This window comes from Ammospiza caudacuta, chromosome Z (genome assembly GCF_027887145.1).
Source record: "Ammospiza caudacuta isolate bAmmCau1 chromosome Z, bAmmCau1.pri, whole genome shotgun sequence".
Classification (NCBI taxonomy): domain Eukaryota; kingdom Metazoa; phylum Chordata; class Aves; order Passeriformes; family Passerellidae; genus Ammospiza; species Ammospiza caudacuta.
This window is the reverse complement of record NC_080632.1, coordinates 87,306,116-87,377,967: the sequence shown is the minus strand read 5'-3', so window position 1 is coordinate 87,377,967 and position 71,852 is coordinate 87,306,116. Positions and strand designations below refer to the sequence as shown.

The 71,852-nt window shown below is 33.9% G+C and overlaps 2 protein-coding genes across 2 annotated transcripts in view; both read left to right on the top strand.

The window, feature by feature from the left end:
* TCF4 (transcription factor 4) overlaps positions 1-23,147 on the top strand; it is a 124,299-nt gene extending 101,152 nt beyond the window's left edge. The window contains 9 exon segments of the mRNA XM_058823341.1: positions 1-41; positions 743-816; positions 2,944-3,114; positions 9,772-9,840; positions 9,842-9,908; positions 13,118-13,280; positions 18,225-18,454; positions 19,757-19,896; positions 22,886-23,147. The exon segment at positions 1-41 is cut by the window's left edge and continues 38 nt beyond it. Coding sequence (XP_058679324.1) covers positions 1-41; positions 743-816; positions 2,944-3,114; positions 9,772-9,840; positions 9,842-9,908; positions 13,118-13,280; positions 18,225-18,454; positions 19,757-19,893 — 952 coding nt within the window. The 3' untranslated portion in view covers positions 19,894-19,896; positions 22,886-23,147.
* A 6,308-nt stretch (positions 23,148-29,455) lies between these two features.
* On the top strand, positions 29,456-50,616 carry MBD2 (methyl-CpG binding domain protein 2). The gene is made up of 7 exons (XM_058823672.1): positions 29,456-29,737; positions 34,433-34,592; positions 38,059-38,196; positions 39,761-39,851; positions 45,035-45,212; positions 49,079-49,208; positions 50,156-50,616. Exons 1-6 carry the CDS (start codon positions 29,625-29,627, stop codon positions 49,200-49,202), a joined length of 804 nt encoding a protein of 267 aa, XP_058679655.1. The 5' UTR covers positions 29,456-29,624; the 3' UTR covers positions 49,203-49,208; positions 50,156-50,616.
* The last annotated feature ends 21,236 nt before the right edge of the window (positions 50,617-71,852 follow it).

The following is a 71,852-nucleotide window of genomic DNA, read 5'->3' as shown; positions in this document are numbered from 1 at the left end:
CAACCCCTCCACGCCCGTCGGCTCGCCCCCTTCGCTCGCAGGTTGGTGCCGATTTTTTTAATTCAAATTATCAATTATTTTTTATCATTTCATCCTCAAATTATTGCCATTTCATTGCCCAAATAACCCTGAAAAAATCTGGTTTTTTTCCCCTAAAAAATTCGGCTTTTCGACCCAAAAATTCGAATTTTTTCCCCAAATAAATCAAATTTTTTTCCCCAAAATTCAAATTTTTTCGCTAAAAATAAAATTAAAATTTTCCCCAATTTATTAAAGTGTTTTCCCAATTGTATTTTTAATTTTTTCCCGATTTTTTAAGATTTTTTCCTCATTTTTTCCAACTTTTTATTCATTTTTTTCTTTGTTTTTCCCCATTTTCCCCCGAAATTTTCCAAATTTTTGAGGATTTTTCCCCAAATTTTCCCCATTTTTTGGGGTTTATTTTCTCAATTTTTCCCCAAAATTTTTCCAATTTTTTGAGGCATTTTTTCTGAAGTAATTCAAATTTTTCTATTTTTTTTTCAGATTTTTTCCTCATTTTTCCCCCAAATTTTTCCCAATTTTTCCAGATTTTTTCCCCAAAATAATTTGAATTTTTTCTCCATTTTTCCCCAATTTTTCTCCCATTTTTTCCCAATTTTTTCCCCAAAATTTTCCCAAATTTTCACGAAATTTCCCCCGTTTCCCTCCCGTATGCTAATTTATGCAAATTTATGCTAATGAACCCTTTCTTAATCGGCAGGCACTGCGGCTTGGGCCCGCAATGGAGGTCAGGCGTCGTCGTCTCCTAATTATGAGGGGCCCTTGCACTCCTTGGTAGGTTCATTAACCCCATTAATTAATTAATTAATGGCTAATTAATTAACTAATCAGCCTTCATTAATGATTTGTTGAACACCTCATTAATTATTCACTTGTAGCCTCATTAATGATTCATTTGTTGGTGGAATTAAAGGGGGATTTGTTGGGTTGGGAGGGGTGAATTAATCTGTTAATTAATTGGTTAATTAACGGCTCCAAATCCAATAAGAATCCCCGCGAAATCCCATTAAAAATCCCATTAAAATCCCATTAAATCCCAATAAAAATCCCATTAAAAATCCAATTAAATCCCATTAAAATTTTTTAAAAATCCCCAAAAAATCGCCCAAAAAATCCCCAAAAATCAAAAAAAAAATCACAATAAAATCCCCTTTAAATCCCAATAAAAATCCCATTAAAAATCCAATTAAATCCCATTAAAAACCCACAAAATCCCAAAAAATCCCATTAAAAATCCCATTAAAAATCTCATTAAAATCCAATTAAACCGCCATTAAATGCCAATAAAAATCCCATTAAAACCCCATTAAAAATAAAAAAAAAATCCCATTAAAATCCCATTAAAACCCCGTTACAAATCCTCCAAAAATCCCATTAAAAAAACCATTAAAATCTAATTAAAAATCCCATTAAAAATCCCATTAAAGACCAATTAAAATCTCATTAATCTCCTACTCAAACCCCCATAAAATTCCATTTAAAATCCCATTAAAAACCCCAATAAAAATCCCATTTAAATCCCATTAAAATCCCATTAAAATCTCCTAAAATCCCATTAAAACCCCATTAAAAATCCCCAAAAATTCCTAAAAAATCCCAAAAAATTCCCCAAAAATTCCCCTAAAAATCGGCAAAAATTCCCAAAAAAAATCTCAAAAAATCCCAAAAAAATCCTAAAAAAATCCCAAAAATCAAAAAAAAAAAAATCCCCCAAAAATCCCAAAAAAATGAAAAAAATTTCAAAAAAATCCCCAAAAAATCCCAAAAAATTCCCCAAAAAATTCCCAAAAAATCCAAAAAAAAAAAAAAAAAAATTCAAAAAAAATCCCAAAAAAATCCCCAAAAATCCCAAAAAAATCCCCCAAAATTCCAAAAAAATCCCAAAAAAATCCCAAAAAATTCCCAAAATATCCCAAAAAATTCCCCAAAAAATCCCAAAAAAATCCCCAAAAAATCCCAAAAAATTCCCCAAAAAATTCCAAAAAATTCCCAAAAAATCCAAAAAAAAAAAAAAATTTCAAAAAAAATCCCAAAAAAATCCCCAAAAATCCCAAAAAAATCCCCCAAAATTCCAAAAAAATCCCAAAAAAGTCCCAAAAAATTCCCCAAAAAATCCCAAAAAAATCCCCAAAAAATCCCAAAAAAAATTCCCAAAAAATCCCCAAAAAAATCCCCAAAAAATCCCAAAAAATTCCCAAAAAATTAAAAAAAAAAAAAATTCCAAAAAAATCCCAAAAAAATCCCTAAAAAATCCCCAAAAAATAAAAAAATTTCCAAAAAATTCCAAAAAAATCAAAAAGAAAATAATTCCAAAAAAACCCCCAAAAATTCCCCAAAAATCCCAAAAAAATCCCAAAAAATTCCCCAAAAAATTCCAAAAAATTCCCAAAAAATCCAAAAAAAAAAAAAAATTCAAAAAAAATCCCAAAAAAATCCCCAAAAATCCCAAAAAAATCCCCCAAAATTCCAAAAAAATCCCAAAAAAGTCCCAAAAAATTCCCCAAAAAATCCCAAAAAAATCCCCAAAAAATCCCAAAAAAAATTCCCAAAAAATCCCCAAAAAAATCCCCAAAAAATCCCAAAAAATTCCCAAAAAATTAAAAAAAAAAAAAATTCCAAAAAAATCCCAAAAAAATCCCTAAAAAATCCCCAAAAAATAAAAAAATTTCCAAAAAATTCCAAAAAAATCGAAAAGAAAATAATTCCAAAAAAACCCCCAAAAATTCCCCAAAAAATCCTCAAAAAAATCCCCAAAAAATCAAAAAAAATTTCCAAAAAAAAGCCCAAAAAAATCCCAAAAAATTCCCCAAAAATCCCCATTGCATCCCAACGACAATCCAATTAAAATTTTAATTAAATTTGATTAAAAACGGAATAAAAAATGGGATTTTTAATCGTCAGAGCCGCATCGAGGACCGGCTGGAGCGCTTGGACGACGCCATCCACGTGCTGCGGAACCACGCCGTGGGGCCGGGCACCGCCGTGGGCACCGGCGACGTGCACGGCCTCCTGCCGGGCGCCCACGTGCCAGGCTACGGCGCTGGCATCCTGGCCAACCGCCATTCCATCATGGTGAGAGAAAATTCCGGAAAAAACGGTGGAAATTTGGGGAAAATCGGTGAAAAAAGGACCAAAATCGGGCAAAAAATGGGGGAAAAATGGCGGAAAATGGAGGAACAAAATGGCGGAAATGGGGCACAAAATGGGCACTAAATGGGGCACAAAATGGCGGAAAATGGGGCACAAAATGGGGCACAAAGTGGGCACAAAATGGCGGAAATGGGGCAGAAAATGGGGCACAAAGTGGGCACAAAATGGCGGAGATGGGGCACAAAATAGGCACAAAATGGGGCACAAAATGGGCACAAAATGGGGCACAAAATGGCGGAAATGGGGCAGAACATGGGGCACAAAATGGCGGAAAATGGGGCACAAAATGGGGCACAAAGTGGGCACAAAATGGCGGAAATGGGGCAGAAAATGGGGCACAAAGTGGGAATGAAATGGAGGAAAATGGGGCACAAAATGGGCACTAAATAGGCACAAAATGGGCACAAAATGGCGGAAATGGGGCACAAAATGGGGCACAAAATGGCGGAAAATGGGGCAAAAAATGGGGCACAAAATGTCGGAAAATGGGGGACAAAATGGGGCACAAAATGGGCATAAAATGGGCACAAAATGGGCATAAAATGGGCACAAAATGGCGGAAATGGGGCACAAAATGGCAGAAATTGTGCCGGGCACTGCCGTGGGCACCGGCGACGTGCACGGCCCTCCTGCCGGGCGCCCACGTGCCAGGCTAGGCGCTGGCATCCTGGCCAACCGCCATTCCATCATGGTGAGAGAAAATTCCGGAAAAAACGGTGGAAAAATGACCAAAATCGGGCAAAAAATGGGGAAAAATGGCGGAAAATGGAGGAACAAAATGGCGGAAATGGGGCACAAAATGGGCACTAAATGGGGCACAAAATGGCGGAAAATGGGGCACAAAATGGGGCACAAAGTGGGCACAAAATGGTGGAGATGGGGCACAAAATAGGCACAAAATGGGGCACAAAATGGGCACAAAATGGGGCACAAAATGGCGGAAAATGGGGCAGAAAATGGGGCACAAAATGGCGGAAAATGGGGCACAAAATGGGGCACAAAATGGGCACAAAATGGCGGAAATGGGGCACAAAATGGCGGAAATGGGGCAGAAAATGGGCACAAAATGGGGCACAAAATGGGCACAAAATGGCGGAAACGGGGCAGAACATGGGGCACAAAATGGCGGAAAATGGGGCACAAAATGGGCACAAAATGGCGGAAATGGGGCACAAAATGGGGCACAAAATGGGCACAAAAAGGCGGAAATGGGGCACAAAATGGCGGAACATGGGGCACAAAATGGGCACAAAATGGGGCACAAAATGGGCACAAAATGGGGCACAAAATGGCGGAAAATGGGGCACAAAATGGGCACAAAATGGCGGAAAATGGGGCACAAAATGGGCACAAAATGGTGGAAATGGGGCACAAAATCGCAGAAATTGTGCCGGGCACTGCCTTGGGCACCGGCAACGTGCACGGCCTCCTGCCGGGCGCCCACGTGCCAGGCTACGGCGCTGGCATCCTGGCCAACCGCCATTCCATCATGGTGAGAGAAATTCCGGAAAAAACGGTGGAAATTTGGGGAAAATCGGTGAAAAAAGGACCAAAATCGGGCAAAAAATGGGGGAAAAATGGCGGAAAATGGAGGAACAAAATGGCGGAAATGGGGCACAAAATGGGCACAAAATGGGCACAAAATGGCGGAAATGGGGCACAAAATGGGGCACAAAGTGGGCACAAAATGGCGGAAATGGGGCAGAAAATGGGGCACAAAGTGGGCACAAAATGGCGGAGATGGGGCACAAAATAGGCACAAAATGGGGCACAAAATGGGCACAAAATGGGGCACAAAATGGCGGAAAATGGGGCAGAAAATGGGGCACAAAATGGCGGAAAATGGGGCACAAAATGGGGCACAAAATGGGCACAAAATGGCGGAAATGGGGCACAAAATGGCGGAAATGGGGCAGAAAATGGGCACAAAATGGGGCACAAAATGGGCACAAAATGGCGGAAATGGGGCAGAACATGGGGCACAAAATGGCGGAAAATGGGGCACAAAATGGGCACAAAATGGCGGAAATGGGGCACAAAATGGGGCACAAAATGGGCACAAAAAGGCGGAAATGGGGCACAAAATGGCGGAACATGGGGCACAAAATGGGCACAAAATGGGGCACAAAATGGGCACAAAATGGGGCACAAAATGGCGGAAAATGGGGCACAAAATGGGCACAAAATGGCGGAAAATGGGGCACAAAATGGGCACAAAATGGCGGAAATGGGGCACAAAATGGCAGAAATTGTGCCGGGCACTGCCTTGGGCACCGGCAACGTGCACGGCCTCCTGCCGGGCGCCCACGTGCCAGGCTACGGCGCTGGCATCCTGGCCAACCGCCATTCCATCATGGTGAGAGAAAATTCCGGAAAAAACGGTGGAAAAATGACCAAAATCGGGCAAAAAATGGGGGAAAAATGGCGGAAAATGGAGGAACAAAATGGCGGAAATGGGGCACAAAATGGGCACTAAATGGGGCACAAAATGGCGGAAAATGGGGCACAAAATGGGGCACAAAGTGGGCACAAAATGGCGGAAATGGGGCAGAAAATGGGGCACAAAGTGGGCACAAAATGGCGGAAATGGGGCAGAAAATGGGGCACAAAATGGGGCACAAAATGGGCACAAAATGGGGCACAAAATGGCGGAAAATGGGGCAGAAAATGGGGCACAAAATGGCGGAAAATGGGGCACAAAATGGGGCACAAAATGGGCACAAAATGGCGGAAATGGGGCACAAAATGGCGGAAATGGGGCAGAAAATGGGCACAAATGGGGCACAAAATGGGCACAAAATGGCGGAAAATGGGGCACAAAATGGGCACAAAATGGCGGAAATGGGGCACAAAATGGGGCACAAAATGGGCACAAAAAGGCGGAAATGGGGCACAAAATGGCGGAACATGGGGCACAAAATGGGCACAAAATGGGGCACAAAATGGGCACAAAATGGGGCACAAAATGGCGGAAAATGGGGCACAAAATGGGCACAAAATGGCGGAAAATGGGGCACAAAATGGGCACAAAATGGCGGAAATGGGGCACAAAATCGCAGAAATTGTGCCGGGCACTGCCTTGGGCACCGGCAACGTGCACGGCCTCCTGCCGGGCGCCCACGTGCCAGGCTACGGCGCTGGCATCCTGGCCAACCGCCATTCCATCATGGTGAGAGAAAATTCCGGAAAAAACGGTGGAAATTTGGGGAAAATCGGTGAAAAAAGGACCAAAATCGGGCAAAAAATGGGGGAAAAATGGCGGAAAATGGAGGAACAAAATGGCGGAAATGGGGCACAAAATGGGCACTAAATGGGGCACAAAATGGCGGAAAATGGGGCACAAAATGGGGCACAAAGTGGGCACAAAATGGCGGAAATGGGGCAGAAAATGGGGCACAAAGTGGGCACAAAATGGCGGAGATGGGGCACAAAATAGGCACAAAATGGGCACAAAATGGCGGAAATGGGGCAGAAAATGGGGCACAAAGTGGGCACAAAATGGCGGAGATGGGGCACAAAATAGGCACAAAATGGGGCACAAAATGGGCACAAAATGGGGCACAAAATGGGCACAAAATGGCGGAAATGGGGCAGAACATGGGGCACAAAATGGCGGAAAATGGGGCACAAAATGGGGCACAAAGTGGGCACAAAATGGCGGAAATGGGGCAGAAAATGGGGCACAAAGTGGGAATGAAATGGAGGAAAATGGGGCACAAAATGGGCACTAAATAGGCACAAAATGGGCACAAAATGGCGGAAATGGGGCACAAAATGGGGCACAAAATGGCGGAAAATGGGGCAAAAAATGGGGCACAAAATGTCGGAAAATGGGGCACAAAATGGGGCACAAAATGGGCACAAAATGGCGGAAATGGGGCACAAAATGGGGCACAAAATGGCGGAAAATGGGGCAAAAAATGGGGCACAAAATGTCGGAAAATGGGGCACAAAATGGGGCACAAAATGGGGCACAAAATGGGCATAAAATGGGCACAAAATGGCGGAAATGGGGCACAAAATGGCGGAAATGGGGCACAAAATGGCAGAAATTGTGCCGGGCACCGCCGTGGGCACCGGCGACGTGCACGGCCTCCTGCCGGGCGCCCACGTGCCAGGCTACGGCGCTGGCATCCTGGCCAACCGCCATTCCATCATGGTGAGAGAAAATTCCGGAAAAAACGGTGGAAAAATGACCAAAATCGGGCAAAAAATGGGGGAAAAATGGCGGAAAATGGAGGAACAAAATGGCGGAAATGGGGCACAAAATGGGCACTAAATAGGGCACAAAATGGGGCACAAAATGGCGGAAAATGGGCACAAAATGGGCACAAAGTGGGCACAAAATGGCGGAAATGGGGCAGAAAATGGGGCACAAAGTGGGCACAAAATGGCGGAAATGGGGCAGAAAATGGGGCACAAAATGGGCACAAAATGGCGGAAATGGGGCAGAAAATGGGGCACAAAGTGGGCACAAAATGGCGGAAATGGGGCAGAAAATGGGGCACAAAGTGGGCACAAAATGGAGGAAAATGGGGCACAAAATGGGCACAAAATGGCGGAAAATGGAGGAACAAAATGGCGGAAATGGGGCACAAAAATGGGCACTAAATGGGGCACAAAATGGCGGAAATGGGGCACAAAATGGGCACAAAATGGCGGAAAATGGGGCAGAAAATGGGGCACAAAATGGCGGAAATGGGGCACAAAATGGCGGAAAATGGGGCACAAAATGGGCACAAAATGGCGGAAATCGGGCAGAAAATGGGGCACAAAGTGGGCACAAAATGGAGGAAAATGGGGCACAAAATGGGCACAAAATGGTGGAAATGGGGCACAAAATGGGCACAAAATGGGGCACAAAATGGGCACAAAATGGGGCACAAAATGGCGGAAATGGGGCACAAAATGGCGGAAATGGGGCACAAAGTGGGGCACAAAATGGGCACAAAATGGGCACAAAATGGCGGAAATGGGGCACCAAATGGGGCACAAAATGGCGGAAATGGGGCACAAAATGGGCACCAAATGGTGGAAAATGGGGCACAAAGTGGGGCACAAAATGGGGCACAAAATGGCGGAAATGGGGCAGAACATGGGGCACAAAATGGCCGAAAATGGGGCAGAAAATGGGGCACAAAGTGGGCACAAAATGGCGGAAATGGGGCACAAAATGGGGCACAAAATGGCAGAAATGGGCACAAAATGGCGGAAATTGGGCACAAAATGGGGCACAAAATGGCAGAAATGGGGCAGAAAATGGGGCACAAAGTGGGCACAAAATGGAGGAAAATGGGGCACAAAATGGGCACAAAATGGCGGAAATGGGGCACAAAGTGGGGCACAAAATGGGCACAAAATGGGCACAAAATGGGGCACAAAATAGGGCAGAAAATGGCAGAAATGGGGCACAAAATGGGGCACAAAATGGGCACAAAATGGCGGAAAATGGGGCACAAAATGGGCACAAAATGGCGGAAAATGGGGCACAAAATGGTGGAAAATGTGGATTTTTGGAATTTTGGGATTTTGAGATTTTAGAATTTCAAGTTTTCGGGATTTTGAGTTTTTAAAATTTCGGATTTGGGGATTTTGAGGATTTAAAAATTTCAGATTTTTAGAATTTTGGGATTTTAGGATTTCAGATTTTGGGAATTTGGGAGTTTGAATTTTTGGGGTTTTGGGATTTTAAAATTTCTGATTTTTGGGGATTTTTTGGATTTTAGAATTTTGAGATTTTGGGACTTTGGGATTTTAAAATTTCTGATTTTTGGGATTTTGGGGATTTTAGAATTTTGGATTTTGGGGATTTTTGGAGTTTGAATTTTTGGGATTTTGGGATTTTAAAATTTCAGATTTTTGGGATTTTGAGGATTTTAGAATTTCAGATTTTGGGATTTTAAAATTTCAGATTTTTGGGATCGTAGAATTTTTGATTTTTGGAATTTTGGGGATTTTTGGAGTTTGAATTTTTGGGATTTGGGGATTTTAAATTTTAGATTTTTGGGATTTTAGAATTTTTGAGTTTGGGGATTTTGGGGATTTTAGAATTTCAGATTTTGGGGATTTTTGGGAGTTTGAATTTCTGGGATTTTGGGATTTTAAAATTTCCGATTTTGAGGATTTTGAGGATTTTAGAATTTCAGATTTTGGGATTTTAAAATTTCCAATTTTCGGAATTTTGAGGATTTTAAATTTCAGATTTTGGGATTTTGAAATTTCAGATTGTTGGGATTGTAGAATTTTGGATTTTCGGAATTTTGGGGATTTTAGAATTTCAGATTTTGGGATTTGGGGATTTTTGGCATTTGAATTTTTGGGATTTTGGGGTTTTAAAATTTGGGATTTTTGGGATTGTAGAATTTTGGGGATTTTAGAATTTCTGATTTTTTGATTTTTTGGCGTTCGAATTTTTGGGATTTTGGGAATTTTGGCATTTTAAAATTTCCGATTTTTGGGACTTTTGGCTCTTTCGAATTTCCGATTTTCGCGATTTGAATTTGGGGCATTTTGGGGGTTAAAATTTTGGGGTTTTTGGTGTTTTGGGGGTGGAAAAATTTGGGATTTGTGGCGTTTCAGGTGGGAGCTCACCGGGAGGACGCCGTGGGCATCCGCGGCAGCCACTCCTTGGTGCCCAACGCGGCGCCGGGTGCCAACGCTGCCGGTGCCATCGGCGACGTCGCCCGACCTCGGCGCCGGCCAGGAGCACTACAGGGGTGAGGAACGGAGAAAAAAGCGCAAAAATTACCCCAAAAAATTAAAAAAAAAAAGGAAAAAATTGGTTAAAAAAACCCCCCAAAAGTGGCGAAAAATGGCGAAAAAATCCGGAGAAATTTGGTAAAAAATCCACAAAAAATCGCCCAAAAATCCGAAAAAAATTGGATAAAAATGGGTAAAAAATTCACGGACCGTTCCCCAAAAATGCGTGAAAAATCACCAAAAAATTCACAAGAAATTCTGAAAAAATCGGCCAAAAATTTAAAAAAAAAAAAAACTCTGGAAAAATCCCTAAAAAATTCCCCAAAAAAAAAAAAAACAAACCAAAAATTCTCTCCCAAAATTTGCAAAAAATTCTCTCCCAAAAATTCCAAAGAAATCCGCAAAAAATCCACAAAAAACCCCCCCAAAATTGGCGAAAAATGGCAAAAAAAATCCTGAAAAAATTGGGAAAAAATTGGCAAAAAATTCACAAAAAATCCCCCAAAAATTTGTGAAAAATCACCCAAAAAATTCACAAGAAATTCAGGAAAAATCGGCCAAAAATTCCACAAAATATTCTGGAAAAATTCACAAAAAATTCCCCAAAAAAATTCTGAAAAAAGGGAAAAAATGACCAAAAATTTTCTCCAAAAATGGGGAAAAAATTCCCCAAAAAATGGCCACAAAGTCCTAAAAAATTGCCCCCCAAAAAGGAAGAAAAAATTGCAAAAATTACCCTGAAAAATTAAAAAAAAAAAAGAAAAAGTTGGTTAAGAAATGCCCCTAAAATTGGAGGAAAATGGCGAAAAAAAAATCGGAAAAAATTGGGAAAAAATTGCAAAAAAAAAGGGAGAAAATAGGAAAAAATTGGGGAAAAAATGGGAGATAATTGGGGAAAAATTAAGAAAAAAAAAGGGAAAAAGTTGGGAAAAATTGGGGGAAAATGGCAAAAAAAAAGGGAGAAAAATGGGGAAAAATTGGGGAAAAATTGGGAAAAAATTGGGGGAAAAATTGGGAAAAAATTGGGAAAAAATTGGGGGAAAATTGGGAAAAAATTGGTATAAAATGGGGAAAAAATGGGGAAAAAATGGGGAAAAAATTGAGAATAAAATGGGAAAAATTGGGGGAAAATTGATGAAAAAATTGAGAAAAAATGGCAAAAAAAGGGAGAAAATTGGGGAAAAATTGAGAATAAAATGGGAAAAAAAATGGGAAAAAAATGGGAAAAAATGGGGAAAAATTGGTATAAAATTGGTATAAAATGGGGAAAAAATGGGGGAAAAATGGGAGAAAATTGGGAGAAAAATTGAGAAAAAAATGGGAAAAATTGGGAGAAAAATTGAGAAAAAAATGGGAAAAATGGGGCAAAAAAAAAGAAAATAATGAGAAAAAAAGGGAAAAAATTGGGGGAAAATTGAGAAAAAAATGGGAAAAAATTGGGAAAAAATTAGTATAAAATGGGAGAAAAATTCGGGAAAAACTTGAGAATAAAATGGGAAAAATTGGGGAAAAAATTTGGAATAAAATGGGGAAAAAATGGGGAAAAATTGGGAAAAAATTGGGAAAAAAATGGGGAAAAATGGAGAAAAAATTGGGAAAAATTGGGAATAAAATGGGGAAAAATTTGGAATAAAATGGGGAAAAATTGGGAAAAAATTGGGGAAAAATTGGGAATAAAATGGGGAAAAATTGGGAAAAATTGAGAATAAAATGGGAGAATATTGGGGAAAAATTGCAAAAACAAAGGGAAAAAATTGGGAAAAATTGCAGAAAAAATGGGGAAAAATTAAAAAAAAATGGGAAGAAATTGGGAATAAAATGGCAAAAAATGGGAGAAAATTGGGGAAAAAATGGGGAAAAAAATAAGAAAATAATGGGAAAAAATTGGGAAAAAATGGGGGAAAATTGCAAAAAAAAGGGAGAAAAATTGGGAGAAAATTGGGAAGAAATGGGGAAAAATAGGGAAAAAATTGGAGAAATTTTGGGAGAAAATTGGGGAAAAAATGAAGAAAAAAATCAGAAAAAAATTGGGAAAAATTGAGAAAAAAATGGGAAAAAATCAGGAAAAATTGGGGGAAAAATGGGGAAAAATTTGAGAATAAAATGGGAAAAAATGGGGAAAAATTAAGAAAAAAATGGGAAAAAATTGGTATAAAATGGGGGAAAAAATAGGGAAAAATGGAGGAAAATTGGGAAAGAAATTGAGAAAAAATTGGGAAAAAATTGGGAAAAATTGGTATAAAATGGGGAAAAATTGGGGGAAAAAACAGGAAAAAAATGGAGAAAAATTGGGGGGAAAATGGGAAAAAAAAGGGAAAATTGGGATAAAAGTTGAGAAAAAAATGGGAAAAATTGGGACAAAAATTGGGAAAATTTGGGGAAAAAATAGGAATAAAATGGGGAAAAATTGGGGGGAAATTTGGGGAAAAAAAATGGGAATAAAATGGGGAAAAATTGGAATAAAATTGGGTAAAAATGGGGAAAAAATGGGAAAAAAATTGGGGGAAAATTGGGAAAAAATTGGAATAAAATGGGGAAAAAATGAGAAAAAAATTGGGTAAAAATGGGGAAAAATTGGAATAAAATTGGGTAAAATTGGGGAAAAAATGGGAAAAAATGAGAAAAAAATGGGGAAAAATTGGGAAAATTTGGGGAAATTTTGGCGAAAAATTGAGAAAAAAATGGGGGAAAATTTGGAATAAAATGGGGAAAAAATGGGGAAAAATGAGAAAAAAATGGGGAAAAATTGGGGAAAAAATTGGGGAAAAAATTGGAATAAAATGGGGAAAAATTGGGATAAAATGGGGAAAAAATGGGGAAAAATGGGAATAAAATGGGGAAAAATTGGGAATAAAATGGGGAAAAATTGGAAAAAAATTGGGAGAAATTGGAAAAAAATTGGGAAAAACATGGGAATAAAATGGGGAAAAAATGGGGAAAAATTTGGAATAAAATGGGGAAAAAAAGATGAAAAAATTGGGGAAAAATTGGGGAAAAAATGGGGAAAAATTGGAATAAAATGGGGAGAAATGGGGGAAAAATGGGGAAAAAATTGGGAATAAAATGGGAAAAAAATTGGAATAAAATGGGAGAAAAATTAGAATAAAATGGGCAAAAAACGGGCTAAAAACGTGAAAAAACCGGGAAAAAAAAGCGGCAAAAAAAGGGGAATAGGGAGAAATTTTGTAATAATGAATTTTTGGTTTTGAATTTTGATTTTTTTCAGGAATTTCTGGGGCCCTGCAGGGCCAGAGCGCGTCCTCGGGCAGCTCGGAGCTGAAATCGGACGACGAGGCCGACGAGAACCTGCAGGAGGCCAAAGGGGCCGAGGAGAAGAAGCTGGAGGAGGAGAAGAAGGAGCTGAAATCCATTACTAGGTCAAGGTCTAGGTAACGGGGAAAGGGGGGAGAAGGAAGAGGAGAAAAAATGGGAAAAAACAAAAAAAAAATGAAGAAAATCGGAGAAAAAATGGGGGAGATATGGGGGAAAAAAGGGAAAAAATTGGGCGAAAATTGGGATTAAAATGGGGAAAAAATGGGGGAAAATTGGGATTAAAATGGGGAAAAATTGGGAATAAAATGGGGAAAAATTGGGGAAAAATTGGGAAAAAATTTGGAATAAAATGGGAAAAATTGGGGAAAAATTGGGAAAAAATGGAGAAAAAATTGGGAATAAAATTGGGAAAATTGGGGAAAAAATTGGGAATAAAATGGGAAAAATTGGGGGAAAATAGGGAATAAAATGGGGAAAAATTTGGAATAAAATGGGGAAAAATTGGGGAAAAATTGGGAATAAAATGGGAATAAAATGGGAAAAATTGGGGAAAAATTCGGGGAAAAATTTGGAATAAAATGGGGAAAAATTGGGAATAAAATGGAAAAAATTGGGAAAAAATTGGGAATAAAATGGGGAAAAATTTGGAATAAAATGGGGAAAAATTGGGGAAAAATTTGGAATAAAATGGGGAAAAATGGGGGAAAATTGGGAATAAAATTGGGAAAATTGGGGAAAAAATTGGGAATAAAATGGAAAAATTGGGGAAAAATTGGGGAAAAATTGGGAATAAAATGGGGAAAAATTGGGAATGAAATGGGGAAAAATTGGGGAAAAATTGGGAATAAAATGGGAAAAATTGGGGAAAAATTGGGAAAAAATGGGGAAAAAATTGGGAATAAATGGGGAAAAAATGGGGAAAAATTGGGGAAAAATTGGGAATAAAATGGAGAAAAATTGGGAATAAAATGGAGAAAAATTTGGAAAAAATGGGGAAAAATTGGGGAAAAATGGGGAAAAATTGGGGAAAAATTGGGAATAAAATGGGGAAAAAATGGGAATAAAATGGGGGAAAATTGAGGAAAAATGGGGAAAAATTTGGGAAAAAATGGGGAAAAATTGGGAAAAATTTGGGAAAAATTGGGGAAAAATTGGGAATAATTTGGGATAAAATGGAGAAAAAATTGGGAAAAAATTGGGGAAAAAATTGGGAATAAAATGAGAATAAAATGGGAATAAATTGAGGAAAAATGGTGAAAAATTGGGAATAAAATGCGAAAAAATTGGGGAAAAAATTGAGAAAAAAATGGGGAAAAATTGGGAAAAATTGAGAATAAAATGGGGAAAAATTTGGGAAAAAATGGGGAAAAATTGGGGAAAAATTGGGAGTAAAATGGGAATAAAATGGGAAAAATTGGGGAAAAATTGGGAAAAATTGGAGAAAAAATTGGTAATAAAATTGGGAAAAATTGGGAATAAAATGGGGGAAAAAATTGGGAAAAAATTGGGAATAAAATGGGAATAAAATTGGGAAAATTGGGGAAAAAATTGGGAATAAAATGGAAAAATTGGGGAAAAATTGGGGAAAAATTGGGAATAAAATGGGGAAAAATTGGGAATGAAATTGGGAAAAATTGGGAAAAAATGGGGAAAAATTTGGAATAAAATGGGAAAAATTGGGGGAAAATTGGGAATAAAATTGGGAAAATTGGGGAAAAAATTGGGAATAAAATGGGAAAAATTGGGGGAAAATTGGGAATAAAATGGGGAAAAATTTGGAATAAAATGGGGAAAAATTGGGGAAAAATGGGGAAAAATTGGGGAAAAATTTGGAATAAAATGGGGAAAAATTGGGAATAAAATGGGGGAAAATTGAGGAAAAATGGGGGAAAATTTGGGAAAAAATGGGGAAAAATTGGGAAAAATTTGGGAAAAATTGGGGAAAAATTGGGAATAATTTGGGATAAAATGGAGAAAAAATTGGGAAAAAATTGGGGAAAAAATTGAGAAAAAAAATGGGGAAAAATTGGGAAAAATTGGGGAAAAAATTGGGACTAAAATGGGGAGGAGTTGGAGGAGCTGGAGGAGGAGAAGAAGGAGCTGAAATCCATTACTAGGTCAAGGTCTGGGTAACGGGGAAAGGGGGGAGAAGGAAGAGGAGAAAAAATGGGAAAAAACAAAAAAAAAATGAAGAAAATCGGAGAAAAAATGGGGGAGATATGGGGGAAAAAAGGGAAAAAATTGGGATTAAAATGGGAATAAAATGGAGAAAAATTGGGAATAAAATGGGGAAAAATTGGGAATAAAATGGAAAAAATTGGGAAAAAATTGGGAATAAAATGGGGAAAAATTTGGAATAAAATGGGGAAAAATTGGGAAAAATTGAGAATAAAATGGGGAAAAATTTGGGAAAAAATGGGGAAAAATTGGGGAAAAATTGAGAATAAAATGGGGAAAAAACGGAGAAAAATTGGGAATAAAATGGGAATAAAATGGAAAAATTGGGGAAAAATTGGGGAAAAATTTGGAATAAAATGGGGAAAAATTTGGGAAAAAATGGGGGAAAAATGGGAATAAAATGGGAAAAATTGGGGAAAAATTGGGAATAAATTGAGAATAAAATGGGGAAAAATTGGGAAAAAAATTTGGAATAAAATGGGGAATAAAATGGGAAAAATTGGGGAAAAATTGGGAATAAAATGGGAAAAATTGGGGAAGAATTTGGAATAAAATGGGAAAAAATGGGGAAAAAATTGGGAATGAAATTGGGAAAATTGGGGAAAAATTGGGAATAAAATGGGGAAAAATTGGGAAAAAATGGGGAAAAATTGGGAATAAAATGGGGAAAAATTGGGAATGAAATGGGGAAAAATTGGGAAAAAATTGGGAATAAAATGGGGAATAAAATTGGGAAAATTGGGGAAAAATTGGGAATAAAATGGGAAAAATTGGGGGAAAATTGGGAAAAAATGGGGAAAAAATTGGGAATAAATGGGGAAAAAATGGGGAAAAATTGGGGAAAAATTTGGAATAAAATGGGGAATAAAATGGGAAAAATTGGGGAAAAATTGGGAATAAAATGGGAAAAATTGGGGAAAAAATTGAGAAAAAAATGGGGAAAAATTGGGAAAAAATGGGAAAAAATTGGGACTAAAATGGGGAGGAGTTGGAGGAGCTGGAGGAGGAGAAGAAGGAGCTGAAATCCATTACTAGGTCAAGGTCTGGGTAACGGGGAAAGGGGGGAGAAGGAAGAGGAGAAAAAATGGGAAAAAACAAAAAAAAAATGAAGAAAATCGGTGGAGAAATGAGGAAAATATGGGGGAAAAAGCGGCGAAAGTTGGGATTAAAATGGGGATAAAATGGGGAAAAAATGGGAATAAAATGGGGAAAAATTGGGGAAAAATTGGGAAAAAATTTGGAATAAAATGGGAAAAATTGGGGAAAAATTGGGAAAAAATGGAGAAAAAATTGGGAATAAAATTGGGAAAAATTGGGAAAAAATGGGGAAAAATTTGGAATAAAATGGGGAAAATTGGGGGAAAATTTGGAATAAAATGGGGAAAAATTTGGAATAAAATGGGGAAAAATTGGGGAAAAATTTGGAATAAAATGGGGAAAAATTGGGAAAAATTGAGAATAAAATGGGGAAAAATTTGGGAAAAAATGGGAATAAAATGGGGAAAAATGGGGAAAAATTGGGAATAAAATGGAGAAAAATTGGGAAAAAATGGGGAAAAATTGGGAATAAAATGGGGAAAAATTGGGAATGAAATGGAGAAAAATTGGGAAAAAATGGGGAAAAATTGGGGAAAAATGGGGGAAAAAATTGGGAAAAAATTGGGAATAAAATGGGGAAAAATTGGGAAAAATTGAGAATAAAATGGGGAAAAATTTGGGAAAAAATGGGGAAAAATTGGGGAAAAATTTGGAATAAAATGGGGAAAAATTGGGGAAAAATGGGGAAAAATTGGGGAAAAATGGGGAAAAATTGGGGAAAAATTTGGGAAAAAATGGGGGAAAATTGGGAAAAAATTGAGAATAAAATGGGAAAAATTGGGGAAAAATGTGGAATAAAATGGGGAAAAAAATTGGGAAAAATGGAGAAAAAATAGGGAAAATTTTGGGAAACAATGGGGAAAAATTGGGGAAGAATTTGGAATAAAATGGGAAAAAATGGGGAAAAAATTGGGAATGAAATTGGGAAAATTGGGGAAAAATTGGGAATAAAATGGGGAAAAATTGGGAATAAATGGGGAAAATTTGGATTAAAATTGGGATTAAAATGGGGAATAAATTTGGAATAAAATGGGGAAAAATTGGGAATAAAATGGGAAAAATTGGGGAAAAATGGGAAAAAATTGGGGAAAAATGGGGAAAAATTGGGGAAAAATTGGGAATAAAATGGGGAAAGATTTGGAATAAAATGGGGAAAAATTGGGAAAAATTAAGAATAAAATGGGGAATAAAATTGGGAAAAATTGGGAATAAAATGGGGGAAAAAATTGGGAAAAAATGGAGAAAATTGGGGGAAAATTGGGAAAAATTTGGGATAAAATGGGGAAAAAATTGGGAAAAATTGGGGAAAAATTGGGAATAATATGGACAAAAATTGGGGAAAAATGGAGAAAAATTGGGAAAAAAATCGGAATAAAATGGGAATAAAATTGGGAAAATTGGGGGAAAAATTGGGAATAAAATGGGAAAAATTGGGGGAAAATTGGGGAAAATTTGGGAAAAAATGGGGAAAAATTGGGAAAAATTTGGGAAAAAAATGGGGGAAAATTTGGGATAAATTGAGGAAAAGGTTGGGAAAAAATTGGGGAAAAAATGGGAATAAAATCGGGAAGAAAATGGGGAAAATTTGGGGAAAAAATGGAGAAAAATTGGGAATAAAATGGGAATAAAATGGGGAAAAATTGGGGAAAAATGGGGAATAAAATGGGGAAAATTGGGGGAAAATTGGGAATAAAATGGGGAAAATTGGGGAAAAAATTGGGAAAAAATTTGGGGGCACAATCTCGGAGCGGCCGATCGAAAGTGGGCTTGTCTTCTGCTGGCAGCAATAACGACGACGAGGACCTGACCCCCGAGCAGAAGGCGGAGCGGGAGAAGGAGCGGCGCATGGCCAACAACGCCCGGGAGCGGCTGCGCGTGCGGGACATCAACGAGGCCTTCAAGGAGCTGGGCAGGATGGTCCAGCTGCACCTGAAGAGCGACAAGCCCCAGACCAAGCTGCTGATCCTGCACCAGGCGGTGGCCGTCATCCTCAGCTTGGAGCAGCAGGTCCGAGGTTGGTCCCGATGGAGGTTTGGGGTGGTTTTGGAGAAGGTTCTTCAAGGTTCCTTCAAGATTTTTCGTGGTGGAACTCCATGAATTGGTTTCTTAGTGGTTCCTCCTGGTAGATCTTCATGCAAGGATTCCATAACGACCTTCAGCAACTTTCTAGGACCTTCCTAAGAGAAGTTATGGCCAAATTCTCCTATAACGTTCCTCATGGTTCTTCTCCATGGAGGAACCTCTTAGAAACTTCTGGAAGGTCGCTATGGAGTCCTCGATGGGAGCTCTACCAGCTCCTCCATGGAGGTCTCCATGGAAAATCTCCATGAGCTTCTTCTAGAAGGTTCTTGGAGGTCCTTCAAGGTTCCTCATGGAAGAGCTTCATGCCAGGACTCCATAATGACCTTCAGAAAGGTTCTGGCATCTTCTAAACAGAAGTTCCAGAAGGTTCTTCAAGGTTCCTTCAAGGTTCTCCATGGTGGAACTCCATGGATTGGTTCCTTAGTGGTTCCTCCTGGTAGATCTTCATGCCAGGATTCCATAATGACCTTCAGCGAGTTTCTAGCACCTTCCTAACAGAAGCTATGGATGATTCTTCTCACCATCTTCCTCATGGTTCTTCTCCATGGTGGAACATCATGGAAACTTCTGGAAGGTCGCTATGGAGTCCTCGATGGGAGCTCTACCAGCTCCTCCATGGAGGTCTCCATGCAAGGTCTCCATGAGCTTCTTCTAGAAGGTTCTTGGAGGTCCTTCAAGGTTCCTCATGGAAGAGCTTCATGCCAGGACTCCATAATGACCTTCAGAAAGGTTCTGGCATCTTCTAAGTAGAAGTTCCAGAAGGTTCTTCAAGGTTCCTTCAAGGTTCTCCATGGTGGAACTCCATGGATTGGTTCCTTAGTGGTTCCTCCTGGTAGATCTTCATGCAAGGACTCCATAACGACCTTCAGCGAGTTTCTAGCACCTTCCTAACAGAAGCTATGGATGATTCTTCTCACCATCTTCCTCATGGTTCTTCTCCATGGTGGAACATCATGGAAACTTCTGGAAGGTCGCTATGGAGTCCTCGATGGGAGCTCTACCAGCTCCTCCATGGAGGTCTCCATGCAAGGTCTCCATGAGCTTCTTCTAGAAGGTTCTTGGAGGTCCTTCAAGGTAGAACTTCATGGAATGTTCTCCATGGAAGTTCTCCATGGAATTTCTCCATTTTGCAATGAAATTTTTGGGGATTTTTCCATGGAAATTTTAGAGGATTTTTTTCCCATGGAATTTTGGGATGTCCACCTGATGTCCGTCTGTCCGTCCGTCCCCGCAGAGCGCAACCTGAACCCGAAGGCGGCGTGCCTGAAGCGGCGCGAGGAGGAGAAGGTGACGTCGGAGCCGCCGCCGCTGGCCTTGGCCGGAGCTCACCCGGCCATGGGCGACGGAGCCAATCACATGGGGCAGATGTGACAGGTGGGGATGGAAAAAATGAAATTTTGAAAATTTTAAAATTTTGGGAAAATTCGGGAAAAAATTGGGGAAATTTGGGGGAAATTTGGGGAAAATTTGGCACAAAATGGCGGAAAAACGCGACGGAAAATGGCGGCAAATGGGGAACAAAATGGCGGAAATTGGGGAAAAAAAGGGAAAAAATTTGGAGGAAATTTCTGAAAATTTGGGGAAAATTGGGGGAAAAAGAGGAAAAAAATTGAGAAAAATTTGAGAAAATTTGGCAGAAATTTTTGAAAAAATTTGGGAAAATTTGGGGAAAATTTGGCACAAAATGGCGGAAAAATCCGACACAAAATGGCGGCAAATGGGGAAAAAAAGGGAAAAAATTGGGAGGAAATTTCTGAAATTTTGGGGAAAATTGGGGAAAAAAGAGGAAAAAATTTGAGAAAAATTGGAGAAAAATTGGAATAAAATTGGAGAAAATTTGGGAAAAATTTTTCAAAAATTTTGGGAAAATTTGGGGGGGAAATTGGCACAAAATGGCGGAAAAATCCGACACAAAATGGCGGCAAATGGGGAAAAATTGGGGAAAAAGTGGGAAAAAATTTGGAGGAAATTTCTGAAAATTTGGGGAAAATTGGGGGAAAAAGAGGAAAAAAATTGAGAAAAATTTGAGAAAATTTGGCAGAAATTTTTGAAAAAATTTGGGAAAATTTGGGGAAAATTTGGCACAAAATGGCGGAAAAACGCGACACAAAATGGCGGCAAATGGGGGAAAAAAGGGAAAAAATTGGGGGGAAATTTCTGAAATTTTGGGGAAAATTGGGGAAAAAAGAGGAAAAAATTTTTGAAAAATTGGAGAAAAATTGGAATAAAATTGGAGAAAATTTGGGAAAAAATTTTCAAAAAATTTGGGAAAATTTGGCAGAAAATGGCGGAAAAATGCGACACAAAATGGCGGCAAACGGGGAACAAAATGGCGGCAATTGGGGAAAAATTGGGAAAAAAGTGGGAAAAAATTTGGAGGAAATTTGGGGAAAAAATTTGAGAAAAATTGGAGAAAATTTGGGAAAAATTTTTGAAAAAAATTTGGGAAAAATTTTTGAAAAAATTTGGGAAAATTTGGGGAAAATTTGGCACAAAATGGCGGAAAAACGCGACGGAAAATGGCGGCAAATGGGGAACAAAATGGCGGAAAATGGGGAAAAAATTGGGGAAAAATTTGGAGGAAATTTCTGAAAATTTGGGGAAAATTGGGGGAAAAAGAGGAAAAAAATTGAGAAAAATTTGAGAAAATTTGGCAGAAATTTTTGAAAAAATTTGGGAAAATTTGGGGAAAATTTGGCACAAAATGGCGGAAAAATCCGACACAAAATGGCGGCAAATGGGGAAAAAAAGGGAAAAAATTGGGAGGAAATTTCTGAAATTTTGGGGAAAATTGGGGAAAAAAGAGGAAAAAATTTGAGAAAAATTGGAGAAAAATTGGAATAAAATTGGAGAAAATATGGGAAAAAAATTTCAAAAAATTTGGGAAAATTTGGCAGAAAATGGCGGAAAAATGCGACACAAAATGGCGGCAAACGGGGAACAAAATGGCGGCAATTGGGGAAAAATTGGGAAAAAAGTGGGAAAAAATTTGGAGGAAATTTGGGGAAAAAATTTGAGAAAAATTGGAGAAAATTTAGGAAAAATTTTTGAAAAAAATTTGGGAAAAATTTTTGAAAAAATTTGGGAAAATTTGGGGAAAATTTGGCACAAAATGGCGGAAAAACGCGACGGAAAATGGCGGCAAATGGGGAACAAAATGGCGGAAAATGGGGAAAAAATTGGGGAAAAATTTGGAGGAAATTTCTGAAAATTTGGGGAAAATTGGGGGAAAAAGGGGAAAAAATTTGGGAAAAATTTTTGAAAAAATTTGGGAAAAATTTTTGAAAAAATTTGGGAAAATTTGGGGGGAAATTTGGCACAAAATGGTGGAAAAGTGCGACACAAAATGGCGGCAAATGGGGAAAATTTGGGGAAAATTTGGAATAAAATTGAAGAAATTTTGGGGAAAAAATGGAAATAAAATGGAGGAAAATTGGGGAAAAATTGAGGAAATTTGGGGGAAAATTTGGAATAAATTGAGATAAAAATTGGGAAAAATTTTGGAGAAAAATGGGAATAAAATGAGGAAAATTTGGGGGAAAATTGGGATAAAAATTTGGATAAAATTGGAATAAAATGGGGGAAAATGGGAAAAATTTTGGAATAAATTGGGGGAAAATTGGGATAAAATGGGGAATAAAATTGGGATAAAATTGGGGGGAAAATTGAAGAAAAATTGGGATATAAGTGGAGAAAAATTAAGAATAAATTTGGTAAAAATTGGGGAAAAAATGGAATAAAATGGTGGAAAATTCAGAAAAAAATATGAAAAAAATTGGGATAAAATTTGGAATAAAATGGGAAAAAATTGGGGAAAATTGGAAAAATTTGGGGGAAAAATGGGAATAAATTTGGGATAAAATGGGGGAAAATTTGGAATAAATTGGGGAAAAATTTGGAATAAAATGGGAAAAATTTTTGGGAAAAATTGGGAAAATTTGGGGGAAAAATTGGAATAAAATGGGGGAAATTTGGAGAAAAATTTGGAATAAATTTGGAATAAATTGGGGAAAAAACTGGAATTAAATAGGGAATTAAATGTGAAAAAATTGGGAAAAAATGAGAAAAAAATGGGAAAAATTGGGGGAAAAATTGGGAAAAAATGGGAAATTTTGGGATAAAAATGGGAAAAAATTGGGAAAAAATTTGGAATGAAATGGTGAAAAATTGGGGAAAATTTGGAATAAAATGGAGAAAAATTGGGAAAAAAATGGGAATAAAATGGAATAAAAAATGGGAATAAAATGGGATAAAAAATGGGAAAAAATCTGTAAAAAATCCTAAAAAATTACAAATTTTTCACCGAAAAATTCACGTTTTTCAATATCAAAATGTAATTTTTTCTTTTTTTTTTTTTTTGTAGCTTTGGGGCCGAGAAATGGAGAAAATTTTGTACAAAAAAAATCTCGACAAGTCTGAGTCATTCCATGGGCACAGACGCCTGAAAATTCCCAAAAAAAACCCCAAAAATCCCTGAAAAATCCCTAAAAAAAAAACCCCGAAAAATTCCCCCCAAAATTCCCAAAAATTCCCCCAAAAATCCTGGAAAATTTGGGAATTTTTCGCTTCCACACTGTGGATTTTGTGCCTAAAGAATTGTTGAATTTTGGTTTTTTTTTTTTTTGGAGAAATAAAGTGAAAAATGGGACAAAAAATGGGGGGAAAATGAGAATTATTGGGGGGGGGGAAATGGAAAAAAATTGGGAGAAAAGGGGGAAAAATTGGAATTAAAATGGGAAAATTGGGGAAAAATTGGAATAAAATGGGGGAAAATTGGGGGGAAAATGGGAATAAAAATGGAGGAGAGAGGGAAAAAAATGAGAAGAAAATGGGGGGAAATTGAAATAAAAATGGAAAAAAATAAATGGAATAAAAATGGAAAAAATTGGGGGAATTTTGGGGGAAATTGGGGGAAAATTTGAACTAAAAATGGAAAAAAATGGGAAAAATGGATTGAAAAAATTGGAATAAAAATGGGGGGGGAAAGGGGAATAATTGGGGGAAAATGAGGGGGAAAAATTGGGAAAAAAGGAGAAAACAAAGGGGGGGAAATGAGGGAAAAATGGAGAAAAAATGGCAAAAAAATAAGGGAAAAATGGGAGAAAAATTGGGAAAAATGGAAGGAAATTTGGGGGAAAAATGGGTGGAAAATTGGGGGGAAATGAAACAAAAAAAAAAAAAAGAAAAAAATGGGAAAAAAATGGGAAATTTTGATAAGAAAAGGAGAAAAATTGGGGAAAATTGGGGTAAAAATGGGGAAAAAACAGAGGAAAATATTGGGGAAATTGGGAGGAAAAATGAAGGAAAAATGGGGAAAAAATCAGGAAAAAATTGGGGGAAAAATCAGAAAAAATGGGAAAAATAAAAACGATGAAAAAAAGAGGAAAAACGAAAAAAGAAAAAAAAAAAAGGAAATAAAAATGTACCAGTGCCTCGATTTTTCCATGGATTTTTGGTGTTTCCCTGAGTTGTGGAATTGTCCGGTCGGGCTGGGGAATGAATGGGGAGAAAATGGGGAAAATTGGGAATAAAATGGGAAAAATTGGAGGAAAATTAGGGGAAAAAAAGGAAAAAATTGGTGGAAAATTGGGAAAAAAATTGGGGGAAATAATGGAAAAAAAAGGGGTTAAAAGGGGGAAGATTGGGAAAATTTGGGGGGGAAATTGGAAAAAAATTGGGATAAAATCTGGAAAAATCAGGAAAATCTGAAGGGGAAATGGGGGGAAAATCGGGAAAAATCAGGAAAAAAGGGATAAAATCAGGAAAATTTTGAGGGGAAAATGGGGGGAGAAATCAGGAAAAAAATCAGGGAAAATGTGGGGGAAATTGGATAAAATCGGGGGGGGAAACAGGGGGGAATTGGGAAAAATTGACTGAAAGCCTTGGAAAATCCAGAAAAAAAGGAAGAAAATAACATAAGAAAAACAGAAGCATTATATTAACACAAATATTCACAATAAATATCAACAATACCCGGAATAAAAACACAAAAAAAGCGGAAATTACTTCATCTCCACACGAGCTCCAAGATGGCGGATCCGTGAGGGAGAAGCTCCGGAACTTCCAACGGGGCTCCAGATGGGAAAAGGTGGCAAAAAAAGTTCCTAAAAAGGAAAGAAAAGAAAGAAAAATACCTGAAGTTAACGTTTAAATACAGAAATTATAAAAATTTCACGGGGTTTTTTCTGTTTTCCCTCAGGATCGGGGTCCCCTCAGGGTTTCCTGGCTTTTCCCTCAGGCTCGGGGTCCCCTCAGATTCAAGGAAAAATCGGATTTTAAGCCAGAAATAAAGCCCCAAAATCCTCAAAGAAGCCATAAAAAAAGTCTTGAAATCCCAAATAAAATCCAGAAATCCCTAAAAATCCCAGAAATCCCAAAAATTTATCGGGGTTTTTTCTGTTTCCCCTCAGGATCGGGGTCCCCTCAGGGTTTCCCGCCTTTTCCCTCGGGTTCGGGATTCCCTCAGATTCAACGAAAAATCGGATTTTAAGCCAGAAAAAAAAACCCAAAATCCTCAAAGAAGCCCTTAAAAAGTCCTGAAATCCCAAATAAAATCCAGAAATCCCTAAAAAAACCCAGAAATCCCAAAAATTTATCGGGTTTTTTTCTGTTTCCCCTAAGGATCGGGGTCCCTTCAGGGTTTCCCGCCTTTTCCCTCAGGCTCGGGGTCCCCTCAGGTTCGGAGAAAAATTAGGAATTTAACGAAAAAAAAAAAAAAATCCCCCCCAAAACCTTTAAAAAGGCCGGAAATCCCAAATAAAATCCATAAATCCCTAAAAAACCCAGAAATCCCAAAAATTTATCGGGGTTTTTTCTGTTTCCCCTCAGGATCGGGGTCCCCTCAGGGTTTCCCGCCTTTTCCCTCGGGTTCGGGATTCCCTCAGATTCAACGAAAAATCGGATTTTAAGCCAGAAAAAAAGCCCCAAAATCCCCAAAGAAGCCCTAAAAAAGTCCTGAAATCCCAAATAAAATCCAGAAATCCCTAAAAATCCTAGAAATCCCAAAAATTTATCGGGTTTTTTTCTGTTTCCCCTCAGGATCGGGGTCCCCTCAGGGTTTCCCGCCTTTTCCCTCAGGCTCGGGGTCCCCTCAGATTCAAGGAAAAATCGGATTTTAAGCCAGAAAAAAGCCCCAAAATCCCCTAGAAGCCCTAAAAAAGTCCTGAAATCCCAAATAAAATCCAGAAATCCCTGAAAAAAACCAGAAATTCCAAAAATTTCTCGGGGTTTTTTCCTGGTCCCCTCAGGCTCCGCCCCCTCAGGCTCCGGGTCCCCTCAGGCTCTGAGAAAAATTGGGAATTTAAGGAAAAAAACCCCAAAATTCCCCCCAAAAACCCCAAATATTGCAAAAAATTCCCCTAAAAATCCTCCATTTTTTTTCCTCCGATTCCCCCCAAAAAATCCCTTTAAAAAATCGCAAAATTCCCAAATTTCTTCATTCAATTCCCCCCCAAAAAATCCCAAAAATTCTCCAAAATTCCCAATTGTTCCCTCCAATTCCCCCCCAAAATTTTCCCAAAAAAATCCCTCAAAAAATCCCCCCAAATTCGCCCCAAAAATAAAAAAAAATCCCCAAAAATTCCATAAAAATCCCCAATATTTCCCCTGAAAAATCCCCAAAAATATCAAAAAAGTCCCAAAAAATCCCCCAATTTCTTCCTCTATTTCCGCCCAAAATTCCCAAAAAATTCCGCCAAAAATCACCCCAAAAAATCCTCCAAATGCCTAATTTTTTCCTCCAATTCCTCCCAAAAATCCCCAAAAAAACTCAAAAAATTCCCCAAAAATCCCCCCAAAAATAAAAACTCAAAAAATTCCCCAAAAATTCCCCAAAAAATCCCGAAAAATTCCCCCAAAAATCCCAAAAAATTCCCCCAAAATCCCAAAAAATTCCCCAATTTCCCAAAAAACCGACACAAAAAAAAAAAAAAATCAATTTTATTGTTCAAAAAAACAAATAAAATTTGTATTTGTTTTGAAATGTTTTTAGGATTTTAAAAAAGTTTTTCGTTTTGGAATTGTGGGGAATTTTAATGGATTTTTTAGGTTTTTGTTTTCTTAATTTTAAGGGAATTTTTATTGAATTTTTGGGGGGATTTTTTTGAATTTTAAGGGAATTTTTATTGGATTTTTTTGGGGATTTTTAGGGGGAATTTTTATTAGATTTTTGAGGGATTTTAATTGAATTTTTAGGGGAATTTTTTAGAATTTTAATTGATTTTTTGGGGGGGATTTTTATTAGATTTTTATTTAATTTTTGGGGGTCTTTATTGAATTTTTAGGGGGATTTTTCAGAATTTTACGGGAATTTTTTTAATTTTTATTGAATTTTTGGGGATTTTAATTGAATTTTAAGGGAATTTGAGGGAAGATTTAAATTGAATTTTTAGGGGGATTTTTATTGAATTGTAGGGGAATTTTTATTGAATTTTTAAAGGAATCTTGAGGGGGATTTTTATTAAATTTTGGGGAGATTTTTAGAGAATTTTGGGGGAATTTTAAAGGGATTTTTGGGGAATTTTAAGCGAATTTTGGGGGGGATTTTTATTGAATTTTAAGGGAATTTTTGGGGGGATTTTTACTGAATTTTAGGCGAATTTTTAGGGGGATTTTTATTGACTTTTAAGGGGATTTTTTGGGGATATTTTTATTGAAGTTGGGGGGAGTTTAGGGGGGTTTTAATTGAATTTTAAGGGAATTTTTGGGTGATTTTTAGGGATTTTTACTGGAATTTTTGGATTTTTAAATGGAAATTTTGGGGATATTTAAATTGAATTTTTGGGGGATGTTAATGAAATGTTGGAGTTTTTAAAATATATTTTATTTGAAATTTTGGGGGGATTTTAATGGAATTTTAATGGGATTTTTAAGGAATTGTTTTGATTTCAAATGGAATTTCGGGGCTTTTAAATTGAATTTTTAATGGGATTTTTAGGCGTTTCAATGGAATTTTTAACAGAATTTTGGGGGGTTTTTAATGGAATTTTTAGGGGGGTTAAAGGGAATTTTTCATGGAATTTTTTTTGCTTTTCAGGGAATTTTTAGGGGTTTTAATGGCCTTTTTCAGGCTTCTTTTTCACAGAATTCCCACCCCCAACAAATTGATATTCCGATTTCTTATTTCAATTTTATTTTTCAACCAAAAAGCCGCTTCCCCTCAGAGCCGCCGCTTCCCCTCAGAGCCGCCGCTTCCCCTCACGACCGCCGCCATCTTGGCTCCCCCTCCCCTTTTCCGCGCTCGCCCCTCACAGCAATGGCTCCCGCACCGATCCCGCCGTTATCCCGGCAGCCGATCCCGGTAATGTTACCGGCAACGGAAATGGGAAGGACACCGGACGTGGTATGGCCGCCCTTGGGCTCGGTCCTAGCGCCGGGATGGAGAAAAGCGGGAAGGGAAATGGCGAATTCGGCTTTCTTAGGGTCCCTGTGGGGTCCCGCCATGATTCTCCCTCATGGATCCCTCTCAGGGCGCTGGCTCCGGTTCCCCTTCAGGGGTCCCGCCATGATTCCCCCTCAGGGGTTCTTCTCCGGTTTCCCCTCAGGAATTCCGCCATGGTTTCCCCTCAGGAATCCCGATCCGGTTTCCCCTCAGGGGTCCCGCCATGATTCCCCCTCAGGAATGCCGCCATGGTTTCCCCTCAGAGGTGCCGCCATTGGTCCCTCTTCGGTTCCCCTTCAGGGGTCCCGCCATGATTCCTCCTCACGGATCCCTCTCCGGTTTCCCCTCATGAATCCCGATCCGGTTTCCCCTCAGGGGTCCCGCCATGATTCCCCCTCAGGAATCCCGATCCGGTTTTCCCTCAGGAATCCCGCCATGGTTTCCCCTCAGGGGTCCCGCCATGATTCCTCCTCACGGATCCCTCTCCGGTTTCCCCTCAGGGGTCCCGCCATGATTCCCCTTCATGAATCCCTCTCCGGTTCCCCTTCAGGGGTTCCTCTCCGGTTTCCCCTCATGAATCCCGATCCGGTTTCCCCTCAGGGGTCCCGCCATGATTCCCCCTCATGAATCCCTCTCCGGTTCCCCTTCAGGGGTTCCTCTCCGGTTTCCCCTCAGAGGTGCCGCCATTGGTCCCTCTCCGGTTTTCCCTCAGGGGTCCCGCCATGATCCCCCCTCAGGAATCCCTCTCTGGTTTCCCCTCAGGGGTCCCGCCATGATTCCCCCTCAGAAATCCCGATCCGGTTTCCCCTCAGGGGTCCCGCCATGATTCCCCCTCAGAAATCCCGATCCGGTTTCCCCTCAGGGGTCCCGCCATGATTCCTCCACAGGGATCCCTCTCCGGTTTCCCCTCAGGTGTCCCGCCATGATTCCCACTCAGAAATCCCGATCCGGTTTCCCCTCAGGGGTCCCGCGATGATTCCTCCTCAGGGATCCCTCTCCGGTTTCTCCTCAGGGGTCCCGCCATGATTCCCCCTCAGGGATCCCTCTCCGGTTTCCCCTCAGGGGTCCCGCCATGATTCCCCCTCAGAAATCCCGATCCGGTTTCCCCTCAGGGGTCCCGCGATGATTCCTCCTCAGGGATCCCTCTCCGGTTTCCCCTCAGGGGTCCCGCCATGATTCCCCCTCAGGGATCCCTCTCCGGTTTCCCCTCAGGGGTCCCGCCATGATTCCCCCTCAGAAATCCCGATCCGGTTTCCCCTCAGGGGTCCCGCCATGGTTTCCCCTCAGGGGTCTGCCTCTGCGATCCCACCGTGAGTCCCGCCATGGTTCCGCCTCAGGGCTCTTACACTGACGTCCCGCCATAGCTCCCGCTCCTCTTCCCCCCTCCCGTTCCCCGTCCCGGCTCTCCCGCCATGCTTTCCCCTCACGGTTCCCGCTCCGAGCCCGGCCGTGCCCCGGTCCCGCCCCCGCTGTTTCTCTCTCTATGGTGCGGCGAGGCCGCTCTGCCCCGCTCGGAGGCCGCGCTCGGGCCGGGCCGGGCTCGCCCCGGCGGCTGCGCGCGCAGCCCGCGCTCCTGGCGCCGCGCGCCCGTTCCGCCATCGCCGCGGGGTCCCGGCCCCGGGCCCAGCCGGGCCGGCAACAGCGAACGGCGCCGGTAACAAGCAACGGCCGAGTCGGGCCGCCAATCCCGGGCCCGAACGGCCCCGTCCCACCGGGCCGGCGAATGGAGAAGCCGGGCAGGATGGACTGTCCCGCGCTGCCTCCCGGTTGGAAGAAGGAAGAGGTGATCCGCAAGTCGGGCCTGAGCGCCGGGAAAAGCGATGTCTACTACTTCAGGTACGGGCCCGGTAGGGCTGCCGAGGTTTGGGGAGCTCCCGGTGGCGCGCTTGGGGAAGGACGGTGGGGTCGGTGCCGGCTGTCAGAGCTCGCTCGCTTCCGCCATGGCTCTGGCAGGGCTGTCCTGTCACGGAGCGATTCCGGTTCCCGGTGTGAGGGGGAGCTGTCATGGGAGGGGGAATTCCGGTTCACTTTCTGAGGGGAACCGGGCTCTTGTCACGGGGGGAGCTCGGAGTTTTATCCCGGGACGATTCCGGTTCCATGAGGGGAAACCGAGGCTCCCCTCACGGAGCGGTTCCGGTTCCATGAGGGAGAACCGGGCTCCCTACACGGGGCGGTTCCGGTTCCCGGTGTGAGGGGGAGCTGTCATGGGAGGGGGAATTCCGGTTCACTTTCTGAGGGGAACCGGGCTCTTGTCACGGGGGGAGCTCGGAGTTTTGCCCCGGGGCGATTCCGGTTCCATGAGGGCGAACCGGTTCCGGTTCCATGAGAGGGAACCGGACTCCCCTCAGGGGGCGGTTCCGGTTCCATGAGGGTGAACCGGGCTCCTGTCATGGGAGGAGCTCGGAGTTTTGTCCCGGGACGGTTCCGGTTCCATGAGGGGAAACCGAGGCTCCCCCTCACGGAGCGGTTCCGGTTCCATGAGGGCAAACCGGGCTCCCCTCACGGGGCGGTTTCGGTGCCATGAGGGGGAACCGGGCTCCCCTCACGGAGCGGTTCCGGTTCACTTTTTGAGGGAGAACCGGCTCCTCTCACGGGGCCCTTCCGGTTTCATGAGGCGGAACCGGGCTCCTGTCACGGGGGGAGCTCGGAGTTTTGTCCCGGGACGATTCCGGTTCCATGAGGGCGAACCGGTTCCGGTTCCATGAGGGGGAACCGGGCTCCTGTCACGGGAGGAGCTCGGAGTTTTATCCCGGGACGATTCCGGTTCCATGAGGGGGATCCGGTTCCGGTTCCATGAGGGGGAACCGGACTCCCCTCACGGGGCAGTTCCGATTCCATGAGGGAGAACCGGGCTCCTGTCACGGGGGGAGCTCGGAGTTTTATCCCGGGACGATTCCGGTTCCATGAGGGGGAACCGATTCCGGTTCCATGGGGGCGAAACGGTTCCGGTTCCATGAGGGGGAACCGGGCTCCCCTCACGGGGCGGTTCCGATTTCATGAGGGAGAACCGGGCTCCTGTCACGGGGGGAGCTCGGAGTTTTATCCCGGGACGATTCCGGTTCCATGAGGGGAAACCGAGGCTCCCCTCACGGAGCGGTTCCGGTTCCATGAGGGAGAACCGGGCTCCCTACACGGGGCGGTTCCGGTTCCCGGTGTGAGGGGGAGCTGTCATGGGAGGGGGAATTCCGGTTCACTTTCTGAGGGGAACCGGGCTCTTGTCACGGGGGGAGCTCGGAGTTTTGCCCCGGGGCGATTCCGGTTCCATGAGGGCGAACCGGTTCCGGTTCCATGAGAGGGAACCGGACTCCCCTCAGGGGGCGGTTCCGGTTCCATGAGGGTGAACCGGGCTCCTGTCATGGGAGGAGCTCGGAGTTTTGTCCCGGGACGGTTCCGGTTCCATGAGGGGAAACCGAGGCTCCCCCTCACGGAGCGGTTCCGGTTCCATGAGGGCAAACCGGGCTCCCCTCACGGGGCGGTTTCGGTGCCATGAGGGGGAACCGGGCTCCCCTCACGGAGCGGTTCCGGTTCACTTTTTGAGGGAGAACCGGCTCCTCTCACGGGGCCCTTCCGGTTTCATGAGGGGGAACCGGGCTCCTGTCACGGGGGGAGCTCGGAGTTTTGTCCCGGGACGATTCCGGTTCCATGAGGGCGAACCGGTTCCGGTTCCATGAGGGGGAACCGGGCTCCTGTCACGGGAGGAGCTCGGAGTTTTATCCCGGGACGATTCCGGTTCCATGAGGGGGATCCGGTTCCGGTTCCATGAGGGGGAACCGGACTCCCCTCACGGGGCAGTTCCGATTCCATGAGGGAGAACCGGGCTCCTGTCACGGGGGGAGCTCGGAGTTTTATCCCGGGACGATTCCGGTTCCATGAGGGGGAACCGATTCCGGTTCCATGGGGGCGAAACGGTTCCGGTTCCATGAGGGGGAACCGGGCTCCCCTCACGGGGCGGTTCCGATTTCATGAGGGAGAACCGGGCTCCTGTCACGGGGGGAGCTCGGAGTTTTATCCCGGGACGATTCCGGTTCCATGAGGGGAAACCGAGGCTCCCCTCACGGAGCGGTTCCGGTTCCATGAGGGGGAACCGGTTCCGGTTTCATGAGGGGAAACCGGGGCTCCCCTCACGGGGCGGTTCCGGTTCCATGAGGGGGAACCGGTTCCGGTTCCATGAGGGGGAACCGGGCTCCTGTCACGGGAGGAGCTCGGAGTTTTATCCCGGGACGGTTCCGGTTCCATGAGGGGGATCCGGTTCCGGTTCCATGAGGGGAAACCGGGGCTCCCCTCACGGGGCGGTTCCGGTTCCATGAGGGGGAACCGGGCTCCTGTCACGGGGGGAGCTCGGAGTTTTATCCCGGGACGATTCCGGTTCCCTGAGGGCGAACCGGTTCCGGTTCCATGAGGGGGAACCGGGGCTCCCCTCACGGGGCGGTTCCGGTTCCATGAGGGCGAACCGGTTCCGGTTCCATGAGGGGGAACCGGGGCTCCCCTCACGGGGCGGTTCCGGTTCCATGAGGGCGAACCGGGCTCTAAAAAAATCTCCAAAAAAATCCCCAAAATTCACCTAAAAATCCCCTAAAAATTCTCTCAACTTTTTCCAAAAATTCCCAAAAAATTCCCTAAAAAATCTCTAAAAGTTCTCCAAAAATTCCCAAAAAATCCCCAAAAATTCTCAAAAAAATTCCAGTAAATTCCCCAAAAATTCTCAGAAATTCACCAAAAAATTCTCTAAAAATCTCAAAAAATATCAAAAAAACCCTCAAAAATTTCAAAAAAACTCCAAAAAATCCCCTAAAAAATCTCAATACATTCCCCAAAAATTCTCAAAAATTCACCAAAAAATTATCTAAAAATTCACCAAAAATTTCTCAAAAAAATCTCCAAAAATCCCCAAAAATTCTCTAAAAAATCCTCAAAAATTCACCTCAAAATCCTCCAAAAATTCCCCTAAAACCCCTCAAAAATGCTCCCAAAAAACTCCAAAAATTTTCCCAAAATTTCCATTAAAAAATCTCCAAAAATTTTAAAAAACCCTCAAAAAATGCCAAAAAAATCGGATTTTTTCCCTCAAAAATCGCCGTAAAATCGCCATTTTTTCACCTAAAATCGCCATTTTTTCACCAAAATTCACCAAATTTTTTGCCGAATCTCTTCCTAATTAAGCTAATTAATGAAAGCAATTAATTTTTTAGCCCCAGCGGGAAGAAGTTCCGCAGCAAGCCGCAGCTGGCGCGCTACCTGGGCAACGCCGTCGACCTGAGCTCCTTCGATTGCAAAATTCCTCCCCAAAAATTCCGAAAAAATTCTGAAAAAATCCCTAAAAAATCCCCCAAAAATTCCGAAAAATTCTGAAAAATTCCTGAAAAAATCCCCCAAAAATTCCCAAAAAATTCTAAAAAAATTCTGAAAAAATCTCAAAAAATTCTGAAAGAATTCTCAAAAATTCCCTAAAAAACCCCCAAAAAATCTGAATAAATTCTGAAAAAATTCTGAAAAAATCTCAAAACATTCCGAAAAAATTCTCAAAAAAATCCCCAAAAAATCCCCAAAAAATTATGAAAAAATTCTCAAAAATTCCCTAAAAAATCCCCAAAAAATCTCAAAAAATTCTTAAAAAATTTTGAAAAAATCCCAAAAAATTCCAAAAAAATTCTGAAAATTTTCTCAAAAATTCCCTAAAAAATCCCCAAAAAATCTCAAAAAATTCTGAAAAATTCCCTAAAAAATTCCCAAAAAATCTCCAAAAATTCTCAAAAAATTCTCCAAAAATCCCCCAAAATTCCAAATAATTTCTGAAAGAATTCTCAGAAATTCCCTAAAAAATCCCCAAAAAATCTCAAAAAATTCGGAAAAAATTCTGAAAAATTCCCCCAAAAAATCCCAAAAAATTCTGAAAAAATTCCGAAAAAATTCTGAAAAAATTCTCAAAAATTCCCTAAAATATCCCCAAAAATTCTCCAAAAATTCTCCAAAAAATTCTGAAAAAATTCTCAAAAAATCCCCAAAAAATCTCTTAAAAATTCCCAAAAATTATGAAAAAATTCTGAAAAATTTCCAAAAAATTCCGAAAAAATCTAAAAAAATTCTGAAAAAACTCCAAAAAAATTCTGAAAAAATCCTCAAAAAACCCCCAAAAAATCTCTTAAAAATCCCCAAAAAATTATGAAAAAATTCTGAAAAAATTCTGAAAAACTTCCCCAAAAAATCTCAAAAACTCCGAAAAAATTCTGAAAAAATTCTCAAAAAAATCCTCCAAAATTCTCTAAAAACCCCCAAAAATTTCCATAAATTCCCAAAAAATTCTCAAAAAAAAAAATCCCAGAAATTTTCCCAACATTCCCATTCAAAAACCTCCAAAATTTTTTAAAAAAACCTCCAAAAATTCAACCAAAAAATCAGATTTATTCCCTCAAAAATCGCCGTAAAATCGCCATTTTTTCACCTAAAATCGCCATTTTTTCACCAAAATTCACCAAATTTTTTGCCGAATCTCTCCCTAATTAAGCTAATTAATGAAATTAATGAATTTTTTAGCCCCAGCGGGAAGAAGTTCCGCAGCAAGCCGCAGCTGGCGCGCTACCTGGGCAACGCCGTCGACCTGAGCTCCTTCGATTTCCGCACGGGGAAGATGATGCCCAGCAAGCTGCAGAAGAACAAACAGAAACTCCGCAACGACGCCCTCAACCCCAACAAAGTCAGCCAAAAAATTTTAATTTTTATGATTTTATTTATGCTTTTTTTTATTCACAAATATTCCAATTTTTTTCCCGATGTTTTTCCCTTTTGTTTCCAATTTTTTCCCCCAATTTTTCCCCATTTTATTCCGATTTTTTCCCCCATTTTATTCCAATTTTTTCCCCAATTTTCCCCCATTTTATTCCAATTTTCCCCCATTTTATTCCAATTTTTTCCCAATTTTTCTGCATTTTATTCCAATTTTTCCCCCATTTTATTCCAATTTTTCCCCACTTTTTTCCAATTTTATTCCCAATTTTTCTCCAGTTTTTGTCCAATTTTTTCCCAATTTTTCCCCATTTTATTCCAATATTTTTCCCCATTTTATTCCAATTTTTTCCCAATTTTTCCCCATTTTATTCAAATTTTTCCCCTTTTTTTCCCCAATTTTATTCCAATTTTTTCCCAATTTTTGCCCCATTTTTCCCCATTTTATTCCAATTTTTTCCCAATTTTTCTGCATTTTATTCCAATTTTTTCCCCAATTTTCCCCATTTTATTCCAATTTTTTTTCTCCAATTTTTTCCCCAATTTTTCCCCATTTTATTCCAATTTTTCCCAATTTTTTCTCAATTTTTTCCCATTTTATTCCAATTTTTTTCCCCATTTTATTCCCATTTTTTCCCAATTTTCCCCCATTTTATTCCAATTTTTTCCCCATTTTATTCCCATTTTTTCCCAATTTTCCCCCATTTTATTCCAAATTTTTTCCCCAATCTTTCCCCATTTTATTCCAATTTTTCCCAATTTTTGCCCCATTTTCCCCATTTTATTCCAATTTTTTCCCAATTTTTCTGCATTTTATTCCAATTTTTTCCCCAATTTTCCCCATTTTATTCCAATTTTTTTTCTCCAATTTTTTCCCCAATTTTTCCCCATTTTATTCCAATTTTTCCCAATTTTTTCTCAATTTTTTCCCATTTTATTCCAATTTTTTTCCATTTTTTCCCCAATTTTATTCCAATTTTTTCCCCATTTTCCCCATTTTTTCCCCATTTTTCCCCATTTTATTCCAATTTTTTCCCCAATTTTTCCCCAATTTTTCCCCATTTTATTCCAATATTTTTCCCCATTTTATTCCCATTTTTTCCCAATTTTCCCCCATTTTATTCCAAATTTTTTCCCCAATCTTTCCCCATTTTATTCCAATTTTTTCCCAATTTTTCTGCATTTTATTCCAATTTTTTCCCCAATTTTCCCCATTTTATTCCAATTTTTTCCCCAATTTTTCCCCATTTTTTCCCCAATTTTTCCCCATTTTATTCCAATTTTTTCCCCAATTTTATCCCCAATTTTCCCCCATTTTATTCCAATTTTTTCCCCAATTTTTCCCCATTTTATTCCAATTTTTTCCCCAATTTTTCCCCATTTTTTCCCCAATTTTTCCCCATTTTATTCCAATTTTTTCCCTTTTTTTTCCCAATTTTTCCCTACTTTATTCCCAATTTTCCCCCAATTTTTTCCCAATTTTTCCCCATTTTATTCCAATTTTTCCCCAATTTTTTTTCCATTTATTTCCCCATTTTATCCCCAAATTTTTCTCCATTTTATTCCAATTTTTCCCCAATTTTTTTTTCCATTTATTTCCCCAATTTTTTCCCAATTTTCTCGATTTTTTCCCAATTTTTCCCCATTTTATTCCAATATTTTTCCCATTTTATTCCCATTTTATTCCAATTTTTCCCCAATTTTTCCCCATTTTATACCAATTTTATTCCCAATATTTTCCCATTTTATTCCAATTTTTTTCCCAATTTTTTCCCAATTTTTTTCCCATTTTATTCCCAATTTTTGTCCATTTTTTCCCCAATTTTTCCCAATTTTTTCCCAATTTTTTCCCCATTTTATTCCAATTTTTTCCCAATTTTTTCCCATTTTATTCCCAATTTTTTCCAATTTTTCCCCATTTTATTCCAATTTTATACCAATTTTTTCCCCTTTTTTATTCCAATATTTTTCCCATTTTATTCCCATTTTTCCCATTTTATTCCCATTTTCTTCCAATTTTTTCCAATTTTTTCCCCAATTTTTCCCCATTTTATTCTGATTTTTCCCCCATTTTTTCCCCAATTTTTGTGATTTTTTCTTCATTTTTTCCCCATTTTTCGTCCGATTTTCTTCATTTTTTTTTTCATTTTTTCCTCTTCCCTTCCCCTCCACTAATTAACTAATGAATTAACGAATTTTTAATTAATTTTAGGGCAAACCAGACCTAAACACCACCCTGCCCATCCGCCAAACCGCCTCCATTTGCCCCAATTTTTCCCCAATTTTTCCCCATTTTATTCCCAATTTTTCCCCCATTTTATTCCAATTTTTTTTCCCAATTTTTTCTCAATTTTTCCCCATTTTATTCCCAATTTTTCCCCTTTTTTTCCCCAATTTTATTCCAATTTTTTTCCCAATTTTTCCCCCATTTTATTCCAATTTTTTCCCCTTTTTTTCCCCAATTTTATTCCACTTTTTTTCCCAATTTTTCCCCCATTTTATTCCAATTTTTTTTCAATTTTTCCCAATTTTTTCCCAATTTTTCCCCATTTTATTCAAATTTTTCCCCTTTTTTTCCCCAATTTTATTCCACTTTTATTCCCAATATTTTCCCATTTTATTCCAATTTTTTTCCCAATTTTTTCCCAATTTTTTCCCCATTTTATTCCATTTTTTCCCCAATTTTTCCCCAATTCTTCCCCATTTTATTCCAATATTTTTCCCCATTTTATTCCAATTTTTCCCCATTTTTTCCCCAATTTTATTCCAATTTTTTCCCAATTTTTCCCCATTTTATTCCAATTTTTTTTCAATTTTTCCCAATTTTTTTCCCAATTTTTCCCCAATTTTATTCCAAATTTTTTCCATTTTTTCCCCAATTTTATTCCAATTTTTTCCCAATTTTTCCCCATTTTATTCCATTTTTTTTTTCAATTTTTCCCAATTTTTTTCCCAATTTTTTCCCCATTTTATTCCAATTTTTTCCCTATTTTTTCCCATTTTTTCCCATTTTTTTCCAATTTTTCCCCATTTTATTCCAATTTTATACCAATTTTTTCCCCTTTTTTATTCCAATATTTTTCCCATTTTATTCCCATTTTTCCCCATTTTATTCCCAATTTTTCCCCATTTTATTCCAATTTTTTCCCCAATTTTTCCCCTTTTTTTTTCCAATTTTTTCCCCATTTTATTCCAAATTTTTCTCCATTTTATTCCCATTTAATTCCAATTTTTTCCCCATTTTATTCCCAAATTTTTCCCATTTTATTCCCATTTTCTTCCAATTTTATTCCAATTTTTCCCCCAATTTTTGTCGTTTTTTCCTCATTTTTTCGCCGTTTTTCGTCCGATTTTCTTCATTTTTTTTTTCTTTTTTTCCTCTTCCCTTCCCCTCCATTAATTAACCCATTTCTTAATTAAAAATTAATTAATTTCAGGGCAAACCCGACCTAAACACCACCCTGCCCATCCGCCAAACCGCCTCCATTTTCAAGCAGCCGGTGACGAAGGTGACGAATCACCCGGGCAACAAAGTCAGGAGCGACCCTCAAAGAACGAGTGATCAGCCCAAACAGGTTAATTAACGAGGGGAATTAACGAGGTTGTTAATTAGGGGAGGGCTGGGGGAAAAAAAGAAAAAAAAAATGAAGAAAATCGGGTGAAAAATGAGGAAAATATGACAAAAAGAGGGGGAAAAATGGGGGAAAAATCAGAATAAAATGGGGAAAAATTGGGGAAAAAATGGGGAAAAATTGGGAAAAATTGGGAAAAAATTGGGGAAAAATTGGGAATAAAATGGGGAAAAATTGGGAAAAAATTGGGAAAAAATTGGGGAAAAATTGGGAAAAAATTGGAATAAAATGGGGAAAAAATGAGAAAAAAATTGGGTAAAAATGGGGAAAAAATGGGAAAAAAATTGGAATAAAATGGGGAAAAAAAGGGAGAAAAAATGGGAAAAAAATTGGAAAAAAATGGGGAAAAATTGGGAAAAAATGAGAAAAAAATGGGGAAAAATTGGGAAAAAAATTGGAATAAAATGGGGGAAAAACTGAAATAAAATTGGATAAAAATGGGAAAAAAATTGGAATAAAATGGGAATAAAATGGGAATAAAATGGGAAAAAATGGGGGAAAATTGGGAAAAAAATGGAGAAAAAATTGGGAATAAATGGGAAAATTTGGGGGAAAAATTGGGAAAAAATTGGAATAAAATGGGGAAAAATTGGGAAAAAAATTGGAATAAAATGGGGAAAAATTTGGAATAAAATGGGGAAAAATTGGGGAAAAAATGGAGAAAATTGGGAAAAAATTGGCCAAAAATTGGAATAAAATGGGGAAAAAATGGGGAAAAAATGAGAAAAAATTGGAAAAAAATGGGAATAAAATTTGGGGAAAAATTGGAATAAAATGGGGAAAAAATGGGGAAAATTTGGGGAAAAATTGGGGAAAAAATGGGAAAAAAATGGGGAAAAATTGGAATAAAATGGGAGTAAAATGGGAAAAAAATTGGATTAAAATGGGGAAAAATTGGGGAAAAAATTGGAATAAAATGGGGGAAAATTGGGATAAAATTGGAAAAAAAATTGGAAAAAAATGGGGGAAAAATGGGGAAAAATTGGGAATAAAATGGGGAAAAAATGGAAAAAAAATTGGAATAAAATGGGGAAAAAATTGGCAAAAAAATGGAGAAAATTAGGGAAAAATTGGGGATAAAATGGGGAAAAAAATTGGAATAAAATGGGGAAAAATTGGGAAAATTTGGGGAAATTTTGGGGAAAAAATGAGAAAAAAATGGGGGAAAATTTGGGGAAAAAATGGGGAAAAATTGCAGAAAAATTGGGAAAAATTTGGAATAAAATGGGGCAAAAATTGGCGAAAAAATGAGAATAAAATGGGGGAAAAATTGAGAAAAAATTGGGAAAAAATTGGAATTTTTTGCGTGAAAAATTGGAATTTTTTGAGTGAAAAATTGGAATTTTTTCAGTGAAAAATTGGAATTTTTTGAGTGAAAATTTTGAAATTTTTGAGTGAAAATTTTGAAATTTTTGAGTGAAAATTTTGAAATTTTTTGTGATGGAAATTTGGATTTTTTTTAATGGAAATTTTGAGTTTTTGATGAAAATTTGGAATTTTTTTGCAGCTTTTTTGGGAGAAGAGGCTGCAGGGCCTGAGCGCGTCGGACGTGAGCGAGCAAAGCATCAAATGCATGGAGCTGCCCAAGGGACTGCAGGGTAAAAATGGGAAATAAATTAAATTTTAATTGAATTAAAATTGGAATAAAATGGGGAAAAAATTGGGAAAAAATTGGGGAAAAATTGGGGAAAAATTGGGGATAAAATGGGGAAAAATTGGGAATAAAATGGGGAAAAAATCAAAATAAAATGGGGAAAAAATTGGAATAAAATGGGGAAAAAATTGGAATAAAATTGGGAAAAATTGGGAAAAAATTGGGAATAAAATGGGGAAAAATTGGGAAAAAATGGGAATAAAATGGGGAAAAATGGGAATAAAATGAGGAAAAAATGAGCAAAGCATCAAATGCATGGAGCTGCCCAAGGGACTGCAGGGTAAAAATGGGAAATAAATTAAATTTTAATTGAATTAAAATTGGAATAAAATGGGGAAAAAATTGGGGAAAAATTGGGAATAAAATGGGGGAAAATTGGGGAAAAAATGGGAATAAAATGGGGAAAAAATCAAAATAAAATGGGGAAAAAATTGGAATAAAATGGGGAAAAAATTGGAGAAAAATTGGGGAAAAATTTGGAATAAAATGGGGAAAAATGGGAATAAAATGGGGAAAAATTGGGAATAAAATGGGGAAAAAATGGGGGAAAAATTGGAAAAAAATGGGGAAAAATTGAGAAAAAATTGGAAATAAAATGGGGAAAAATTGGGAAAAAATTGGAATAAAATGGGGAAAAAATTGGAATAAAAATTGGGGAAAAATTGGGAATAAAATGGGGGAAAATTGGGGATAAAATGGGAATAAAATGGGGAAAAAATGGGAATAAAATGGGAAAAAATTGGAAAAAAATTGGGAAAAATTGGAAATAAAATGGGGAAAAATTGGGGAAAAATTGGAATAAAATGGGGAAAAAATCAAAATAAAATGGGGAAAAAATTGGAATAAAATGGGGAAAAAATCAAAATAAAATGGGGAAAAATGGGGGAAAAATTGGAAAAAAATGGGAATACAATGGGGGAAAATTGGAAAAAAAATGGGGAAAAATTGGGAATAAAATGGGGAAAAAATCAAAATAAAATGGGGAAAAAATGGGGAAAAAATGGGAAAAAATTGGAGAAAAATTGGGGAAAAATTTGGAATAAAATGGGGAAAAAATCAAAATAAAATGGGGAAAAAATTGGAATAAAATGGGGAAAAATTGGGGAAAAATTGGGAAAAAATTGGGGAAAATTGGGGAAAAAATTGGAAATAAAATGGGGAAAAATTGGAAAAAAATTGGGGAAAAATTGGGAAAAAATGGGAATAAAATTGGGAAAAAATTGGGAGAAAATTGGGGAAAAATTGGGAAAATATTGGGGAAAAATTGGGAATAAAATGGGGAAAAAATGGGAATAAAATGGGGAAAAATTGGGAAAAAATTGGAATAAAATGGGGAAAAATGGGAATAAAATGGGGAAAAATTGGGAATAAAATGGGGAAAAAATGGGGGAAAAATTGGAAAAAAATGGGGAAAAATTGGGAAAAAATTGGAAATAAAATGGGGAAAAATTGGGAAAAAATTGGAATAAAATGGGGAAAAAATTGGAATAAAAATTGGGGAAAAATTGGGAATAAAATGAGGAAAAAACGAGCAAAGCATCAAATGCATGGAGCTGCCCAAGGGACTGCAGGGTAAAAATGGGAAATAAATTAAATTTTAATTGAATTAAAATTGGAATAAAATGGGGAAAAAATTGGGGAAAATTGGGGAAAAATTGGGAATAAAATGGGGGAAAATTGGGGAAAAAATGGGAATAAAATGGGGAAAAAATCAAAATAAAATGGGGAAAAATTGGAATAAAATGGGGAAAAAATTGGAATAAAATTGGGAAAAAATTGGAATAAAATTGGGAAAAATTGGGAAAAAGTTGGGAATAAAATGAGGAAAAATTGGGAAAAAATTGGGAATAAAATGGGGAAAAATTGGGAAAAAATTGGGAATAAAATGGGGAAAAATGGGAATAAAATGAGGAAAAAATGAGCAAAGCATCAAATGCATGGAGCTGCCCAAGGGACTGCAGGGTAAAAATGGGAAATAAATTAAATTTTAATTGAATTAAAATTGGAATAAAATGGGGAAAAAATTGGGGAAAAATTGGGGATAAAATGGGGGAAAATTGGGGAAAAAATGGGAATAAAATGGGGAAAAAATCAAAATAAAATGGGGAAAAATTGGAATAAAATGGGGAAAAATTGGGGAAAAATTGGGAAAAATTGGGAAAAAATTGGGAATAAAATGGGGAAAAATTGGGAAAAAATGGGAATAAAATGGGGAAAAATTGGGGAAAAATTGGGAAAAAATGGGAATAAAATGGGGAAAAAATCAAAATCAAATGGGGAAAAATTGGGGGAAAATTGGAGAAAATTGGGGAAAAATTGGGGAAAAATTGGGAAAAAATTGGGGAAAAATTGGAAATAAAATGGGGAAAAATTGGAATAAAATTGGGGGAAAATTGGGGAAAAAATGGGAATAAAATGGGGAAAAAATGAGAATAAAATGGGGAAAAATTGGGGAAAAATTGGGAATAAAATGGGGAAAAATGGGGAAAAAATTGGAATAAAATGGGGAAAAGTGGGGGGAAAATTGGGGGAAAATTGGAATAAAATGGGGAAAAAATGGGGAAAAATTGGAAAAAAATTGGGAAAAATTGGGAAAAAATTGGAAATAAAATGGGGAAAAATTGGGAAAAAATTGGGGAAAAAATCAAAATAAAATGGGAAAAAATTGGAATAAAATGGGGAAAAAATCAAAATAAAATGGGGAAAAAATCAAAATAAAATGGGGAAAAAATGGGGGAAAAATTGGAAAAAAATTGGGAAAAATTGGGGAAAAATTTGGAATAAAATGGGGAAAAATGGGAATAAAATGGGGAAAAATTGGAATGAAATGGGGAAAAATTGGGGAAAAATTGGGAAAAATTGGGAAAAATTGGGGAAAAATTGGGAATAAAATGGGGAAAAATTGGAATAAAATTGGAGAAAATTGGGGAAAAATTGGGGGAAAATTGGAGAAAATTGGGGAAAAATTGGGGAAAAAATGGGAATAAAATGGGGAAAAATTGGGGAAAAATTGGAAATAAAATGGGGAAAAATTGGGGGAAAATTTGGAATAAAATGGGGAAAAAATCAAAATCAAATGGGGAAAAATGGGGGAAAAATTGGAAAAAAATGGGAATAAAATGGGGGAAAATTGGAAAAAAATGGGGAAAAATTGGGAATAAAATGGGGAAAAAATCAAAATAAAATGGGAAAAAATGGGAATAAAATGGGGAAAAAATCAAAATAAAATGGGGAAAAAATGGGGGAAAAATGGGAAAAAAAATTGGGAAAAATTGGGGAAAAAATTTGGAATAAAATGGGGAAAAAATGGGGAAAAAATTGGAAATAAAATTGGGAAAATTTGGGAAAAAATTGGAAATAAAGTGGGGAAAAATTGGGAAAAAATTGGGGAAAAAATCAAAATAAAATGGGAAAAAATTGGAATAAAATGGGGAAAAAATCAAAATAAAATGGGGAAAAAATGGGGGAAAAATGGGAAAAAAATTGGGAAAAATTGGGGAAAAAATTGGGAATAAAATGGGGAAAAAATGGGGAAAAAATTGGAATAAAATGGGGAAAAAATTGGGAATAAAATGGGGAAAAATTGGGGAAAAAATTGGAAATAAAATTGGGAAAAATTGGGAAAAAATTGGAAATAAAATGGGGAAAAATTGGGAAAAAATTGGGGAAAAAATGGGAATAAAATGGGGAAAAATTGGGGGAAAATTTGGAATGAAATGGGGGAAAGATTGGGGCAACCAAGCGAATTTTGAGCCGAAAAAATTCCATTTTTTGGGGGGAAAAAAAGCCAATTTTGAGGCGAAAAAATTGAATTTTTTGGGGGAAAAAAAGGGATATTTCGGCCAAACAAAATGGGATTTTTTCGGGGTAAAAAATGGCAATTTTGTTGAAAAATTTTGTATTTTTTCAGGGGGAAAAATGTGAATTTTGAGGGGAAAAAATTGAATTTTTGGGGGGAAAAAAATGCGAATTTTGAGGCGAAAAAAAATGAATTTTGGGGGGGAAAAAAAGCGAATTTTGCGGCGAAAAAATTAAATTTTGCGGCGAAAAAATTAAATATTTTGAGGGAAAAAATGCGAATTTTGAGGCCAAAAAATTGAATTTTGGGGGGGAAAAAAATGCGAATTGTGAAGCGAAAAAATTGAATTTTTGGGGGGAAAAAAAGGGATATTTCGGCCAAACGGCATCGGATTTTTTCGGGGTAAAAAATGGCAATTTTGGTGAAAAGTTTTGTATTTTTTCAGGGGGAAAAATGCGAATTTTGAGGCGAAAAAAATTGAATTTTTGGGGGGGGGAAAAATGCGAATTTTGAGGCGAAAAAAATTGAATTTTTGGGGGGGAAAAAAAGCGAATTTTGCGGCGAAAAAATTAAATATTTTGAGGGAAAAAATGCGAATTTTGAGGCCAAAAAATTGAATTTTTTGGGGGGAAAAAAAGGGATATTTCGGCCAAACGGCATCGGATTTTTTCAGGGTAAAAAATGGCAATTTTGGTGAAAAGTTTTGTATTTTTTCAGGGGGAAAAATGCGAATTTTGAGGCGAAAAAAATTGAATTTTTGGGGGGAAAAAAATGCGAATTTTGAGGCGAAAAAAATTGAATTTTTGGGGGGGAAAAAAAGCGAATTTTGCGGCGAAAAAATTAAATATTTTGAGGGAAAAAATGCGAATTTTGAGGCCAAAAAATTGAATTTTGGGGGGGAAAAAATGCGAATTGTGAAGCGAAAAAATTGAATTTTTTGGGGGAAAAAAAGGGATATTTCGGCCAAACAAAATGGGATTTTTTCGGGGTAAAAAATGGCAATTTTGGTGAAAAGTTTTGTATTTTTTCAGGGGGAAAAATGCGAATTTTGAGGCGAAAAAAATTGAATTTTTGGGGGGGAAAAAAATGCGAATTTTGAGGCGAAAAAAATTGAATTTTTGGGGGGAAAAAAATGTGAATTTTGCGGCGAAAAAATTAAATATTTTGAGGGAAAAAATGCGAATTTTGAGGCCAAAAAATTGAATTTTTGGGGGGAAAAAATCGAATTTTTTGGGGGAAAAAAAGGGATATTTCGGCCAAACGGCATCGGATTTTTTCGGGGTAAAAAATGGCGAATTTGGTGAAAAATTTGGGATTTTTTGGTGCAGGAGTTGGGCCAGGAGCCAGCACGGAATCTCTGTTATCGGCCGTGGCCAGCGCCCTCCACACCAGCTCGGCTCCCATCACCGGCCAGAACTCGGCGGCCGTGGAGAAAAACCCGGGGATTTGGCTGAACACGGCGCAGCCCCTGTGCAGGGCATTCGTGGTCACTGATGAGGACATCAGGTGGGTGGAAAATTGAATTTTTTTCATAAAAAAATCCCTAAAAAGTTTCCTGAAAAATCGCCAAAAAAATCCCCAAAAAAATCCCCATAAAAAACCCTAAAAAATCCCAAAAAATCCCCCCAAAAATCCTCCAAAAACTCGAAAAAATTCCTATAAAATCCCCCCAAAACCCCCCCCAGAAATCCGCAAAAAATTCTGGAAAAATCCCTAAAAAATCCCCAAAAAAATCCCCAAAAATTCTCAAAAAATCCCAAACAAGTCCCCAAAAAATCCCCCAAATTTTCCCCCAGAAATCCCAAAAAAATTCCTAAAAAAATTCCAAAAAAATTCTTAAAAAACTCCCCAAAAATTTGGAAAAAATTCCTAAAAAATTCCCCAAAAAATCCCCCCAAAAATTCCCAAAAAATCCCTTAAAAATCCCCCCCAAAATTCCCAAAAAATCCCCAAAAAATTCCCCAAAAAATCCCTAAGAATCCTAAAAAATTCCCTAAAAAATCCCTAAAGAAACCTTAAAAAAAATCCCCCCAAAAAATTCCCAAAAAATTCGGAAAAATTCCTAAAAAAATCCCCCAAAAATGCCAAAAAAATTCCTTAAAAAATTCCCAGAAAATCCCAAAAAATTCCCCAAAAAATCCCCCAAAAAATTCTCAAAAAATCCCCCAGAAATTTGAAAAAAATTCCTAAAAAAATCCCAAAAAATCCCTAAAAAATTCCTAAAAAATCCCCAAAAAAATCCCCAAAAAATTCCTAAAAAATCCCAAAAAATTCCCAAAAAATTCCCAAAAAATTCCTAAAAAATCCCAAAAAAATTCCTAAAAAATTCCCCAAAAGATTCGGAAAAAATCCCCAAAAAATCCCCCCAAAAAATTCTCAAAAAATTCGGAAAAAATTCCTAAAAAATCCCCCCAAAATGCCAAAAAATTAAAAAAAAAATCGGAAAAAATTCCAAAAAAATCCCTAAAAAATCATTAAAAAATCCTGAAAAATTCCCTAAAAAATCCCCAAAAAATTCCTAAAAAATCCCTAAAAAATTCCTAAAAACTCCCCCCAAAACCCCCTAAAAAATTCCCCAAAAATCCCCAAAAATTCCAAAAAAATCCCCAAAAAATTCCCAAAAAATCCCAAAAAAATCCCTAAAAAATCCTTAAAAAAATCTTCCAAAATTCCCTAAAAACCTCAAAAAATCCTCTCAAAAAATCCCCAAAAATCCCCCCAAAATAGCAAAAACATCCCCAAAAATTCTCAAAAAAAATCCCTAAAAATTCCAAAAAAATTCCAAAAAAATCCCCAAAAATTCCCCCAAAAATCCCTAAAAAATTCCCAAAAAATCCCGCAAAAAATTCCTAAAAAAAACCCCAAAAAATCCCCCAAAAACATCCTAAAAATTCCCCAGAAGTTTTGGCGGGAAATTTTTGGAATTTTGGTGGGAATTTTGGCAGGAAATCATTCAAGTTTTGCTGGGAATTTTGGCAGGAAATCATTCAAGTTTTCGCGTGGGAATTTTCTCAGGAATTCATTCAAGTTTTGGTGGGAATTTTTTTAGGAATTCATTCAAGTTTTTGTGGGAATTTTGTCAGGAAATCATTCAAGTTTTTGTGGGAATTTTGGCAGGAAATCATTCAAGTTTTTGTGGGAATTTTCTTAGGAATTAATTCAATTTTTTGCGTGGGAATTTTGGTAGGAAATAATTCAAGTTTTTGCGTGGGAATTTTGCAGGAAATCATTCAAGTTTTGGTGGGAATTTTTTTAGGAATTCATTCAAGTTTTTGTGGGAATTTGGCAGGAAATCATTCAAGTTTTTGTGGGAATTTTCTTAGGAATTCATTCAAGTTTTTGTGGGAATTTTGGCAGGAAATCATTCAAGTTTTTGTGGGAATTTTCTTAGGAATTCATTCAAGTTTTTGTGGGAATTTTGGCAGGAAATCATTCAAGTTTTGGTGGGAATTTTCTTAGGAATTCATTCAAGTTTTTGTGTGAATTTGGCAGGAAATCATTCAAGTTTTGGTGGGAATTTTGGCAGGAAATCATACAAGTTTTTGCGAGAATTTTGGCCGGAAATAATTCAAGTTTTTGCAGGAATTTTGGTAGGCAATCATTCAAGTTTCTGTGGGAATTTTGTCAGGAATTCATTCAAGTTTTTGCGTGGGAATTTTGGTAGGAAATCATTCAAGTTTTGGTGGGAATTTTGCAGGAATTCATTCAAGTTTTTGTGGGAATTTGGCAGGAAATCATTCAAGTTTTGGTGGGAATTTTCTTAGGAATTCATTCAAGTTTTTGTGGGAATTTTGGCAGGAAATCATTCAAGTTTTTGTGGGAATTTTCTTAGGAATTAATTCAATTTTTTGCGTGGGAATTTTGGTAGGAAATAATTCAAGTTTTTGCGTGGGAATTTTGCAGGAAATCATTCAAGTTTTTGTGGGAATTTTGTCAGGAATTCATTCAAGTTTTGGTGGGAATTTTGCAGGAATTCATTCAAGTTTTTGCGTGGGAATTTTGCCAGGAAATCATTCAAGTTTTTTTGTGGGAATTTTCTCAGGAATTCATTCAAGTTTTTGCGTGGGAATTTTGGCAGGGAATCATTCAAGTTAAAAGCATGAAATTTTTGGGGGGAAAAATTTGAATTTTTCTGGGAAAAAATGGAATTTTTTGAAGGGAAAAAATTGAATTTTTGGGGAAAAAACATCGAATTTTATGGGGAAAAAAATCGAATTTTTCGGCAAGAGAAATTGAATTTTTTGGCGGAAAAAATGGAATTTTTTCAGCCCAAAAAAGAGATTTTATCATGCAATAAAAAGTGAATTTTTTGAGCTAAATTTTATTTTTTTTTAATAAAAATGAAATTAATTTTAGGAAACAAGAAGAAAGGGTGCAGGTGGTGAGGAAGAAGTTGGAGGAGGAAAAATTGAATTTTTCCAGACAAAAATTTGGACTAAAAATTTGAAATTTTGGGGGAAAAATTTTGAATTTTTTGAAAAAAAAAAAATTTGATTTTTTAGGGAGAAAATTGGAATTTTTTAGGGAAAAAAATTGGAATTTTGGGGGAAAAAATATCGAATTTTTTGGGGGAAAAAATTGGAATTTTTTGGGGTAAAAATATCAAAATTTTGGGGGTAAAAATTGGAATTTTTGGGGGAAAAAAATTTGAATTTTTTGGGGAAAAAATATGGAATTTTTGGAGGAAAAAAGTGGAATTTTTGAAGGAAAAAAATCAGAATTTTGGGGTTAAAAATATCAAATTTTATGGGGAAAAAATTTGAATTTTTTAGGGAAAAAATTGGAATTTTGGGGGGAAAAAATTTGGATTTTTCTGGGAAAAAACTGGAATTTTTCTGGGCAAAAATATCGAATTTTTGGGGGGGGAAATTGGATTTTTTTAGGGTAAAAATATCGAATTTTTCTAGGAAAAAATTGGAATTTTTCTGGGGAAAAATATTTGGATTTATTGGGGGAAAATTGGAATTTTTGGAAGGAAAAAAATTTGAATTTATTGGGAAAAAATTTGAATTTTTTGGGGTAAAAGTATCGAATTTTTGGGAGAAAAAATTTCAATTTTTTTGGGAAAAAAATTCAGTTTTTTTAAGGAAAAAATTTGAATTTATTAGGAAAAAATTTGTATTTTTGGAGGGAAAAAATTCGAATTTCTGTGGGGAAAAATTTGAATTTTCTGGCGTAGAAATATCGAAATTTTGGGGAAAAAATTTGAATTCTGGGGCAAAAAAATTGAATTTTTTTGGAAAAAAATTTAGATTTTTCGGGAAAAAAATCGAATTTTTTGCAGGAAAAAAAAAAGATTTTTTTGTGGAATAAAAAGGGAATTTTTGGAGATAAAAAATTTATTTTTTTTACAAAAATGAAATTATTTTTAGGAAACAAGAAGAAAGAGTTCAAGCGGTGAGGAAGAAGTTGGAGGAGGCGCTTTTGGCCGATGTTTTGTCCAGGAATTGTGAAAATCAAGAGAAAAATGAGGCGGAAAATGGAAATGAGAGTTAAAAATGGGTGAGGGAAAATTGGGGAAAAATTGGGGAAAAATTGGAAAAAAATTGGGGAAAAAATGGGGAAAAAATGGGGAAAAAATGGGGAAAAAATTGGAATAAAATGGGGAAAAAATGGACAAAAATTGGGGAAAAAATGGGGAAAAAATTGGAATAAAATGGGGAAAAAAATGGAGAAAAATTGGGGAAAAAATGGGAATAAAATGGGGAAAAAATTGGGGAAAAAATTGGGGAAAAATTGGAATTAAATGGGGGAAAATGAGAGAGAAAATTGGAATAAAATGGGGAAAAATTTGGAATAAAATGGGGAAAAATTGGGAAAAATTTGGAGAAAAATGGGAAAAAAAATGGAATTAAATGGGGAAAAAATGGGAATAAAATGGGGAAAAATTGGGATAAAATGGGGAAAAATTGGGGAAAAATTGGAAAAAAAATTGGAATAAAATGGGGAAAAATTGGAATAAAATTGGAAAAAAATGGGGAAAAAATTGGAAAAAAAATTGGGGAAAAATTGGAAAAAAATTTGAAAAAAATGGGAATAAAATGGGGAAATAATGGGGGAAAAATTGGAATAAAATGGAGAAAAATTCAAGAAAAATGGGAATAAAATGGGGAAAAAATGGGGAAAAATTGGAAAAAAAAGGGGGAATAATTGGAATAAAATTGGAAAAAAATGGAGAAAAATTTGGGAAAAAATGTGGGAAAAAATTGGAAAAAAATTGGAATAAATTGGGGAAAATTGGGGAAAAAATGGGGAAAAAATTGGAATAAAATTGGAATAAAAATTGGAAATAATTGGGAATAAAATGGCGAAAAATTGGGAAAAAAAATAGAAATAAAATGGGAAAAAATAGCAAAAAATCGGGTTAAAAATAGAAATAAATTTGGGGTTTTTTTTTTGATTTTGTAATAAAAATAATTCAAATTTTTAATTTTATTTCTCATTTTTAGGCACTTGGATACCAAGGAGGAAAACCCGGAAAAATCCCGAATTTTTGAGGCACTTTGGACCCTTTGGAATTAAAATTTCCAAAGGTTTTGAAAATTTGCATAAAAATTTGCATAAAATTTGCATAATGTTTGCATAACATTTGCATACCTGCAAAAATTTGCATAAAATTTGCATAAATGCCTTTTTTGAATAGTAAAAAAATCGAATTTATTTCTTATTTTTTGGGATGTAAATAATTTTAAAATTATGAAAAGTTCCCAATTAAAAGAAAAATTTAAATTTATTTTAATTTTTTAATTTTTATTTTTATTTTTGAGGGTTCCACGTTAAGAAAAAATTAAAAAATTTTGGGTTTTTTTTGAATTTTTTGGGAATTTTTTGGGGGTTTTTAAGGGGAAGTTGGAGGTGGAGAAATGGAATTGTGTAAATAAAAAATTAATTTTGAGAAGGTGGAAAAATTTGAATTTTTTGGGGAAAAAAGGGGATTTGGGGAGGAAAAAATTGGGAATTTTTGGGGAAAAAAAATTGGAAAAAATGTGGGGGAAAATTGGAAAAATTGGGGAAAAAATTTGAATTTTGGGGGGGAAAAATGGGAATTTTGAGGAAAAAAATTGGAAAAAATTTGGAGGAAAAATTGAATTTTTTGGGGGAAAAATGGGAATTTTTGGGGAGGAAAAAATTGGGAATTTTTGGGAAAAAAATTGGAAAAAAATTGGGAAAAAATTGGGAAAAAATTTGAATTTTGGGAGGAAAAAATGGGAAATTTGGGGAGGAAAAAATTGGGAATTTTTAGGGGAAAAAATGGAAAAAATTGGGGAAAAATTGGGAAAAATTTGGGAAAAAATCTGAATTTTTGGGGGAAAAAATGGGAATTTTTGGGAGGAAAAAATTTGGAATTTTTGGGAAAAAAATTGGAAAAAATTTGGGGGAAAATTGGGAAAAATTGGGGAAAAAATTTGAATTTTTTGGGGGGAAAAATGGGAAATTTGGGGAGGAAAAAATTTGAATTTTTGGGGAAAAATTGGAAAAAATTTGGGAAAAAATTGAATTTTTTGGGGGAAAAAAATTGGGAATTTTTGGGGAAAATATAGAAAATTTTGGAGGAGAAATTGGAAAAAATTTGGCGAAAAAATTTGAATTTTTTGGGGGGGAAAATGGGAAATTTGGGGAGGAAAAAATTTGGAATTTTTGGGAAAAAAATGGGAAAAATTTGGGAAAAAATTGAATTTTTGGGAGAAAAAAATTGGGAATTTTTGGGGAAAATATAGAAAATTTTGGAGGAGAAATTGGAAAAAATTTGGCGAAAAAATTTGAATTTTTGGGGGGAAAAATGGGAATTTTTGGGGAGGAAAAAATTGGGAATTTTGAGGAAAAAAATTGGAAAAATTTGGGAAAAAAATGAATTTTTGGGAGAAAAAATGGGAATTTTTGGGAAAAAAAATAGGAAAAAATTGGGGAAAATTGGAAAAAATTTGGGGAAAAAAATTTGAATTTTTTTGGAAAAAGATTTGAAATTTTTGGGGGAAAAAAAATTGAATTTTTGGGTGAGAAATGAGAAATTTGCTGGGAGAAATTGGGAATATTTGGGATTAAAATTGGAGAATTTTCGGAAAAAAAATTGGAAAAATTTTGGGTGAAAAAATTGGAAAAAATTTGGGGAAAAATTGAAAAAATTTGGAGAAAAATTTGAGGTTTTGGGGGAAAAAAAGTTGAATTTTTCTGGGAAAAAAATTGGATTTTTTGGGTAAAAAATGAGAAAGTTGCTGGGAAAATTGGGAATATTTGGGATTAAAATTGGAGAATTTTAGGAAAAAAAATATAAAATTTTGGAGGAAAAATTGGAAAAAATTTGGGGAAAAATTTGAATTTTTGGGGAAAAAAATTTGAATTTTTGGGGTTAAAAATGAGAAATTTGCTGGGAAAATTTAGAATATTTGGGATTAAAAGTGGGAATTTTTGGGAAAAAAAAAAGGAAAAAATTTGGGGAAAATTTTGAAATTTTGGGGGAAGAAATTGGAATTTTTGAGGAAAAAAAATTTGAATTTTTGAGGGCGAGAAATGAAAATTTGCTGGGAAAAATTCGGAATATTCGGGATAAAAAATGGAAAATTTCGGAGATAAAAAATTGGTGGAAATTTTGGAGGGAAATTTTGAATTTTGGGAGGAAAATTGAGAATTTTGGGCTGAAAATGGAGAATTTTGGGGGGAAAAAAAATCGGAATTTGGGGACAAAATCTGGACAAAATTAAGGGGGAAAAATTGGATTTTTTGGGGTATAGAAAATGGGAATTTTGGCGGGAAAATTTTGGTATTTTGGCGGGAAAATTCCGGGATTTTGGCAGGAAATCCTTGGAATTTTGGCGGGAAATGTTGGCAGGAAATCATTGAAGTTTTGGCGGGAATTTTGGCGGGAAATTTCCGGTATATTTGGCGGGAAATTTTGGCGGGAAAATTCCGGAATTGTGGCGGGAAATGTTGGCAGGAAATCATTGAAGTTTTGGCAGGAAATTTCTGGAATTTTGACGGGAAATGTTGGCAGGAAATCATTGAAGTTTTGGCGGGAATTTTGGCGGGAAATTTCTGGGGTTTTGGCGGGAAATTTTGGCGGGAAAATTTCGGTCTTTTGGCGGGAATTTTGGCAGGAAATTTCTGGTGTTTTGGCGGGAAATTTTGGCGGGAAAATCCCGGAATTTTGGCGGGAAATGTTGGCAGGAAATCATTGAAATTTTGGCAGGAAATTTCTGCAATTTTGGCGGGAAATTTCTGGAATTTTGGCGGGAAATTTTGGCGGGGAAATTCCGGAATTTTGGCGGGAAATCCTTGGAATTTTGGCGGGAAATGTTGGCAGGAAATCATTCAAGTTGTGGCGGGAAATTTCTGGTATTTTAGCGGGAAATTTTGGCAGGAAAATTCCGGAATTTTGGCGGGAAATTTTGGCAGGAAGGCATTGAAGTTCTGGCGGAAATTTTTGGGATAAAATTCCGGAATTTTGGCGGGAAATTTTGGCGGGAAATCCTTAGAATTATGGTGGGACTTTTGCCGGGAAATTTTGGCGGGAAACTTTTGGAATTTTGGCGGGAAATTTTGGCAGGAAATCATTGAAGTTTTGGCGGGAAAATCCCGGAATTTTGGCGGGAACTCCGTGGAATTTTGGCGGGAAATTTTGGCAGGAAATCATTGACGTTTTGGCGGGAATTTTGGCGGGAAATTCCTCTTATTTTGGCGGGAAATCCTTGGAATTTTGGCGGGAAATGTTTACAGGAAATCATTGAAGATTTGCCGGGAAATTTCTGGTATTTTAGCGGGAAATTTTGGCGGGAAAATCCCGGGGTTTTGGCGGGAAATTTTGGCGGGAAATCATTGAAGTTTTGGCGGGAAATTTTGGCGGGAAATCCTTGAAATTTTGGCGGGAATTTTGGCAGGAAATCCTTGGAGTTTTGGCGGCAATTTTGGGGGGAAAATTCCGGAATTTTAGAGGGTAACTTTGGCGGGAAAAATCCGGAATTTTGGCGGGAAATCCTTGGAATTTTGGCGGGAAATGTTGGCAGGAAATCATTGAAGTTTTGGGGGAAATTTTGGCGGGAAATTTCTGGTATTTTTGGCGGGAAAATAATTGGAATTTTGGCGGGAAATTTTGGCGGAAAAATCCCGGAATTTTGGCGGGAATTTTGGCGGGAAATTTCTGGTATATTTGGCGGGAATCTTGGCGGGAAATTTCTATTATATTGGCGGGAAATTTTAGGAATTTTGGCGGGAAATGTTGGCGGGAAATCATTGAAGTTTTGGCGGGAATTTTGGGTGGAAAATTCCGGAATTTTAATGGGAAACTTTGGTGGGAAAATGTGGAATGTTGGCGGGAAATGTTGACAGGAAATCATTGACATTTTGGCGGGAAATTCCTGGTATATTGGCAGGAAATTTTGGCGGGGAAATTCCGGAATTTTGGCGGGAATTTTGCCGGGAAAACCCCGGAATTTTGGCGGGAAACTTTGGCGGGAAAATTCCGGAATTTTGGCGGGAAATCTTTGGAATTCTGGCGGGAATTTTGGCGGGAATTTTCTATTCTATTGGCGGGATAATTTTGGCGGGAAAATCCCTGAATTTTGGCGGGAAAATTTTGGAATTTTCGCGGGAATTTTCGCGGGAAATTTCTCTTATATTGTTGGGCAACTTTGGCAGGAAAATTCCGGAATTTTGCCGGGAAATGTCAGGAAATCACTGAAGTTTTGGCGGGAATTTTGGGGGGGAAATTCCGAAATTTTGGCGGGAAACCTTGGGCGGGAAAAATCCGGAATTGTGGCGGGAAATCCTTGGAATTTTGGCGGGAAATTTTGGCAGGAAATTTCTGGTATATTTGGCGTGAAATTTTGGCGGGAAAATTCCGGAATTTTGGTGGGAAATTTCGGCAGGAAGGCATTGAAGTTTTGGCGGGAAATTTCTGGAATTTGGGCGGGAAATTTTAGCGGGAAATTTTTGGAATTTTGGCGGGAAATATTGACAGGAAATCATTGACGTTTTGGCGGAAATTTTGGCGGGAAATTTCTGGTATATTTGGCGGGAAATTTTGGCGGGAAAATCCCGGAATTTTGGCGGGAACTCCGTGGAATTTTGGCGGGAAATTTTGGCAGGAAATCATTGACGTTTTGGCGGGAATTTTGGCGGGAAATTTCTGGTATATTTGGCGGGAATTTTTGGCGGGAAATCATTGGAATTTTGGCGGGAAATTTAGGCAGGAAGGCATTGAAGTTGTGGCGGAAATTTTTGGGATAAAATTCCGGAATTTTGGCGGGAAATTTTGGCGGGAAATCCTTAGAATTATGGTGGAACTTTTGCCGGGGAATTTTGGCGGGAAATTTTTGGAATTTTGGCGGGAAATTTTGGCAGGAAATCATTGAAGTTTTGGCGGGAAATTTTGGCGGGAAAAATCCGGAATTTTGGCGGGAAATTTTTGGAATTTTGGCGGGAAACTTTGGCAGGAAATCATTGACGTTTTGGCGGGAATTTTGGCGGGAAAATCCCGGAATTTTGGCGGGAAAATTCCAGGATTTTGGCGGGAAATCCTTGAAGTTTAGGGATGACCTTTGACCTTTAGGGATGACCTTTGACCTTTATGTGTGACCTTTGACCTTTGGCGGTGACCTTTGACCTTCAACTCATTAATTATTAATCTTAATTATTTCAATCGATTCAAATTATCAATGTTAAAGCAATTAATGAGGGTTTTCTTAATACTTCAAAATTATTAATGTTCAATCAATGAATTAATATTAAATTATTCAATTAATATTAGATTAATAAATTCAAATTCTTGATACTAAATTAATATATCGATATGAAATTAGTAAATTAATATTAATAATTTAATAAACTATATTAATAATTTCAGTAAATTAAAATTATTAATAAGAAATCAATGTATTGCTATTTTATTAATACATTAAAATTATTATTATTAAAATGCAAAAAATAAATATTAAATTATGATATTAATATTAAATTAATAAATTAAAATTATTGACACAAAATTAATATATCGATATAAAATTAGTAAATTAATATTAATAATTTAATAAACGATATTAATAATTTTAATAAATTAAAATTATTAATAATAAATCAATATGCTAATATTTTATAAATAAATTAAAATTATTAATATTGAATTAATCAATTAATACTGAATTATTAAATTACCAGTAAATTAATCAATTCAAATTCTTGATACTAAATTAATATCTCGATATAGAATTAGTAAATTAATATTAATAATTTAATAAACAATATTAATAACTTCCGTAAATTAAAATTATTAATATTAAATCAATATAGTAATATTTTATTAATACATTAAAATTATTAATAATGAATAAATCAATTAATATTAAACTATTAAATTAATATTAGATTAATAAATTCAAATTCTTGATAATTAATATCTCGATAAAAAATTAGTAAATTAATAATTTAATAAGCGATATTAATAATTGCAATAAATTAAAATTACTAATATTAAATTAATATATTAATATTTTATGAATAAATTAAAGTTATTAATATTAAATGAATAAATTGATATTCAATAATTAAGTTAATATTAAATTATTAAACTAAAATTATTGACACAAAATTAATATATCGATATAAAATTAGTAAATTAATATTAATAATGTAATAAACGATATTAATAATTTCAATAAATTAAAATTATTAATAAGAAATCAATGTACTAATATTTTATTAATAAATTAAAATTATTAACATTGAATAAATCAATTAATACTAAATTATTAAATTAATATTAAATTAATAAATTCAAATTCTTGATACTGAATAATTATATAGATATAAAATTTGTGAATTAATATTAATAATGTAATAAACGATATTAATAATTTCAATAAATTAAAATTATTAATAAGAAATCAATGTATTTGTATTTTATTAATACATTAAAGTTATTAATATTAAATGGAAAAAATAATATTAAATAATTAAATTATTATTATATTAATAAATTCAAATTATTGATACTAAATTAATATATCAATATAAAATTACTAAATTTATATTAATAATTTAATAAACAATATTAATAACATAAGTAAATTAATATTAATAATGTAATAAACGACATTAATAATTTCAATAAATTAAAATTAATAATATTAAATCAATATATTAATACTTTATTAGTAAATGAAAATTATTAATATTCAATTAATTAATTAATATTAAATAATTAAATACTAAATTAATGAATTCAAATAATTGATACTAAATTAATATATTATTATAACATTAGTAAATTAATATTAACAATTTAATAAACAATATTAATAATTTTAATAAATTAAAATTATTAATAATAAATCAATATACTAATATTTTATTAATAAAATAAAGTTATTAATATTAAATGAATGAATTGATATTCAATAATTAAGTTAATATTAAATTATTAAATTAAAATTATTGATACTTAATATATCAATATAAAATTAGTAAATTAATATTAATAACTTAATAATAAACAATATTACCAATTTCAATAAATTAAAATTATTAAAATTAAATTAATACATTAATATTTTATTAATAAATTAAAGTTGTTAATATTAAAAGAATAAAATGATATTAAATAATTAAATTAATATTAAATTATTAAATTAAAATTATTGATAATTAATATATCAATATAAAATTATAAAATTAATATTAATAATTTAATAACCAATATTATTAACTTTAATGAATTAAAATTATTAGTACTAAATTAGTATATTAATATTTTATGAATAAAATTATTAATATTAAATGAATAAATTCCTACTAAATAATCAAATTAATATTAAATTAATTGAAATTTTTGATACTAAATTAATATATTATTATAACATTACTAATATAATATTAATAATGTAATAAATCATATTAATAATTTTAATAAATTAAAATTATTAATAAATCAATATGCTAATATTTTATTAATAAATTAGAATTATTGATATTGAATGAATCAATTGATATTGATAAATTAAATTATTATTTAATTAATAAATTCAAATTCTTGATACTAAATTAATATATCGATATACAATTAGTAAATTATTATTAATAATTTAATAAATGATATTAGTAACTTCAATAAATTAAAATTATTAATAATAAAAATCAATATACGAATATTTTATTAATAAATTAAAGTTATTAATATTAAATGAACTAAATGATATTCAATACTTAAATAATATTAAATTATTAAATTAAAATTATTGATACTTAATTAATATATCAATATAAAATTAGTAAATTAATATTAATAATTTAATAACCAATATTAACAATTTCAATACATTAAAATTATTAATATTAAAGCAATATATTAGTATTTCATTAATAATTTAAAAGTATTAATATTAAATCAATATATTAATATTTTATTAATAGATTAAAGTTACTAATATTGAATGAATCGATTAATATTAAATTAATCAATTAATATTAAATTAATATATTAAAAATATTGATACTAAATTAACATAACAATATAAAATTAATAAATTGATATTATTAAGTTAATAAACAATATTAATAATTTCAGTAAATTAAAATCATCAATATTAAATCAAAATATTATTTTATTAATAATTTAAAATTAATATTAAATCAATATATTAATACTTTATTAATTAAAATTAATGATACTAAATTAATATATCAATATAAAATTAGTACATTAATATTAATAATTAAATAAGCAAAATTAATAATTTCAGTAAATTAAAATTATTAATATTAATATATTGCTATTTTATTAATATATTAAAATTATTATTATTAAATGAATAAATTGATATTAAATAATAAAATTAATAATAAATTAATAAATTCAAATTCTTGATACTAAATTAATATATCGATATAAAATTACCAAATTAATGTTAATAAATTAATAAATATTAATAATTTCACTAAATTAAAATTATTAATATTAAATCAATATACTAATATCTTATTAATAAATTAAAATTATTAATATTGAATGACTCAATTAATATTAACTTATTAAATGAATATTGAATTAATAAATTAAAATTTTTGATACAAAATTAATATATTAATATGAAATTCCTAAATTAAAATTATTAATATTAAATCAATATATTGATTATTAATATTAATATTTAAATACTTTAATAAATTAGTTTATTATTGATAATTAGTTAATAATAATTAATTCATAGTAGGTAATAATTATTAATAATTAATTAACGGTAATTAATTTATAGTTAATTAATATTATTATTAAATCAATATATTAATTATAACATTAATTATAAAGTAATGTAATAAACTAATTAATTATTAATAATTATATAATAATAATTAATTAATACTAAGTAATAATTATTTATAATTAATTATCAATAATAAATTGGTTATTTTAAATTATAATTAACATTATAATTAATTATGATATTATTAATTAATTGTGATTAATTAGTAAATAATAATTAATTATTGCTAATTATAATTGTGATTATAATTAATGATAGTTTGATTAATTATTAATTTAATAATAATTAATTATTACTAATTATAATTGTGATTATAATTAATGATGGTTTGATTAATTAATAATCAACTAATAAATTAGTTTATTATTAATAGTTAGTAATAGTTAATAGTTAGTGGGTAATAATTATTAATAATTAATGAACAATAATTAATTTATTGTAAGTTAATATTATTTATTACATCAATATATTGGTGAAAATATTAATTATAAAATAATTTAATAAATTAATTAATTATTAACAATTAACTAATAATAATAATTTAATAGTAAGTAATAATTATTTATAATTAACTAACAACAATTAATTGCTTATTAGTAATTATATTTATGATTATAATTAATTTTGATATTATTAATAAATTATGATTAATTAATTACGAATAATTAATAATTACTAATTACAATTGTGATTATAATTAATGATGGTTTGATTAATTATTAATAATTAACTAATACATTAGTTTATTATTAATAATTAGTTAAAAATAAGTAATAGTAAGTAATAATTATTAATAACTAATTAGCGATAATTAATTTATTGTTAGTTAATATCATTAAATATTAAATCAATATATTGACTATAATATTAATTATAAAGTAATTTAATAAATTAATTAATTATTAGTAATTAACTAATAATGATAAATTAATAGTAAGTAATAATTATTTATAATTAATTAACAATAATTAATTGGTTTTTATTAATTAGAATTAAAATTATAATTAATTAATTATGAGTAATTATTAACTAATAATTAATTATTACTAATTACAATTGTGATTATAATTAATGATGGTTTGATTAATTGATTATTAATAATTAACTAATAATTTAGTTTATTATTAAAAATTAGTTAATAATAATAAATAATTAACAGTAAGTAATAATTATTAATAATTGATTAACGATAATTAATTTATTGTTAATTAATATTAATAATAATTGAATTAATGTCAATTATAATATTAATTATAAAGTAATTTAAGAAATTAATTAATTATTAACAATTGACTTATAATAATAATTTAATAGTAAGTAATAATTATTTATAATTTATTAACAACAATTAATTGCTTATTATTAATTATATTTAAGATTATAATTAATTGTGATATTATTAATTATTAACATATAATTTATTAAAATTAATTATTATAAATTATAATTCTGATTCAAATTAATTTTGACACTATTAATTAATTGTTAATAATTAATTTATAATAATTAACAATAATTAATTACCCAGAATTAATCATCTAGAAAACACCTACCACGTGTCCCCGAACCCATCTGAATTTTTACGGTGACCACCGCCGATTATTTAATTCACAATTAACGATGAATAATCAATTTCATTAATAATTAACGATTAACAATCAATAATTAATGCTGAATTCATAACTCAATCAGAAATTTTATTTTCTACCCAAACTTTATTCAAGAGTCGCTACCAAAAAATCGCTACAAAAAATTGCAAAAATCCCGAATAAATTAGCATAAAATTAGCATAAATTAGCATAAATCAGCATAAATTAGCATAAATCAGCATAAATTAGCATAAATTAGGGTAATGCTTCCCACTAAGCCACGCCCACTATTTCTTTCTATTTCAGGGCGGGAGAAAATTCCCAAATTTGAGGGAAAAATTTTCAAATTTTTTTACAGGGAAAAATTCAAATTTTTAAATTCAAAATTTTAAAATTTTCGGGAAAAAATTTAAAAATTTTAAAGGAGAAAAATTTGAATTTTTAGGGGAAAAAAATTGGAGTTTTTGGGGTTAAAATTCCCAATTTTGGGGGGAAAAAATGAAAATATTTTAGGAAAATTCCCAAATTTGAGGGAAAAATTTTCAAATTTTTTAGAGGGAAAAATTCAAATTTTTATAATTTAAATTTAAATTTTTTAACGGAAAAATTTTTTAAATTTTGAGGGAAAAAATTTAATTTTTTGGGGGGAAAAACTCTTAATTTTGGGTGGAAAGAATTAAAATTTTTTAAGAAAATTCCGAAATTTTGGAGGGAAATTTTAAAATTTTTTTAGTAAAAAATTCAAATTTTTATAATTTAAATTTAAATTTTTTAATGGAAAAACTTTTTAAATTTTGAAAGAAAAAAATTTGAATTTTTAGGAGAAAAAAATTTTGAATTTTTGGGGTTAAAATTCCCAAATTTGGGGGGAAAAAATGAAAATTTTTTAGGAAAATTCCCAAATTTGAGAGAAAAATTTTCAAATTTTTTAGAGGGAAAAATTCAAATTTTTATATTTTAAATCTCAATTTTTTAACGGAAAAATTTTTTAAATTTTGAGGGAAAAAATTTAATTTTTTGGGGGGAAAAACTCTTAATTTTGGGTGGAAAGAATTAAAATTTTTTAGGAAAATTCCGAAATTTTAGAGAGAAATTTTTAAATTTTTTTAGTAAAAAATTCAAATTTTTATAATTTCAATTTGAAATTTTTTAATGGAAAAGTTTTTAAAATTTTAAAAGAAAAAAATTTGAATTTTTAGGAGAAAAAAATTTTGAATTTTTGGGGTTAAAATTCCCAAATTTGGGGGGAAAAAATGAAAATTTTTTAGGAAAATTCCCAAATTTGAGGGAAAAATTTTTGAAATTTTTTTTAGAAATAAATTCAAATTTTCATATTGAAAATTTGAATTTTTTGGGAAAAAATTTTCAAATTTTAAAGGAGAAAAATTTGAATTTTTAGGAGAAAAAATTTTGAATTTTGGGGGGAAAAAATGAAAATTTTTTAGGAAAATTCCCAAATTTTAGGGAAAAATTTTTGAAATTTTTTTTAGGGAAAAATTCAAATTTTTAAAATTTAAATTTAAATTTTTTAATGGAAAAATTTTTTAAATTTTGAAAGAAAAAAATTTGAATTTTTAGGAGAAAACATTTTGAATTTTTGGGGTTAAAATTCCCAAATTTGGGGGGAAAAAATGAAAATTTTTTAGGAAAATTCCCAAATTTTAGGGAAAAATTTTTGAAATTTTTTTTAGGGAAAAATTCAAAATTTTTAATTAAAAATTTACATTTTTGAAATGGAAAGATTTTTTAAATATTGAGGGAAAAAATTTAAATTTTTGGGGGGAAAAACTCTTAATTTTGGGTGGAAAGAATTAAAATTTTTTAGGAAAATTCCGAAATTTTAGAGAGAAATTTTTAAATTTTTTTAGTAAAAAATTCAAATTTTTATAATTTCAATTTGAAATTTTTTAATGGAAAAGTTTTTAAAATTTTAAAAGAAAAAAATTTGAATTTTTAGGAGAAAAAATTTTGAAATTTGGGGGGAAAAAATTGAAATTTTTTAGGAAAATTCCCAAATTTGAGGGAAAAATTTTCACATTTTTTTTGAGGGAAAAATTCAAATTTTTATATTGAAAATTTGAATTTTTTGGGAAAAAATTTTAAAATTTTAAAGGAGAAAAATTTGAATTTTTAGGAGAAAAAATTTTGAATTTTTGGGGTTAAAATTCCCAATTTTGGGTGGAAAAAATGAAAATTTTTTAGGAAAAATTCCCAAATTTGAGGGAAAAATTTTCACATTTTTTAGAGAGAAAAATTCAAATTTTTATAATTTAAATTTAAATTTTTTAATGGAAAAACTTTTTAAATTTTGAAAGAAAAAAATTTGAATTTTTAGGAGAAAAAATTTTGAATTTTTGGGGTTAAAATTCCCAAATTTGGGGGGAAAAAATGAAAATTTTTTAGGAAAATTCCCAAATTTGAGGGAAAAATTTTTGAAATTTTTTTTAGAAATAAATTCAAATTTTCATATTGAAAATTTGAATTTTTTGGGAAAAAAATTTCAAATTTTAAAGGAGAAAAATTTGAATTTTTAGGGGAAAAAATTTTGAATTTTTGGGGTTAAAATTCCCAATTTTGGGGGGAAAAAATGAAAATTTTTTTGGTAAAAATTTCGCAAACTTTATGAAAAAAAAATTCCAAAAATTTAAAGGAAAAATTCAGATTTTTTGGGGGAAATAATTTCAATTTTCAGGGTCAAAATTCCAAAATTTGGGGGAAAAAATTTGAATTTTTAGGGGAAAAAATTTGAATTTTTTGATTTAAAATTCCCAAATTTTTTGAGAAAAATTCCTCAAATTTTGGAGGAAAAAGTCGAGTTATTAAAGGAAAAAAATTTAAATATTTTGGGGAAAATATTTAAATTTTAGGGAAAAAATTTCTCAAATTTAATTGGAAAAAATTCAAATTTTTTCGGATAAAGTTCCGACAATTTTTAAGGAAAAAAAATTTGAATTTTTCGGGAAAAAAATTGAAATTTTGGAATAAAATTCCCAATTTTTGGGGGCAAAAAAATCAAAATTTCCGGGAAAAATTTCAGCCAAATTTGGCCTTAAAAGTCCGAAATTTTAGAGGAAAAAATTGGAATTTTAAGGGGGAAAAAATTGGAATTTTTAAGGTTAAAAATTTCTAATTTTGAGGGAAAAAAATCAAAATATTTAGGGAAAAATGTTGGGAGAAAAAATTCAAATTTTGAGAAATAAATTTCCAAATATTGGAAAAAAAATTCCCATTTTTTTGAAATTTTTTTTTAATTTTTCGGGAAAAAATTTCATTTTTTTGGGCCAAAAAATTCCGCATTTTAAAGAAAATTTTTTCCAATTTTGCGAGGAAAAAATTCCCAAATTTTTGAAAAAAATTCAAATTTTTTGGGAATTTTTTTTCAATTTTTTGGGAAAAAATTTCATTTTTTTAATGCAAAAAAATTCTTCATTTTAAAGAAAATTTTTTCCAATTTTGCAAGGAAAAAATTCCTAAATTTTTTGAAAAAAATTCTGGTTTTTTTGGAATTTTTTTTCAATTTTTTGTGGGAAAAAATTCATTTTTTAATGCAAAAAAATCCTAATTTTAAAGAAAATTTTTTCCAATTTTGCGAGGAAAAAATTCCCAAATTTTTGAAAAAAATTCTGTTTTTTTTGGAATTTTTTTTAAAGTTTTGTGGGAAAAAATTCATTTTTTTATGCAAAAAAATTCTTAATTTTAAAGAAAATTTTTTCCAATTTTGCGAGGAAAAAATTCCAAAATTTTTGAAAAAAATTCTATTATTTTTGGAAATTTTTTTCAATTTTTTTGTGGGAAAAAATTCATTTTTTTAGGCAAAAAAATTCCTAATTTTAAAGAAAATTTTTTCCAATATTTTGGGGGGAAAAATTCCCAAATTTTCAAAAAAAATTAAAATTTTTTTGGAATTTTTTTTCAATTTTTGGGGTAAAAAATTCACATTTTTTTGGGCCAAAAAATTCCTAATTTTAAAGAAAAATTTTTCCAATATTTTGGGGGGAAAAATTCCCAAATTTTCAAAAAAAATTCAAATTTTTTTAAAATTTTTTTCCAATTTTTTGTGGGAAAAAATTCATTTTTTTATGCAAAAAAATTCGAAATTTTAAGGGAAATTTTTTCCAATTTTTTGGGGGGAAATTCTCAAATTTTTTGGGGCAAAAATATCAAATTTTAACCAAAAAAAAATCGATTTTTTGGGAAGTAAATTTCCCATTTTTTCATAAAATTAAATTACATTTTTTGGGAAAAAATTCTATTTTTAGGAAAAAAAAAAATTTAATTTTAAAGGAATTTTTTCCAATTTTTTGGGGGGAAAAATTCTCAAATTTTTGGGGCAAAAACCTCAATTTTTTATTTTAAAAATCGATTTTTTTGAAGGAAAATATTCCCATTTTTTCATAAAATTAAATTAAATTTTTTGGGGAAAAAATTCTATTTTTTGGCAAAAAAATTTTTGATTTTAAAGGAATTTTTTCCAATTTTTTGGGGGGAAAAATTCTCAAATTTTTTGGGGCAAAAATATCAAATTTTAACCAAAAAAAAATCGATTTTTTGGGAAGTAAATTTCCCATTTTTTCATGAAATTAAATTACATTTTTTGGGAAAAAATTCTATTTTTAGGAAAAAAAAAAATTTAATTTTAAAGGAATTTTTTCCAATTTTTTTGGGGGAAAAATTCTCAAATTTTTGGGGCAAAAACCTCAATTTTTTATTTTAAAAATCGATTTTTTTGAAGGAAAATATTCCCGTTTTTTCATAAAATAAAATTAAATTTTTTGGGGAAGAAATTCTATTTTTAGGAAAAAAAAAATTTTAATTTTAAAGGAATTTTTTCCAATTTTTTGGGGGGGAAATTCTCAAATTTTTGGGGCAAAAATATCAAATTTTAACAAAAAAAAAATCGATTTTTTGGGAGTAAAATATTCCCCTTTTTTCATAAAATAAAATTAAATTTTTTGGGGAAAAAATTCTATTTTTTGGCAAAAAAATTTTAATTTTAAAGGAATTTTTTCCAATTTTTTGGGGGGGAAAATTCTCAAATTTTTGGGGCAAAAACCTCAATTTTTTATTTTAAAAATCGATTTTTTTGAAGGAAAATATTCCCATTTTTTCATAAAATAAAATTAAATTTTTTGGGGAAAAAAATTCTACTTTTAAGAAAAAATAATTCCAAATTTTTGGAGGAGGAAAAAAAAAAATTAAAATTTTGAACAAAAAAATCAATTTCTTGGCCGAGAAAAATTCCATTTTTTTCCCTTAAAAAACGAGCCAAAACTCGAATTTTTTCCGAATTTTTTCCGGATTTTTTTCCGGAATTTTTCCGGATTTTTTTGAATTCCAATTTTTTGGGAATTTGGAGGACAAATTTTGGGAATTTTTTGGGGAATTTTTAAAAAGCAGAACCGGTGATGGCGTTCAGTTGTTTCATCAGCCCCTCCAGACTCGCCATTTGTGCGCTCAGCTCGTCCTGTTCGTAAACCTGGAGGGAAATATGCAAATTTATGCAAATTTGAGGCAAATTTTATGCAACATTTCCCTTAAATTTGATCCCCATTTCGATTTTTAAATTAGCCTAGTTTTAATCTAATTTTTATTCTGATTTTTTTTAAATTTTTCACAAATTTTTTGTTGTTTTTCTAAATTTTATGCAAATTTTATGTAAATTTTATGCAAATTTTATGCAAAATTTCATCTATATATGCTCCCCATTTGGATTTTTATATTAATCGAGTTTTTATCTCATTTTTATTCTGATTATTTCCAAATTTTTCGCAATTTTTTTGCAGTTTTAAACAATTTTACTCCAAATTTATGCAAATTTTATGCAAATTTTATGCAACATTTCCCTTAAATTTGATCCCCATTTCGATTTTTAAATTAGCCTAGTTTAAATCTAATTTTTACGATGATTTTTTTTAAATTTTTCACAATTTTTTGTAGTTTTTCTAAATTTTATGCAAATTTTATGCAAATTTCATGCAAATTTTATGCAAAATTTCATCTATATATGATCCCCATTTGGATTTTTATATTAATCGAATTTTTATCTAATTATTATTCTGATTATTTCCCTATTTTTCCCAATTTTTTTTCGCAATTCTGGCTCAATTTTCAACAATTGCATTGAAAATTTATGCAAATTTTATGCAAATTTTATGCAAATTTCAACTACATTTGATTCCCATTAGGGTTTTTAAACTAATCAAGCTTTTATCTAAATTTTAATCTGATTTTTTTCCAAATTTTTCACATTTTTTCATAATTTTTTGAATTAAAAAATAATTTTATGCAAATTTTATGCAAATTATATGCAAATTACCTGCAAATTTTATCTCTATTTGATCCAAATTCTGATTTTTAAATTGATCCAGTTTTATCAACCTTAAATTCCATTTTTTTCCAAAAAGTTTTTCTCATTTTTTCCTTATTTTATTTAAATTTTATGTAAATTTATGCAAATTTTATGCAAAATTTCATGCAAAATTTCATGCAAAAATTAATATTGCGGATTTTTCAATCCGCTCCAGTTTTGTCGAACTTTAATTCCATTTTTTCCAGTTTTATCCAATATTTATTCCAATTTTTTTCCCAATTGTTTCTTAATTACAAACAACTTAATGCAGATTTTATGCAAACTTTATGCAAATTTTATGCAAATTTTATGCAAATTTCATCTGAATTTGATTGATTTTTTTTTATTTTAAGTTTGAATGTGATCCCGCTTTTATCTTATTTTTATTCTAATTATTCCCAATTTTTTCTCCATTTTTTCTTTATTGTACATAATTTTATTTAAATTTTATGTAAATTTTATGCAAATTATATATAAATTTTGTTTCAATCTCGTTCAGATTTGAGATTTTTATTTTATCCCCTTTTCCCCCAATTTTCGTTAATTTCTTCTCCACTTCATTCAAATTTTATGTAAATTTTATGCAAATTGTTCCACTGTGAGGTAATTTGTAGGTAAATGATATGCAAATAAAATGGAAAAAAATTGGGGAAAAAATGGAAAGAAAATTGGAAAAAATCAGGAAAATAAATGGGGAAAAAATTGGGAAAAAATCAGAATAAAATTAGGAAAAAGTTGAAATAAAATGGAGAAAAATTGGGGAAAAAATGGGGAAAAAATGGGGAAAAAATCAAAATAAAATGGGGAAAAAATTGGGGAAAAAATCAGAATAAAATGGGGAAAAATTGGGAAAAAATGGGAAAAAAATTGAAATAAAATGGGGAAAAATTCGGGAAAAATTCAGAATAAAATGGGGAAAAATTGGGAAAAAATCAGAATAAAATGGGGAAAAAATGGAAAAAATTCTGAATAAAATGGGGAAAAATTGGGGAAAAAATTGAAATAAAATGGAGAAAAATTGGGGAAAAATATGAAATAAAATGGGGAAAAATTGGGGAAAAATTCCAAATAAAATGGGAAAAAAATTGGTAAAAAATTCAGAATAAAATGGGGAAAAATATGGAATAAAATTGGGAAAAAATTGGGAAAAAATGGGGAAAAATTGGGGAAAAAATCAGAAAAAAATGGGGAAAAAATTGGGAAAAAATCAGAATAAAATGGGAAAAATTGGGGAAAAATTGGGAAAAAAATTGAAATAAAATGGAGAAAAATTGGGAAAAAATCAGAATAAAATGGGGAAAAAAGAGAATTAATTGGGGAATGCAATGAAAATAAAATATTAATAAAATGAAATTAGAAATTGGATAAATTAAATAAAATTTGGGATTTTTTGGGTTCTTACATTGGAGGAATCCGGGGAATTCTTGGGGTCCTCGGAAGCTTCCGGAGCCGCGGGGAGCTTGAAAGGGGCTGGAAATGAATTTTTAATTAAATTTTTAATTAAAATAATGATTAAATTGAGAATTGAAATGGTATTGGGAAATTGGGGGGGAAATTGGGAAAAAATTGGGAATAAAATGGGGAAAAATGGAAGAAAAATGGGAATAAAATGGGGAAAAATGGGGGGAAAAATGAGAATAAAATGGGAGAAAAATGGGAATAAAATGGGATAAAATTGGGGAAAAATTAGGGAAAAAATGGGAATAAAATGGGAGGAAATTGGGGAAAAAATGGGAAAAAAATTGGGAAAAATTTGGAATAAAATGGGGAAAAATTGAGACTAAAATGGGGGAAAATTGGGGGAAAATTGGCACAAAATGGCGGCAAATGGGGAAAAATGGAGAAAAAGTGGGAAAAAATTTAGAGAAAATTTCTGAAAATTTGGGGAAAATTGGGGGAAAATTGGGAAAAAAATGTGAGAAAAGTTGGAGAAAAATTGGGATAAAATTGGGGAAAATTTGGGAAAAATTTTGGGAAAAAATGGGAAAAAATTGGGAAAAATTTGGCACAAAATGACGGCAAATGGCGGAACAAAATGGCGGAAAATGGGGAAAACATTTGGGAAAATTGGAGAAAAAGTGCGAAAAAATTGGGAGAAAATTTCTGAAATTTTGGGAAAAATTGGGGGAAAAAGGGAGAAAAATGTGGGAGAAGTTGGAGAAAAATTGGAATAAAATTGGGGAAAATTTGGGAAAAATTTTGGAAAAAATTTGGGAAAAATTGGGGGAAATTGGCACAAAATGGCGGCAAATGGGGAAAACAATGGGAAAAATTGGAGAAAAAGTGGGAAAAAATTGGGAGAAAATTTCTGGAATTTTGGGAAAATTTGGGGGAGAATGGGAAAAAAATTGGGGCAAAGTTAAAGAGGAATTGGAATAAAATTGGGGAAAATTTGGGAAAAATTTTGGAAAAAATTGGGGGAAAATTTGGCACAAAATGGCAGCAAATGGGGAAACAAAATGGCGGAAAAAGCGGAAAAATGGAGAAAAAGTGGGAAAAAATTTGGAGAAAATTTCTGAAATTTTGGGAAAAATTGGGGGAAAAAGGGGAGAAAATTGGAGCGAAGTTGGAGAAAAATTGAAATAAAATTGGGGAAAATTTGGGAAAATTTTGGAAAAAATTTGGGAAAAATTGGGGGAAAATTGGCACAAAATGGCGGCAAATGGGGAAAACAATGGGAAAAATTGGAGAAAAAGTGAGAAAAAATTTGGAGAAAATTTCTGAAAATTTGGGGAAAATTGGGGGAAAATTGGGAAAAAATGTGAGAAAAGTTGGAGAAAAATTGGGATAAAATTGGGGAAATTTTGGGAAAAATTTTGGGAAAAATTGTGAAAAAATTGGGAAAAATTTGGCACAAAATGGCGGCAAATGGGGGAACAAAATGGCGGAAAATGGGGAAAAAATTTGGGAAAATTGGAGAAAAAGTGCGAAAAAATTGGGAGAAAATTTCTAAAATTTTGGGAAAAATTGGGGGAAAAATGGGAAAAAATGGGGGAGAAGTTGGAGAAAAATTGGAATAAAATTGGGGAAAATTTGGGAAAAATTTTGGAAAAAAATTTGGAAAAAATTGGGGGGAATTGGCACAAAATGGTGGCAAATGGGGGAACAAAATGGCGGAAAATGGGAAAAAAATTTGGGAAAATTGAGAAAAAGTGCGAAAAAATTGGGAGAAAATTTCTAAAATTTTGGGAAAAATTGGGGGAAAAATGGAAAAAATGGGGGAGAAGTTGGAGAAAAATTGGAAGAAAATTGGGGAAAATTTGGGAAAAATTTTGGAAAAAATTTGGGAAAAATTTGGCACAAAATGGCAGCAAATGGGGAAACAAAATGGCGGCAAATGGGGAAAAATGGAGAAAAAGTTGGAAAAATTTTGGAGAAAATTTTTGAAAATTTGGGAAAAATTGGGGGAAAATGGGAAAAAAATTGGGGCAAAGTTAGAGAAAAATTGGAATAAAATTGGGGAAAATTTGGGGAAAAAAAATGAAAAAAATTCCAAAAAAATTCCAAAAAAACCCGAAAAAAATCCGGAAAAAATCCGAAAAAAAAGGGGAAAAAAAAGGAAATTAATTAATTAATTTTAATTAATTTTAATTAATTTTTACCTTGCTGGAGGACGGAATTGCCGAAGCTCCTCAGGGGATGGGTGGGTCGGACGCAGGCGGTGGGGATGATCCTGTTGGGAATTTCCTCGGGATTTCTCGTCTCGGATTCGCCCAAAACTGCTCAAAAAATCCAAAAAAATTCAATTTATTTGCTCATTTTTACCTCCAAAAATCCCTGCTTTTATTTCTAATTTATTCTCATTTTTTTCCCCATTTTTTCCCCAATTTTTCCCCATTTTATTCTCATTTTTTCCTAATTTTTCCCATTTTATTCTGATTTTTTCCCCATTTTTTACCCAATTTTTCCCATTTTATTCTGATTTTTTCCCAATTTTTCCCAATTTTTAATCCAATTTTCCCCATTTTTTCCCCATTTTTTCCCCATTTTTAATTCAATTTTTCCCATTTTATTCCCATTTTTTCTCCATTTTTTTCCCAATTTTTCCCCATTTTTTATCCAATTTTTTCCCATTTTATTCCCAATTTTTCCCCAATTTTTCCCCATTTTTTATCCAATTTTTCCCCATTTTTTCCCAATTTTTCCCCATTTTATTCTCATTTTTTCCCCATTTTTTCCCCATTTTATTCTCATTTTTCCCCCAATTTTTTCCCATTTTAGTCTCATTTTTTCCCCATTTTTTTCCTAATTTTTCCCATTTTATTTTCCCCATTTTATTCCCAATTTTTCTCCATTTTATTCTCATTTTTTCCCCATTTTTAATCCAATTTTTCCCTATTTTTTCCCCATTTTATTCCCATTTTTTCCCCATTTTATTCTCATTTTTTTCCCAATTTTTCCCCATTTTATTCTCATTTTTTCCCATTTTATTCTCATTTTTTCCCGATTTTTTCCCCAATTTTTCCCATTTTATTATCATTTTTTCCCAAGTTTTATCCCAATTTTTCCCCATTTTTTCCCATTTTATTCCCATTTTATTCCCAATTTTTCCCCTTTCTTAATCCAAATTTTTCCCATTTTATTCTCATTTTTTCCCCATTTTTCCCCATTTTTTATCCAATTTTTTCCCCATTTTTCCCATTTTATTCCGATTTTATTCTTATTTTTTCCCCATTTTTCTCCAATTTTTCCCCAATTTTAATCCAATTTTTCCCATTTTATTCTCATTTTTCCCCATTTTTTCCCCAATTTTTTCCCAATTTTTTCCCACTTTATTCCAATTTTTTCCCCATTTTTTACCCAATTTTATCCATTTTATTCTCATTTTTCCCCAATTTTTCCCCATTTTTTCCCCATTTTATTCCCGTTTTATTCTGGTTTTTTCTCTATTTTTTCCAAATTTTTCCCCATTTTAATCCAATTTTCCCCCAATTTTTCCCCATTTTTATTCCAATTTTTT

Coding starts and splice junctions, on each gene's coding strand:
- MBD2 (XM_058823672.1), top strand. CDS start 29,625: ATGGAGAAGCCGGGCAGGATGGACTGTCCCGCGCTGCCTCCCGGTTGG. Junction 39,852..45,034: donor GCTGCCCAAGGGACTGCAGG/GTAAAAATGGGA, acceptor TTTTTGGTGCAG/GAGTTGGGCCAGGAGCCAGC. Junction 45,213..49,078: donor GTCACTGATGAGGACATCAG/GTGGGTGGAAAA, acceptor AATTATTTTTAG/GAAACAAGAAGAAAGAGTTC.